At 38.9% G+C, this 72089-nt stretch overlaps 1 protein-coding gene across 1 annotated transcript; it reads left to right on the top strand.

Moving 5' to 3' along the window:
* The first annotated feature begins 25036 nt into the window (after window positions 1-25036).
* CEP41 (centrosomal protein 41) lies at window positions 25037-66909 on the top strand. The gene is made up of 11 exons (XM_082846489.1): window positions 25037-25127; window positions 37540-37603; window positions 50228-50275; window positions 54707-54768; window positions 56057-56126; window positions 61664-61808; window positions 63504-63655; window positions 64060-64127; window positions 65164-65278; window positions 65721-65936; window positions 66623-66909. The coding sequence occupies exons 1-11, from the start codon at window positions 25095-25097 to the stop codon at window positions 66769-66771; spliced, it is 1122 nt and encodes a 373-aa protein (XP_082702615.1). The 5' UTR covers window positions 25037-25094; the 3' UTR covers window positions 66772-66909.
* Window positions 66910-72089: the final 5180 nt, after the last annotated feature.

Here is a 72089-nt window from a genome sequence, read left to right as displayed (position 1 = left end):
TACCACAATGTTCATTGCAGCACTATTTACAATAGCTAGGACATAGAAGCAACCTAAATGTCCATCATCGGATGAATGGATAAAGAAGATGTGGCACATATATACAATGGAATATTACTCAGCCATAAAAAAGAAACAAAATTGAGCTATTCGTAGTGAGGTGGATGGACCTAGAGTCTGTTATACAGAGTGAAGTAAGTAAGTCAGAAAGAGAAAAACAAATACCGTATGCTAACACACATATATGGAATATTTTAAAAAATGGTTCTGATGAACCTAGGGGCAGGACAGGAAAAAAGACGTAGATCTAAAGAATGGACTTGAGGACACGGGGAGTGGGGAGGGTAAGCTGGGAATGAAGTGAGAGAGTAGCATTGACATATATACACTACCAAATGTAAAATAGATAGCTAGTGGGAAGAAGCCACATAGCACAGGGAGATCAGGTCAGTGCTTTGTGACCACCTAGAGGGGTGGGATAGGGAGGGTGGGAGGGAGATGCAAGAGAGAGGGGATATGGGGATACATGTATATGTATAGCTGATTCACTTTGTTATACAGCAGAAACTAACACAATATGGTAAAGCAATTATACTCCAATAAAGATGTTAAAAAATAAAGAAAAGGAAACTAAAGATCAATATCCCTTAAGAACTTAGGCACAAAAGTTCTGAATAAATACCAGAACACTGAATTTTGTAAGATGTAAGAAAGCTTATACACTATGACAGAATATAAGTTTGGTTCAACATATGAAAATAAATGTAATATGTTATATTAATAGAATGAAGCACAATACCATATGATCATCTCAATAGACGCCAAAACAAGCATTTGACAAATGTCAACACCCTTTCATGATTAAAAAAACCCCAAAAAGTATAAATTGAACTCCCTCAATCTGATAAAGGGCATGTACAAAAACCCCACAACAGATATCATACTTAATGGTGAAAGACTGAAAGCTTTTCTCCCTAAGATCAGGAACAAGACAAGTGTGTCTGCTCTTGACACTTCTAATCAACATAGTACTGGAGGTTCTAGCCAGGACAATGAAGCAAAAACAAAAACAAAAACAAAACAAAACAAACTTTGTGCTTCAAAGCATGCCATTAAGAAAGTTAAAAAAACAACCCACAGAATGGAAGAAAACCTTACCCATCATATGTATGATAAGGGTCTGGTATCCAGGATATTTATCCAGTAAAAGAACTCTTACAGCTCATCAATAAAAATACAAATAACCTAATTTTTAAATTGCTAAAAGAACATGAATAGACATTTCTACAAAGAAGGTACACAAATGGCCAATAAACACATGAAAATATGCTCAACATCATTGGCCATCAGGGAAATGAAAATCAAATGACATACCACTTCATACACAGTAATGTGGCTCTGATAAAAAAAAATATGGACAATAACAGGTATTGGTAAGGATATGGAGAAATTGGAACCCTCACACACTGCTGGTGGGACTGTAAAATGGTACAGCCTCTTTAGAAAACAGTTTGGCATTTCCTCAAAAAGTTAAAGTTACCATATGACCAACAATTCTGCTCCTAGGGATATATCCAAAAGAACTGAAAACATATGTTTACACAAAAACTTGTACACAAATGTTCATATCAGCATTATTCATAATAACCAAAAGGTTAAAACAACCCAAGTGTCCATCAACTGATGAATGGATAAACACAATGTGGTATATCCATACAGTGGAATATTTTTTCATCCATAAAAAGGAATGAAGTACGAATACATGCTACAATATGGATGAGCTTTGAAAACATTATGCTAAGTGAATGAAGCCATACACAAAAGGCTACATATTGTATGATTCCGTGTATATGCAATATTCATAATAAGTAAATTCATAGAGACAGAAAGTAGATTATTGTTTGCCAGAGGTGAAGAAAGGGGGATATATGGAGAGATTACTAATGGGTATGGGGCTTCTTTTGGGGGTAATGAAAATGTTTTGGAACTATATAGTGATGATAGTGGCACAAGCTTGTGACTATAGTAAAATCTTCTGAATTGTATACTTTAAAAGGATGAATTTTACGGTATACGAATTATATCTCAATAAAAAAGAGATATGCTACTGCTAATACCCACATTAGTATCTTTTCAAATCTTTCTCTATGCTTACATGTAATATGTATTGTTTTAACCAAAATGATATATTAGTAGATATACTCTTTGAAACCTTCTTTTTCAGTCACCTTGCACTTTCTGTAAGTTTCATTTCATCTACTACCCAATCCGTATTCCAATTTCCCCATTTGTTTAAAAAATGTTATTTACCGTTGGTTTGCCCAAATCAGTAACCAATCCAGGACCATATATTACATCTTGTTTGATGTCCCTTAAGTCTCTTTGAACATAGCACAGCTCCTTTTCCATGACGCTGACTGTTTAAGAGGCCAGGGCAGTTGTCTTGCAGAATATCCTACTGTCAGGCTTTGTCTGGTTGCTTCCTCATGGTATTTTTCAACTTGTTCCTCCATCTCCTGTTTTTCACATAAAATAAAACTTATATCTAAACTATTTATTCAAGTTAAATATATTTGGATAGAACGTGTCATAGGTTATATTGTATACTCTGTATGGAGTCACATCATAGGACACATAACATCTGGTTGACTGTCTATTAGGAACACTGAGACTGATCTCAGGATATAAGAGTGATGACAGTCTGACCCCTTTGCCGTACAGTTTTTCCACCTTGCTGTCTGTGGTGTGTTGCTTTGGTGCTATACAAGTATCAGCTCCCCAAACCCACTCACCAAACAGTCTTTTAAAACTAACTGAAGTACCTTGCCTGAATCAATATTTTCATTAGAGTTTCCCAACTATTGCTTTCCTTATTGTATAATTCCTTCTACATTTATTTGCTGGCATTCTTCTGGTAGCACTTTCCCTCATCGGCTAGGGCTACTTGCTTACCTTGAAATACAGTTCCAACTGGAAAGGGAGGATAAATGCTTAATTCCTCCTATTTAATTACAAAATTTTAGGGTTTTTTTTTTCCTTAAAGTAGTGTTCACCAACCCCACCTTCCTTTCCTCTACTTTCTATAGAGCTTTCCTTCTGCCTGAATATGTATTCAAGGCCTCTCTGCAGCCCAGCATTGACCCATTTGGCATTTCCTCTCAGCAGCCCCATTAACTTAGCCCATAACTTTTCCTAGAACTCAAAAAACCCCACAGAATACCCATAGGACTACCAAATTCATTAGTTGAGGCCCTAGACCTACAGAAATTGTCCAAGCATCCATTTCAACAAGACTAACTCAACCAGGTTGTCTCCTTTTCCATCTTCAATGCTAATTGTGCCTGAGTCCTTGACAGGGTAAGCCCTGGCCAGACTCATATCAACTCTAACTATGTTCTCTGAAAGTATTTTGCCTAATCTCTGGCCTTTGGAAACGATTACTAAGATAAATAAACACATTGGCAAGGAATCATGGTATGGGAAGATGAGAACTGTATCATCAGCAGAGGCCAGATTTTTGAAGAGGAGAGAAAGTCCTGACAATAGACCCTGAGCATCAGTATGGACTGTTAAGTCCAAAAGCACTTTTCTTCTATGAGGAAGGTGTAAGTCTCTGAAGCAAGATGGGCTCAAGCCTGGAGGAGCTATGGCTGACTTGTGATACTTTGTCCTCAGCTCATGCTGAGTGAGGGTGCAAACAAAGGGGAACAGGACCTTGCTGGCAGTCTCAGCAAGAGCTGGGAGAGTGAGCACCTCTGCAGCCCCCGGGGGCTATGAATTGACTGATCTATAAACCAGAACACCAATGTATTCATATACAAAGAGGATGCTCCTTGCCAAAGAGACCAGATGTTCATGCTCAGTGGTCATTGCATTCTCTCCTGTTGGAAAATCTATATGGAAAGCCAAATTATAATCAAGAGGTTGTTTGTGAGCATGAAATCGGAAAAAAAGCAGGGAATTGGATGAGCTCTGTGGCATCAATAGGGATATAGGGTGGACTGCATATTTCTGTCAAATGGTCAAAAAACAACTCTTTCCCTTGACAGAGCTGGAGACATAATGACAAATGTTTGTTCCTTGGCTCTACTTTTCAGCACTCCCTACAGACCACCCCCCCTTCTGCTCACATATTCTTTCTTCAGCTGTTAAGGCCATTGATTAGGTTACAGCTTTGCTCCACATTCCATCATGCCTTGATTAAATTTCCAGGCACTGCTACATCCTGTTTCTTAAGATGACATTTGCAGACATTTATTCACATTCATTGTGTGTGGATTTCACTAGTTTAACAATCAAAGGCTGATATTATTTACCAGTTTGGAGGACATTTTACAACTGTGCCCTATGTACTGATATACTAGACAGCAGAAAAAAAGGTTGAAAATGTTCAGTGTGATAAAGGGGGAGCCTTCCTATGGTTTGGTCTCCCATGTGTCTTCATGAGCACTGTCACAGAATTTCATTAATTTGACAAATATTTATTGTGTGCCTACCATCTGCCAGTACCATCCCAGGCACTAGGACTATAAAGAATGAGATATGCTACCCCTGCATTCAAGGAGCTGATAAGGTAGTGAAGGAGGCAGGCAAAGAAATCACCCATCACAGCACAGCATGGTAGACACAGGGTTCCATGGAACCATTTTGAAAAAGCACCTCCTGAAGTCTGGGTTGAGGGTAGGAGTTAGTCAGGGAAGGCTGCCAGAAAGAGGTGATTTCCATCTTTATCCCAAAGGGATAATGAACAGTGAAAAAAGGATTTTCCAAACAGAAAGAATAGCAAGCACAAAGACTCATGGAATACTTGAAGCCATTCTGTATGGTAAGAGATTGGGCTGAAATGGTAAACAAAGAACAGAATTTCAAAGGTCTTGTGTGTCACTCTAAAAGAGTGGATATATGTATATGTATAACTGGTTCACTTTGCTGTACAGCAGAAACTAACACAGTTTTGTAAATCAACTACAGTCCAATAAAAATTAATTTAAAAAATTTTTAAAAATAAAGAATATAGACTTGAACATAAGACTATGGGAAATCACTGAAGGGTTCTAAAGTCTACTTTGTCTAAAATTAACATAGCCAGTCCAGGTGTTGTTTTGTTTTTATTGTGGCAAAATATATACAAAAGAAAGCTTACCATTTTAGACATTTAAAAGTATGTGTATACCATATTTTGTTTATCCATTCATCAGTTGATGGGCACTTGGGTCGTTTCTACCTTTTGACTAGTGTGAATAATGCCATTATGAACATTGGTATACAAGTATCTGTTTGGGTTCCTGTTTTCAGTCCTTTTGGGTAAATACCCAGGAGTGGAATTGCTGAGTCTTATGGTAATTCTATGTCTAAGTTTTTGAAGAACCATCGACTATTTTTGCATAGCAGCTGAACCATTTTACCTTCCCACTTGCAATGCACAAGCATTCCAATCCACATCCTCACCAACACCTGTTTTCCATTTAAAAAAAAATAATAGCCATCCTGCTGGTTACGAAGTGGTACCTCATTGTAGTTTTGATTTGCTTTTCTCTAATAATTACTGACGTTGAACACCTTTTCATGTGCTTATTGGCTATTTGTATATCTTCTTTGCAGAAATGTCTATTCAAGTCTTTGCCCTTTTTTAATTGGGTTGTTTCTTTTGTTGTTGCTGTTGTTGAATTTTAGGAGTTCTTTATATACTCTGGATATTAATCCCTTATCAGAAGTATGATTTGCAAATATTTTCTTCCTTTCTCTTTATAGTAGTATCCTTCAAAGCACAAATGTTTTAATTTTGATGAAGATCAATTATTTTTTCTTTTGTTGCCTGAGCCCTTGGTGTCATATTTAAGAAAGCACTGCCAAGTCCAATGTTATAAAGATTTCCCCCTATGTTTTCCTCTAAGAGTTTTACAGTTTTAGTTCTTACATTTAGGCTTTTGATCCATTTTGAGATAATTTTTGTGTATGGTGTAAAGTTCAACTTCATTATTTTGTATGTGAATATCCAGTTTTCCCAGCATCATTTAAAATTTTTTTAATTTTATATTGGAATATAGTTGATTTAAAAAGTTGTGTTAGTTTTAGGTGTACAGCAAAGTGATTCAGTTATACATATACATATATCTATTCTTGTTCAGAGTCTTTTCCCATATAGCTTATTACAGAGTATTGAGTAGAGTTCCCTGTGCTATACAGTAGGTCCTTGTTGATTATCTATTTTATATCTAGTCATGTGTATAAATTAATCCCAACCTCCTAAGTTATCCCTCCCCCCGCAGCACAATTTGTTGAACAGACTTTCCTTTCCCTAGTCCAGCTTTCCTTTGATTAGTGTTTACTTGGTATAGTTTCTTCTATCCATTTACTAAAAGCCAACAAGTATTTTGAATTTAAAATATATTTCCTGTAGGTAACACATAGTTGATTTTCTTTATTTAATATGAAAATCTTTGTCTTTTAATTGGGATGTTTATAGAAGGGGTTGGCTATAAATGTTCTCTGTAAAGGGCCAGATAGTAAGTACTTCAGGTTTGCAAGTCATCCAGTCTCTGTTGTAAATGCTTGACTCTGCCATTGTAATGAGAAAGGAGCCATAGGTAATGCATAAATTAATGGGTATGACTGTGGTCCAGTGAAACTTATTTTACAAAAACAGGCAGCAGGCTAAATTTGAGCTGAGGGCCATAGTTTACTGACTCCTGGTATAGACTATTTATATTTGTTTTGACTATTGGTATGGTTGGATTTAAACCTGACATCTTACTATTCATATCCTATTTGTCCCATTTATTCTTTATTCTTTTTTGCTGGCTTCTTTGGAGTAGCAGTATTTTTATTCATCCATTTTATCTCCATTATTGTCTTGTTATTCATGACTTTTTAAGTGGTTGCTCTAAGGTTTATAATACACATCCTAAGCTCATTATACTCTACCTTGAAATAACATACCAATTCATGTTTAGTTTAAGATCCTTGCAACAGTACACCTCAATTTCCTCTCCTAACCTTTGTGCTGTTATTGTCATATTTTTTAAAATAAATTTATTTATTTTATTTATTTATTTTTGGCTGCATTGGGTCTTTGTTGCTGTGTGCGGGCTTTCTCTAGTTGCGGAGAGCGGGGGCTACTCTTCATTGCATTGTGCGGGGTTCTCATTGCCGAGCAGGGGCTCTAGGCACGCAGGCTTCAGTAGTTGTGGGACTCGGGCTCAGTAGTTGTGGCTTGCGGGCTCTAGAGTGCAGGCTCAGTAGTTGTGGTGCACGGGCTTAGCTGCTCCGCGGCATGTGGGATATTCCCGGACCAGGGCTCGAACCTGTGTCCTCTGCATTGGCAGGCAGGTTCTTAACCACTGTGCCACCAGGGAAGCCCTGTTGTTATATATTTTAATTCTACATGTTATAATTCCCATGATACATTGTTACTATTTTTACTTAGTAAATTTTCTTTTAAATAGATATTATATAAAATAATAAGTTATTATAAATATAAAAAGGAAAATGTCTTTTATATTTACCCTCATTTTATCCATTACTCTTCATTTGTGTATGTCCAAATTTCCACTAGTATACTCTCTCTGCCAAAGAACTTCCTTTAACATTTTGTGTAATACAGGTTTATTAGCAATGAATTCGTTCAATTTTTGTCTGAAAAAGTCCATATCATTTTCATTTTTAGCAGATATTTACATTGAGTATAGAATTCTAGGTTGACTTTTTCCTTTCTGCACTTAAAAAATGTCCTCTCATTGTCTTCTATTTGAATAGTTGTTGACAAGAAGTTTGCTGTATTCTTATCTTTCTTCTTCTGTATGTTATTTCTCTGGCTGCCTTTGAGATTTTCTTTCAAAAAAGGGAAATCTTTAGTTTTCAGCAAATTGACTATTAGCATATAGGCATACTTCAGAGATATTGTGGGTTCGATCCAGACCACCACAATAAAGTGAATATTGCAATACTGCTAGTCACACGAATTTTTTGGTTTCCCAGTGCATATAAAAGTTATGCTTTGGAAGATGGCGGAAGAGTAAGACACGGAGATCACCTTCCTCCCCACAGATACATCAGAAATACATCTACATGTGGAACAACTCCTACAGAACACCCACTGAATGCTGGCAGAAGACCTCAGACCTCCCAAAAGGCAAGAAACTCCCCACGTACCTGGGTAGGGCAAAAGAAAAAAGAAAAACAGAGACAAAAGAATAGGGACGGGACCTGCACCTCTGGGAGGGAGCTGTGAAGGAGGAAAGGTTGCCACACACTAGAAGCCCCTTCGCGGGCGGAGACGGGGTGGGGGCTGGCGGAGGGGGGAAGCTTCGGAGCCGCGGAGGAGAGCACAGCAACAGGGGTGCGGGGGGCAAAGCGGAGAGATTCCCGCACAGAGGATCAGGGTCGACCAGCACTCACCAGCCTGAGAGGCTTGTCTGCTAACCCGCCGGGGCAGGCGGCGGCTGGGAGCTGAGGCTCGGGCTTCGGTCTGATCACAGGGAGAGGACTGGGTTGGCGGCGTGAACACAGCCCGTAGGGGATAGTGCGCCACAGCTAGCCGGGAGGGAATCCGGGAAAAGTCTGGACCTGCCGAAGAGACAAGAGACCTTTTCTTCCCTCTTTGTTTCCTGGTGCGCGAGAAGAGGGGATTAAGAGCGCCGCCTAAAGGAGCTCCAGAGACGGGTGCAAGCCGCAGCTAAAAGCGCAGACCCCAGAGACGGGCATGAGATGCTAAGGCTGCTGCTGCCGCCACCAAGAAGCCTGTGTGTGAGGACAGGTCACTATCCCCACCTCCCCTCCCGGGAGCCTGTGCAGCCCGCCCCTGCCAGGGTCCCGCGATCCACAGACAACTTCCCCGGGAGAACGCACGGCGTGCCTAAGGCTGGTGCAACGTCACACCGGCCTCTGCCGCCCGCAGGCTCGACCTGCACTCTGTGCCCCACCCTCCCCGCCCTGGCCTGAGTGAGCCAGAGTCCCTGAATCAGCGGCTCCTTTAACCCCGTCCTGTCTGAGCGAAGAACAGACGCCCTCTGGCGACCTACACGCAGAGGCGGGGCCAAATCCAAAGCTGAACCCCGGGAGCTGTGGGAACAAAGAAGAGAAAGAGAAATTTCTCCCAGCAGCCTCAGGAGCAGCGGATTAAATCTCCACAATCAACTTGATGTACCCTGCATGGGTGGAATACGTGAATAGACAACGAATCATCCCAAACTGAGGAGGTGGACTTTGAGAGCAAGATATATTATTTTTTCCCCTTTTCCTCTTTTTGTGAGTGTGTATGTGTATGCTTCTGTGTGAGATTTTGTCTGTACAGCTTTGCTTCCACCATCTGTCCTAGGGTTCTGTCTGTCCGTTTTTTGTTTGTTTTTTTATTTAAAAAAATTTTTTTCTTAATAATTATTTTTATTGTAATAACTTTATTTTATCTTACTTTATTTTATTATATTTTATCTTCTTTCTTTCTTTCTTTCTTTCTTTCTTTCTTTCTTTCTTTCTTTCTTTCTTTCTTTCTTTCTTCTTTTTCTCCCTTTTATTCTGAGCTGTGTGGATGAAAGGCTCTTGGTGCTGCAGCCAGGAGTCAGTGCTGTGCCTCTGAGATGGGAGAGCCAACTTCAGGACACTGGTCCACAAGAGACCTCCCAGCTCCACATAATATCAAACAGCGAAAATCTCCCAGAGATCTCCATCTCAACACCAACACCCCACTTCACTCAACGACCAGCAAGCTACAGTGCTGGACATCCTATGCCAAACAACTAGCAAGACAGGAACACAACCCCACCCATTAGCAGAGAGGCTGCCTAAAATCGTAATAAGGCCACAGACACCCCAAAACACACCACCAGATGTGGATCTGCCCACCAGAAAGACAAGATCCAGCCTCATCAACCAGAACACAGGCACTAGTCCCCTCCACCAGGAAGCCTACAGAACCCACTGAACCAACTTTAGCCACTGGGGACAGACACCAAAAACAACGGTAACTACGAACCTGCAGCCTGCAAAAAGGAGACCCCAAACACAGTAAGATAAGCAAAATGAGAAGACAGAAAAACACACAGCAGATGAAGGAGCAAGATAAAAACCCACCAGACCTAACAAATGAAGAGGAAATAGGCAGTCTACCTGAAAAAGAATTCAGAATAATGATAGTAAAGATGATCCAAAATCTTGGAAATAGAATAGACAAAATGCAAGAAACATTTAACAAGGACCTAGAAGAACTAAAGAGGAAACAAGCAATGATGAACAACACAATAAATGAAATTAAAAATACTCTAGAAGGGATCAATAGCAGAATAACTGAGGCAGAAGAACGGATAAGTGACCTGGAAGATAAAATAGTGGAAATAACTACTGCAGAGCAGAATAAAGAAAAAAGAATGAAAAGAACTGAGGACAGTCTCAGAAACCTCTGGGACAACATTAAATGCACCAACATTCAAATTATAGGGGTCCCAGAAGAAGAAGAGAAAAATAAAGGGACTGAGAAAATACTTGAAGAGATTATAGTTGAAAACGTCCCTAATATGGGAAAGGAAATAGTTAATCAAGTCCAGGAAGCACAGAGAGTCCCATACAGGATAAATCCAAGGAGAAACATGCCAAGACACATATTAATCAAACTATCAAAAATTAAATACAAAGAAAACATATTAAAAGCAGCAAGGGAAAAACAACAAATAACACACAATGGAATCCCCATAAGGTTAACAGCTGATCTTTCAGCAGAAACTCTGCAAGCCAGAGGGAGTGGCAGGACATATTTAAAGTGATGAAGGAGAAAAACCTACAACCAAGATTACTCTACCCAGCAAGGATCTCATTCAGATTTGATGGAGAAATTAAAACCTTTACAGACAAGGAAAAGCTGAGAGAGTTCAGCACCACCAAACCAGCTTTACAACAAATGCTAAAGGAACTTCTTTAGGCAAGAAACACAAGAGAAGGAAAAGACCTACAATAACAAACCCAAAACAATTAAGGAAATGGGAATAGGAACATACATATCGATAATTACCTTAAATGTAAATGGATTAAATGCTCCCACCAAAAGACACAGACTGTCTGAATGGATATAAAAACAAGACCCATATATATGCTGTCTACAAGAGACCCACTTCAGACCTAGGGGCACATACAGACTGAAAGTGAGGGGATGGAAAAAGATATTCCATGCAAATGGAAATCAAAAGAAAGCTGGAGTAGCAATTCTCATATCAGACAAAATAGACTTTAAAATAAAGAGTATTACAAGAGACAAAGAAGGACACTACATAATGATCAAGGGATCGATCCAAGAAGAAGATATAACAATTGTAAATATTTATGCAGCCAACATAGGAGCACCTCAATACGTAAGGCAAATACTAACAGCCATAAAAGGGGAAATCGACAGTAACACATTCATATTAGGGGACTTTAACACCTCACTTTCACCAATGGACAGATCAACCAAAATGAAAATAAATAAGGAAACACAAGCTTTAAATGATACATTAAACAAGAAGGACTTAATTGATATTTATAGGACATTCCATCCAAAAACAACAGAATACACATTTTTCTCAGGTGCTCATGGAACATCCTCCAGGATAGATCATATCTTGGGTCACAAATCAAGCTTTGGTAAATTTAAGAAAATTGAAATTGTATCAACTATCTTTTCCGACCACAATGCTATGAGACTAGATATGAATTACAGGAAAAGATCTGTAAAAAAATACAAACACATGGAGGCTAAACAATATACTAATTAATAACGAAGTGATCACTGAAGAAATCAAAGAGGAAATCAAAAAATACCTAGAAACAAATGACAATGGAGACACGACAACCCAAAACCTATGGGATGCAGCAAAAGCAGTTCTAAGAGGGAAGTTTATAGCAATACAATCCTACCTTAAGAAACAGGAAACATCACGAATAAACAACCTAACCTTGCACCTAAAGCAATTAGAGAAAGAACAAAAAAACCCCAAAGTTAGAAAAAGGAAAGAAATCATAAAAATCAGATCAGAAATAAATGAAAAAGAAATGAAGGAGACGATAGCAAAGATCAATAAAACTAAAAGCTGGTTCTTTGAGAAGATAAACAAAATTGATAAACCATTAGCCAGACTCATCAAGAAAAAAAGGGAGAAGACTCAAATCAATAGAATTAGCAATGAAAAAGGAGAAGTAACAACTGACACTGCAGAAATACAAAAGATCATGAGAGATTACTACAAGCAACTCTATGCCAATAAAATGGACAACCTGGAAGAAATGGACAAATTCTTAGAAAGGCACAACCTACCAAGACTGAACCAGGAAGAAATAGAAAATATGAACAGACCAATCACAAGCACTGAAATTGAAACTGTGATTAAAAATCTTCCAACAAACAAAAGCCCAGGACCAAATGGCTTCACAGGCGAATTCTATCAAACATTTAGAGAACAGCTAACACCTATCCTTCTCAAACTCTTCCAAAATATAGCAGAGGGAGGAACACTCCCAAACTCATTCTACGAGGCCACCATCATCTTGATACCAAAACCAGACAAGGATGTCACAAAGAAAGAAAACTACAGGCCAATATCACTGATGAACATAGATGCAAAAATCCTCAACAAAATACTAGCAAACAGAATCCAACAGCACATTAAACGGATCATACACCATGATCAAGTGGGGTTTATTCTAGGAATGCAAGGATTCTTCAATATACGCAAATCAATCAACATGATACACCACATTAACAAATTGAAGGAGAAAAACTATATGATCATCTCAGTAGATGCAGAGAAAGCTTTTGACAAAATTCAACACACATTTATGATAAAAACCCTCCAGAAAGTAGGCATAGAGGGAACTTTCCTCAACATAATAAAGGCCATATATGACAAACCCACAGCCAACATCGCCCTCAATGGTGAAAAACTGAAAGCATTTCCACTAAGATCAGAAAGAAGACAAGGTTGCCCACTCTCACCACTCTTATTCAACATAGTTTTGGAAGTTTTAGCCACAGCAATCAGAGAAGAAAAGGAAATAAAAGGAATCCAAATTGGAAAAGAAGAAGTAAAGCTGTCACTGTTTGCAGATGTCATGATACTATACATAGAGAATCCTAAAGATGCTACCAGAAAACTACTAGAGCTAATCAATGAATTTGGTAAAGTAGCAGGATACAAAATTAATGCACAGAAATCTCTGGCATTCCTATACACTAATGATGAAAAATCTGAAAGTGAAATCAAGAAAACACTCCCATTTACCACTGCAACAAAAAGAATAAAATATCTAGGAATAAACCTACCTAAGGAGACAAAAGACCTGTATGCAGAAAATTATAAGACACTGATGAAAGAAATTAAAGATGATACAAACAGATGGAGAGATATACCATGTCCTTGGATTGGAAGAATCAACATTGTGAAAATGACTCTACTATCCAAAGCAATCTAAGATTCAATGCAATCCCTATCAAACTACCACTGGCAGTTTTCACAGAACTAGAGCAAAAAATTTCACAATTTGTATGGAAACACAAAAGACCCCTTATAGCCAAAGCAATCTTGAGAACGAAAAACAGAGCTGGAGGAATCAGGCTCCCTGACTTCAGACTATACTACAAAGCTACAGTAATCAAGACAGTATGGTACTGGCACAAAAACAGAAAGATAGATCAATGGAACAGGATAGAAAGCCCAGAGATAAACCCACGTACATATGGCGACCTTATCTTTGATAAAGGAGGCAGGAATGTACAGTGGAGAAAGGACAGCCTCTTCAATAAGTCGTGCTGGGAAAACTGGACAGGTACATGTAAAAGTATGAGATTAGATCACTCCCTAACACCATACACAAAAATAAGCTCAAAATGGATTAAAGACCTAAATGTAAGACCAGAAACTATCAAACTCTTAGAGGAAAACACAGGGAGGACACTCTATGACATAAATCACAGCAAGATCCTTTTTGACCCAGCTCCTAGAGAAATGGAAATAAAAACAAAAATAAACAAATGGGACCTAATGAAACTTCAAAGCTTTTGCACAGCAAAGGAAACCATAAACAAGACCAAAAGACAACACTCAGAATGGGAGAAAATATTTGCCAATGAAGCAACTGACAAAGGATTAATCTCCCAAATTTATAAGCAGCTCATGCAGCTTAATAACAAAAAAACAAACAACCCAATCCAAAACTGGGCAGAAGACCTAAATAGACATTTCTCCAAAGAAGATATACAGACTGCCTACAAACACATTAAATAATGCTCAACGTCACTAATCATTAGAGAAATGCAAATCAAAACTACAATGAGATATCATCTCACACCAGTCAGAATGGCCATCATCAAAAAATCTAGAAACAATAAATGCTGGAGAGGGTGTGGAGAAAAGGGAACCCTCTTGCACTCTTGGTGGGAATGTAAATTGATACAGCCACTGTGGAGAACAGTATGGAGGTTCCTTAAAAAACTACAAATGGAACTACCATATGACCCAGCAATCCCACTACTGGGCATATACCCTAAGAAAACCATAATTCAAAAAGAGTCATGTACCAAAATGTTCATTGCAGCTCTATTTACAATAGCCCGGAGATGGAAACAACCTAAGTGTCCATCATCGGATGAATGGATAAAGAAGATGTGGCACATATATACGATGGAATATTACTCAGCCATAAAAAGAAACGAAATTGAGCTATTTGTAATGAGGTGGATAGACCTAGAGTCTGTCATACAGAGTGAAGTAAGTCAGAAAGAAAAAGACAAATACCATATGCTAACACATATATATGGAATTTAAGAAAAAAAATGTCATGAAGAATCTAGGGGTAAAACAGGAATAAAGACACAGACCTACTAGAGAATGGACTTGAGGATATGGCGAGGGGGAAGGGTGAGCTGTGACAAAGCGAGAGAGAGGCATGGACATATATACACTACCAAACGTGCGATACATAGCTAGTGGGAAGCAGCCACATAGCACAGGGAGATCAGCTCGGTGCTTTGTGACAGCCTGGAGGGGTGGGATAGGGAGGATGGGAGGGAGGGAGACGCAAGAGGGAAGAGATATGGGAACATACGTATATATATAACTGATTCATCTTGTTGTAAAGCAGAAACTAACACACCATTGTAAAGCAATTATACTCCAATAAAGATGTTAAAAATAAAAAAAGAACACTTTGAGAAGATGAATACCCTCCTAGCCAGATTTCAACAAAATGGTTTCATCATCAACTGAAACAGATGATGTGCCTCTGCCTGGATCTATTGCTCTTTGTTATTATTTTCCAGATATGATCACAATTAAAACCATGAACCAAAAAACTGATTTTGGAAAGTTTTCAAATTGTCATTTCATAAACTGCTAAATAAACATATCAGAAGATGAGGAGTCATATTGTATGATTCTATTTATATGAGATGTTTGGAATAGACAAATTAGAGAGACAAAAAGTAGACTGTTTGCCAGGGGATGGGGAAGGGAGGAATTGGGAGTGACTGCTAACAGGTGTGGGGTTACTTTTTGGGGTGATGGAAATATTCTGGAATTAGAGGTGATGGTTGCACAACATTGTGAATATACTAAAACCCACTGAATTGTACACTTTAAGATGGTGAATTTTATGTCATGTGAAGTTTATCTCAATAGAAAAATTACACAAAATAAAAAAATTTTAAATGGCCAAAAAAAAAACAACAACAGAAATATAGATCAATGGAACAGGATAGAAAGCCCAGAGATAAACCCACGCACATACAGTCCCCTTATCTTTGATAAAGGAGGCAGGAATGTACAGTGGAGAAAGGACAGCCTCTTCAATAAGTCATGCTGGGAAAACTGGACAGGTACATGTAAAAGTATGAGATTAGAACACTCCTTAACACCATACACAAAAAATAAGTTTAAAATGGATTAAAGACCTAAATATAAGGCCAGAAACTATCAAACTCTTAGAGGAAAACATAGGCAGAACACTCTATGACATAAGTCACAGCAAGATCCTTTTTGACCCACCTCCTAGAGAAATGGAAATAAAAACAAAAATAAACAAATGAGACCTAATGAAACTTCAAAGCTTTTGCACAGCAAAGGAAACCATAAACAAGACCAAAAGACAACACTCAGAATGGGAGAGAATATTCGCAAATGAAGCAACTGACAAAGGATTAATCTCCAAAATTTACAAGCAGCTCATGCAGCTCAATAACAAAAAAAAACAAACAACCCAATCCAAAAATGGGCAGAAGACCTAAATAGACATTTCTCCAAAGAAGATATACAGATTGGCAACAAACACATGAAAGAATGCTCAACATCATTAATCATTAGAGAAATGCAAATCAAAACTACAATGAGATGTCATCTCACACCGGTCAGAATGGCCATCATCAAAAAATCTACAAACAGTAAATGCTGGAGAGGGTGTGGAGAAAAGGGAACCCTCTTGCACTGCTGGTGGGAATGTGAATTGGTACAGCCACTATAGAGAACAGTATGGAGGTTCCTTAAAAAACTAAAAATAGAACTACCATAGGGCTTCCCTGGTGGCACAGTGGTTGAGAGGCTGCCTGCAGATGCAGGGGACATGGGTTCGTGCCCCGGTTGGGAAAGATCCCACATGCTGCGGAGCGACTGGGCCCGTGAGCCATGGTTGCTGAGCCTGCACGTCCGGAGCCTGTGCTCCGCAACTGGAGAGGCCACAACAGTGAGAGGCCCGCGTACTGCAAAAAAAAAAAAAAAAAATACAACTACCATATGACCCAGCAATCCCACTACTGGGCATATACCCTGAGAAAACCGTAATTCAAAAAGAGTCATGTACCAAAATGTTCATTGCAGCTCTATTTACAATAGCCAGGAGATGGAAGCAACCTAAGTGTCCATCGACAGATGAATGGATAAAGAAGATGTGGCACATATATACAATGGAATATTACTCAGCCATAAAAAGAAACGAAATTGAGTTATTTGTAGTGAGTTGGATGGACCTAGAGTCTGTCATACAGAGTGAAGTAATTCAGAAAGAGAAAGACAAATACCATATGCTAACACATATATATGGAATCTAAGAAGAAAAAAAAAGGTCATGAAGATCCTAGTGGTGAGACGGGAATAAAGACACAGACCTACTGGAGAATGGACTTGAGGATATGGGGAGGGGAAAGGGTAAGTTGTGATAAAGTGAGAGAGTGGCATGGACATATATACACTACCAAACGTAAAATAGATAGCTAGTGGGAAGCAGCCGCATAGCACAGGGAGATCAGCTCGGTGCTTTGTGACCACCTAGAGGGGAGGGATAAGGAGGGTGGGAGGGAGGGAAATGCAAGAGGGAAGTGATATGGGAACATATGTATATGTATAACTGGTTCACTTTGTTATAAAGCAGAAACTAACACACCATTGTAAAGCAATTATACTCCAATAAAGACGTTAAAAAAAAGTTATGCTTATACTATACTGTAGTCTGTTAAGTGTGCAATAGCATCATGTCTTAAATACAATATATGTACCTTAATTTAACAATACTGTATTGCTAAAAAATGTTAACCATCATCTGAGCCTTTCACGAGTTGTAGTAGTAACATCACTGTGATCACTGATCACAGATCACTATAACAAATATAATTTGTTTGAAACAAGTTTGAAACATTGTGAGAATTACCAAAATGTGACAGAGAAACATGAAGTGAGCAAATGCTATTGGAAAAATTGCACTGATAGACTTGCTTAATTAGGGCTGCCACAAAATTTTAATTTATAAAACCTGCAGCATCTGCAAAGCACATACAAAATGACATATGACTGTATACGTAGATCTGATTTTGTTTTGGTTTGGCTATTTTTATGCTGCTTGAGATTCTCTGTGCCTCTTATATCTGCAGTTTGTTGTATTTCATTACTTTTGGAAAATTCTTGGCCATTATATCTTTAAGTATTTCTACTGCCCTATTCTCTATCTTCTCCTTGATATTGTCCTACCATTTCAGTTTTTTGTTTTGTTTTTGTTTTTTGGGCTTTTTTTTTTGGCCGTGCCACGCAGCTTGCAGGATCTTAGTTCCCTGACCAGAGATTGAACCCAGGCCCAGCAGTGAAAGCACTGAGTCCTAACCACTGGGCCACCAGGGAATTCCCTGTCCCACAGTTTAAAAATTTTCCTTTTTGTAACCTTCTTCCCCACTTTTTCCTCCTTGTGGTTCATTTTGGATAATTTCTAATGTACTATCTTCAAGTTATCTAGTCTGTTTATGATTCTATTACAAGAATTCTTTATCTTTGATATTGTATATTTTTATCTCTCACATTTACTTTTTATAGTTTCCATCTATCTGCAAAACTTTCCATATGTGCATACATGTTTTCTGCCTTTTTCCACTAGATCTTTTAACACATTTTTGACCAGAGACATATTACGGCCACAGGCGTTAGTTTCTGCAAAATCCTCCAGTCAATATGTGTTAATATATTAGTCATAGTTATTTAGAAGTTTCTGTCTGATAGACACTTACTGCTGAGATCTGGTTCTGTTGATTGCTTTATCTCTTGATGATAAGCCTTCCCCTCTTTCTCTCTCTCACCATTTCCTTTTTGTATTGTCATAATTTGTTATTGAATGCTGGACATTATGTGTAGAAGCCAATAGAGACTTAGGTAAACAGTATTTATGCCTGGAAAGAATCATGCTTCTTCTGTTAAGCAACTATTGTGTGGGTTGAGTTGATCTAGTCAGTAGTTGGGCTGGTTTGAGTTTAGTTGTTGCCATCATTACCCTGGGTGCACCAGCAAGCGCCATTACCTTGTGCTTAGTGTGGGATATGGGTGGCTGCAGGATTTTCTCTCAGTCTTGTCTCGCCCTCAGCAATAGGCTGCTGTTGCTTGCTGCTTGTTGCTAGACTGTGGTGGAGGCAGGTGGTGGTTATTGATTCTCCTGGTACAATCTCAGTCTCAGATAAGGCCTGTGCATCTGGGCCTGGGGAGTGGGACCTTCTTAATGTTCCTACCCTCCTTCCCTTACTTCCTCCATGGTAGCCAAACTCTGCCTTGTATCTTTGGTGGGGCTTGGCAGGAGAGAGGTACCTGTTTCTCTCCCTCTGCTTTATATTGTTGTAGGTTCTTTGACCCAAGAGGTTCCCATGATTTCTCCCCCTCTTCCCCTGCTCTGCCCCAGGAGCAAACATCTTTTGCTTCTACCGTTTCTCCTGAAGCAACAGATGTCCGCTGGGCTCCAGGGAGTGAGAAATGGTTTCCTGCCCTCCCCATATGCAGACAGATTTTGCTTCCACCCCTCCCCTGGTGACTCTGGGGGCAGGAGGGTCTACAGCCCCTCCCCTGGTGGCTTAAAGCTTTTTTGCTTTAATAAAGTAGGGCCAGATGATACGGTGGTGGTTTGTGCCTAACCCCAGCAGCAGCCAGTCACCTCTACAAACCTATACCACCAAGGGAGGCTCTCTCTGGTCTCCTGTCCTGCCCCCAATCTTTCTCTGGAGCACCCATTAGACACCCACAGAAAAGACCTTGCAAGTGAACATAAACTCCCCTTGTGTCTGGGACTCTGTGCTAGTCAGGGTTCTCCAGAGAAACAGAACCAGTATAAATACATATAGATACAAATGTATATCTATATCTATCTGTCTATACATCTAAGAGAGAGAAAGATTTATTTTAAGGAATTAGCTGTCACAATTATGGAGGCTGGCAAGTCCAAAATCTGCAGGGTAAGCTGGCAGGCTACAGCCCCAGAGAAGAGCTGATGTTATAACTCTGGTCTAAAGGCTGTCTGCTGGCAGAATTCCCTCTTCCTCGGGGGACCTCAGTCTTTTTCTCTTAAGATCTTCAACTGATTGGATAAGGCCCACCCACATGATGGAGAGCAATCTGCTTTATTCAAAGCCTACTGATTTAAATGTTACTCTCATTAAAAAACAAAACAAAACAGGGACTTCCCTGGCAGTCCAGTGGTTAAGACTCCATACTTCCACTGCCGGGGGTGCAGGTTCGATCCCTGGTCTGGGAACTAAGATCCCATAAGCCGCACAATGCGGCCAAAAAAACAAAACAAAACAAAACCTTTTCAGAAACATCCAGAATCGTTTTTGACCAAATATCTGGATACCGTGCCTAGTGAAGTTGACACATAAAATTAACCAACACAGGCTCCCAGTTATTCTAAACTGATCTGCTAGCCGAAACTCAGCATTTAGGAATTAGTGAAAATTGTAGCTGATTTCTTCTTACCCACTTCTATGGCAGTCACATTTTCTTCAGTGATCTGCTAAACATGAAACAGTTTGCACATCTCTTCTCTCTGCAGCAGAGCTTGTCATTTCTTGGAATTTGGTTATTTGGTTGCCTTGTGATCTCAGCTCTCTGAAGGATTCAAGAAAACATGATTCTGTAGATTATTCATTTTTTCTTATCGTTAGGATGTGAGTGATGTCCTTTGCTGCTTTCTACATCCTAAATGGAAGCAGAACTTCCACTAATGTTTGTTTTTACCATGGGTATGATCTTGATTATTTAAAAACTGTGAAGGACAGGAATTATATTTGCAGAGTGTAGTACAGGGGTTGCAAATTAGTGGCCTGTAGATTTCACATGAAAACCCAGGTTTCTAGATTATTTTGATAAATGTGACCATATGACACACTTGAACCACTTTTACTGGCCTTTTTATGGGGCACAAGCTCTCCAACTGACCATTGTGCGCAGAGTGACACAGGTACCTCCCAACACTGATTCCTCCTCTGTCCCCTTGGGGTGGACCATCTCGGGACCTACGCTGGCTCCTCAGAGTTCCTCGGAGCTACTTCTGTGGCAAAGCATTGTTCTATGCAAATCCCAAGCCAGAAGCAGAACACAGCACATGACAACCAAATGCCCTAGGCTCACAAGTGGTAAAGAAGCTTTTAGATCTCCCTGGGAGGAGACATTATACATCCTTTCTACCACAGGTAAGAGTCTTACGTGGCTCTCAGAAGTGGCTGCAGAACTGTACATGTGGGAATGCCAATCCCATCAGGTATGCAACCAGCATGCCAATTTCTTTGTTTCACCAGCAAGCAGTGTAGCCTGTAATGGTCTCAAAGGTATCCTGGGGAGGTAGGTATTACTCCCCTGGGAGGGGCTGCAAGTATGGTTGAGGTCTTTGGGCCCAGGCCAAGTACTTCAACCCTGTCCTAAGCTGGAGGAGGGCAAGGGTCAGCCCTCCGTTCAGAGGCTAACGTGCTCCTTCCCTGGCACATTCCACCACCAGGTAGAACAACATCAAATTGTTATCAGAGCTGCAGAGAATTATCACTGCATGGGGCCTGTGGATCTGTGGGTTCACTGCCTCAGGAGCAGTTCCATTTCTGGGGTCTCAGGGAAGAGACCCAGGAATGGACTGGATTGGGCAGAATTATTTCCTTAAACATCTCGAAGTGCATGTCATTTAGGGAATCAAGGTAAATGAAGCCGAGGAAGAGAGCCAAGGCCCAAATCCCAGAAGCAATGTCATGAGACAGGTCTGAGGGGAGGGTGCTGGGCTCTGAGCAGGAAACCAGGCTGAGAGCTGAGGGTGAGGGGATGAAGAGCTAATTGGTGTGAGACTGAATGAGAGGATGGATTCAGCATGAAGGGGGGAAGGCAGGGTCCAGAGGGTTTTAGCTCAGAGAGGGCCAGTCTGCTTAATACCCAAAATACCCATCTAATTGCTGGGGAAGGGAGGCTGGGGGGAGGGGACTGACCAAACACAGGGGCACCTAAGACACTAACTAGCCCTAAGCCAGCCACACTTACCTATCTGGGACTCCCACTGACTCTGTAGGGACTAAAAGATTTTTAGAACCCACACAGGGTTAAAAAGAAGACAGCCAACAAATGGAAGTTCACAAGAGCACTCCTAACTTCATGAAAAATAAGATTAATCAGTGAAAGTAGGAACTTTTAAAGAAAAGAATTAGAACTTCTTCTCTTACAAACAAAGCTTGAACCTCTTAGCAATCAGAACTCTGATTGCAAGGACCTTACTCAAGTGCCTGGAGAGTCTTTTACTGTCAAGAATGGGAGAGCTATAGCACTTCAGAGGGCAGAATTACACAGAATTCAGCTTGGCTCTAAATCGGCCCAGACAAAGACCAGAGACAATTTTCAGGCTGAAGTCAGAATCAGGTTTTTTGTTTCTTAGGGGGAGAATTTTTTTTTTAAGATATAAAATTAATTCATAGTCCCTGAAGCAAATTTGCAAAATGTACAAAGTGTAAAGAATAAAACAAATATCTCCATTCCATAATCCAGAGACGGTTTACATTTTAAATATTTTTTTTTGTCGATTTTTTTTTGTGTGTGTGGATACCTATGATTTTCTCCACACAAATCAGGATTCTATTAAATAAAAAATTCTTTCCAGCTCTTCCCTTTACTCCATCAGGAACAGTTAGTTCTCCATTACCTTAATTATTCCTTGAAACATATTTTTTAATGGTTCCATAAAATTACTCATTATGGATATGCCATCATTTATTTTAATCATTTTTAAACTAATGATCAACCAGTTTCAGTTTTTCATCATTTTAAATAAGATTCCAATAAATACCTGTGTGTGTAATCTTTGTGCATCTCCCTGATTATTTCCTCAGGAAGAATCCTCAGCACATTAAAATTTGAGGGTCCACTCTTGCATTACTTTTCACTTCTTTTCACACTAACAATGTATGCTTGTTTCATGAATCATTAGCCAACACTTAGCATTATCATTAAAAAAGAGAAAACAAAAAACCTTTTTCTGTTCATTAGTTGAAAAATGGGATCTAGTTGTTTCATTTTGTGTTTCTTTCCTTATTAGTCAGACATTTCTTCATAAGTTTATCACATGCTTTTCTTCTATGAATTATCATTTTGCACCATTTACGCACTTTTCATATTGGCGATAAGAACCTTGCTTTAATTTTGATGCAGCTTTGCTATAGCAGGACCCAAAAGGAATCCTGAAGAGAAACTCATGACGTTGAAAGCCTTTTGACTTATAAATTTAAGCTTTCCAAGGACTCCACTGAGGCAAAATATGAAGGAAATGGGAGGCTCTTCTAGTCTCTCAAGGTGTGGCCCTTGGATCCTATGCATCAGAATCAAGGGTGGCAGCTGGGGAAGATGCATTTAAATTACAGATTCCTAAATTCCCACCCCAGATACAAAGAGTCAGCATCTTTGACAACTGGACCCAAGAAGCCACATTTCTATAATATCTCTGATTACTTTATATGCAGCCCAAATTTGACAATCACAATGACGACTGAGGCAAAGAAACCTGATATTCCCATAGGCTCTGGAACAAAAGGGAGCCAACCATAGAGAGAAGTGAGTCCAAACATTGATAAATGGAAGTTGAGCTTCCAGCTCGTTGGGCTGTTGGGTCTTGTACTTTCTGTTCTTTTGATTTCTTGACCTCCATTGTACTTTAACTTGATTAATGCATTATCACTCATCTATTCAGTCCCCGAGCTAGAAAAATTATAGCCATCCTTGGCGTCTTCCTATTCCTTGCACTCCTTATCTCTTCTCATATATATAACAAATGTTCATTTTACCTCCAAATGTCTTTAAATCTCCTTACCTGTTTCTCACCACCCCTTAGTTTCGTCCCTATTATCTCCCTCTCTGCTTTCCTTTCTGTTTATTCTACCCATAATCTGTATCATCACCCCACCCCGACTCTGCACCAGGTGAGCATACATTCTAAGTTGTAATGTGTCTAGAAGCCCTGGTTGCTATGCAAAAAACCTTCTAAATATCCCCCCCACACCCCACCCCTTCTAATTTTCTGCAGTCTCTAAACTCTTCCTTATCCTAGTGGAGGGGAGAGGAACTGGGAATTTCAGAGAGTTGAAGGATTGGAGAACACAGGGAAGTTAAAACAAAAATCAGGAGGCGTGAACTTGCCAAGAGACAGCTGTGATCCTTGAGGTCAAGCGGCTCTGAGTGACAACACGATTCAAGATTTGACCTGAAGGGTGGGTTTCTGAGGAGTCTGAGAGGACAAGGGCATGTCACGCCATGTTGTTGAATGGGTCATCTGCACAGACCCTGAAGCAGCTCAGATGTATGCTATTATTCACAAGCAGAGAGCCAGCCACTATGAACAGCTCAGGGTAACCTTTCTCCATTCCTGGAAAAACAACTTAGAGCAAAGGGCAAAGGGTTACTGTATTGTTCCCCCCATGTAAAAGGAAATAATAATTTTGATGGATTTGGCGGGACATTTTGGAGCCAAGTCAAACTGTGTGTGTGATTGTTTTGTAAAGGTGCTAGGACTTAATTTTCAAATCTGGAATAAGAACAGGTGGTGGGTGATGGCAGGAGTCACAATGGTTTCCATGACAACGGGACTGGGTCTTAGTCATCCTCTCATCCTCCACAAAACCTACTGCAGCTTTTCTCATAAGGTGATTATTAAATATTTGTTAAATGAATGATGAATCACAGAATGATGTGTGTGCTTTGCAATTAAGGCTGCCGTTCTGTTGCTAGCTAAAAGCTTTTAAAACAACAATAATTACTGTATTTCCACATGATATTTTGCATAATTTGCATATTAACTTAACCCGAAAATAATAAACTACAGATTCTCATCCCTGCTGAACAACCATGTCCCATATCTATCCCCTGTTGTGTAAGAGTATCCAGATGTTTGGCTAAAACGGCCTTAAAGGGGGATGGCCCTGAGCGGTATTTGTGCTTCCACATTAGCTAGAAACACTTGTTTTTTTCCACACTTTCGAGCCCCTCCCCCCTCGAGCTCTCCGCAGCCGCCCACGCGCAGTCGGCAACCTGCCCCTCCCCCCTCGCGCCCCTCTACCCGCGCTGAAGCTGGCGTCAGCGGGCCCAGCGGAGAGCCCAAAGGACCTCGGCAGCCGGTGTCCCGCGTTGCCCTTGGCAACCAGAGTGGCGTCTCACTCTCCCTTGACCCCGCAATAAGAGAGTAAACAGGGCATCCATTGGCTGGCAGGAGAAGACAGGCCAATCGGAGAAGAGGTTGTAGAGAGGCGGCTGAGCTGGATTGTGGGAGTAGGAAGCTAGGGTTAGAGGTTACCGGTGAGGCTAGAACCCCGAGCGTGGTCGGTTGGAGCAAATATGTCTGTCCGGAGGCACATTGGGAATCCTGAGGTGAGGGCCAGGTCCAGATCGGAGAATCGGAGGGGGCGGGCGTACCGGAAAAGGCTCCACGTGGGCAGGGAATACGTGGACTTCCGCCCTCCAGAAGGCGGGAAGCCGCGGCGTGAGGAGGGGTCTGGAGGGGGGAGGGAGGGGGAGGAGCGGGCCTGGGGGACTCCGAGCCCGGGCAGCCTGGCCACCATCCCGCACAGGCTTACTGTATTTGTCGCTCAAAGGAGCGAAGTGCATGAAGATACAAGTCCCTTCCCTCAAAGGGCTTACAGCCTAGGAGTGGCAGTTACAAAATATAAGTAACATCTGGATGAAGCCCAAAACGCTAAAGGAACAGAATCAAAGGAGCCATCATTTCTGATTATTGGGGTACAGAAAGAGGAGGAATAAGCAGACCAAGCCATTTGGAAAGGACGCAAAATATGACATTAGTTTTACCCTCTGCTCGATTAAGACGTTTTACTTTTTTGTCTGTTTCACCTTCAGTGCCCTGCTGCATATGTGGTCATTTCATCTCAACAAATGTTTACTGGATTCCTAAGGTGCAGGGAGTGCTAGAAATACAAAAAGATAAGACAAGGCCTTTTAGTCCTTTAACAAGTTCAGTCTAGTGAGGAAGACTTATAAACGAAATTTGAGTTCAATGTGGTTGGGAAACAGGATGTTAGGGGAGCATAGAAGAAAGCTAAGACTCAACCGAGGGAGTGAGAGAAGGGTCCTGGAGATGGTCTGAAATCCCAAGTTACTAACCAGGTGAAGAAGCATCCCAGGTAGAGAGAACATCTTGAGCCAAGTTTAGGAGCTGAGAACCATGAAAGTGGACAGTTCCTTGTAGAGAGGCAGGAGTCAAGTCTGGAAGGGCCTTCTGTACCTTGCCAGCATTCTTGGCCTTTACAGTGAACAGGAGTTGCAGCGTGTCTCATCTCAGGATGGATGCCTGTGAGCTTTGCTGAGAAAGTTGTGAGGTTGAGTTTAGGCTCTGTAGGGGAGTGCCATGATGGATTATAATGTCTACCGTGGATGTTGGGGAGGTATGTGTGGAGAGTAGTGGCTTGACCACTGTGTATTTATTTTGCCTGCTGGTCAGAATTTGAGAAGCATTGGAGTTTTAAGTAGCCGAGTTGCATGGTCAGATGTGCATTTTAGGCAGTGGTTGTAGCCACATTGTGGAGAATGGATTGAGGAGTCCAGAACTGGGGATAGGGAGATTGGTTAGGTGGTTATTATGATATGGACCTAAAGTAAGGCCATGGAACTAGGGACAGAGAGAAATACTTAGGGGATAAAATCATCATGACTTAATAATGAGCTTTGAGAAGTGAGAGTGTGATGGATGACTTAGGTTTCCAGCTTGGGCTACTCATTGGTGCTGATGCCATTAATGAGATCAGAAATATGGGAGAAAAAAGAGGAATAGTCTTAGGAGTGTAGGGGTAGAAGAGCTGGGTTGCCCTGTGCGGTTGTCCATTTGTGCTCTGGATAAAGATGTTCAGCTCACTCTCTTGTTTTCATGGGGCACAATTACTGGTAGTTTCTTGAGAAAGAATGCATAAGAAATAAATATTTTAAATTTATGTCTATGACATTAGGCATGTCTAAAAATGTTATTATTCTACCTTCATATTTATTTCCCTGAGAGTTTGGTTAAGTATAGAATTCTTGGTTGGAAATCATCAGCATATTGAAAACATTGCATTGTGGTCTTCTACTGTTCAGTTTTTGTTGTGGAGAAGTTCAAAGCCATTGTGTTCCATTGTATGTGACTTGATTGTTCCTTTCTGGAAACTTGTAGAATTTTCTGTGTCACCAGTGTTATGATGTTTCACAAAAAATTCCTTGTTATGTGTCTATTTTCACTTATCTTTGTGGGCGCCAGAAACTCATGTCCTTTCTATTCCGCAAAATTTTTAAAAATCGTTTGTTGTTGACTTTCTTCCTCAATTTTCTCTATCCTCTCTTTCTTGAATTCATTATTCTGATGTTGCTTCTATATGACTGGTTCCCTAATTTTCTTAAATTTTATCTCCTGTTTTCCAGATCTTTGTCTTTTTGTTCTCTTTGAGAGATTTAACTCTATCTTCCAATCCCTCTATTGAGTTTTTAATTTCTGCCATCACGTTTTTAATTCTTAAGAACTGTGTTTTGGACTCTGACGTCCTTTTAAAAAACCTTTATTTTGAAATAAATATAAATTCACAGGGAGTTGCAAAAATAGTACAAAGTGGCCCCATGTACCCTTCACCCAGTGACTATATTTTATGTAAATATAGTACAATATAAAAACCAGGAATCTGACATTTGTACAATGTGTGTATAGTTTGAGGCTATTTTATCACATGTGTAGATTTGATATAATCAAGATTTGCAAGTGTGTCAATTTACAATCAAGATAGAGAACTATTCCTTCACCACAAATATCTCCCTCAGGCTACCCCCTACTAGTCACATCCACTTTCCTCCCCCTCACCATCCTAACCCGTGGCAACCATTAATGTGTCCTCTTATTTCTGTAATTTTGTCATTTTGAAAACGTTACATAAATGGAATCGTACAGTATGTGACCTTCTGAGACTGGCTTTTTTCACTCCAATAATGTCCTTAAGATGCATCCAAGTTGTTGCCTGTAGCAATAGTTCATTCCTTTTTATTGCTGATTAGTATTCTGTGGTATGGATGTATAACAGTTTGTTTAACCATTCAACTATTGTAGGATATTTTGGGTGTTTTCTGTTTGGGGCATTACAAATAGAGATTTGAACTTTGGGGTACAGTTCTTTGTATGGACATTAATTTTCATTTCTCTGGGATAGATGCCCAGGAGTGCAGTTGCTGTGTTGTATGGTAAGCTTATATTTATTTTTTAAGAAACTGTCAAACCATTTTCCAGAGTGGCTATACCATTTTACATTCCCAGCACCAGTGTATGAGAGATCCAGTGTTTGCACATTCTTGGCAACATTTAGTACTGTAAATAATTTTTATTTTAGTTGTTTTAATAGGTGTGTAGTGACATCTCATCATGGTCTTAATTTGCATTTTCCTAGTTGATACTGAGGTTGAACATCTTACATTTTCCCAACAGCATTTGCTCACTTTGTGTCTCTGTGTCACATTTTGGTAATTACCACAATATTTAAAACTGTTCAATTATTATTATATTTGATATGATGATCAGTGATCTTTGATGTTACTACTACGACTTGCTGAAAGCTCAGATGATGGTTAGCATATTTTAGTAAGAAAGTATTTTTTAATTAAGATACATATATATATTTTTTAGACATAATGCTATTGCACACAATAGACTACGGTTTAGTATAAACATAACTTTTATATGCACTGGGAAACCAAAAGATTTGTGTGACTCAGTTTATCACAAAAATCACTTTATTGGGGTGGTCTGGAACAGAACCCACGATATCTCTGAGATATGCCTGTATAAGTTTTTGTGTGGATATGTTCTCTAATGATAATTTTTTAAAATATGTTTTCTCCCTATATAGTCTCAGTTTCCTCCATATTGCTATTTTTCTTTTTGTTTTGTTGGTGATATTTTTATTAGTCAGCTTTGGACTGCCATTACAAAATACCACAGAATGGGTGACTTAAACTACAGAAATTCATTTCTCATAGTTTTGGAAGCTGGGAAGTCCAAGATCAAGGTGCTGGCTGATTTGGTTTCCGGTGAAAACTCTCCTGGCTTGTGGATGGCCACTTTCACGCTATGTGTTTGGATGACCTCTTCTTTCAGTGTGCACTTGAGGGAAGAGAATGAGCTCTTTGGTGTCTATTTTTATAGGGACACTAATCCTATGGGATTTGGGCCACACCCTTATGACATCATTTAACCTTAATTACGTCCCAAAGAGGTGCAGTCCTATCTGAATACAGTCACATTGAGAGTTAGAGCTTCAACATACAAATTTGGAGGGGACATAATTCAGTCCATACATAAAATTGTTAATCTGTGTTTTTGAGTAGGAGACTTAAAAAGGTGATTGAGATCTCTGTATATTTGGGAGGAGTTTGCTGATGTGAGCTTAATTACCAGAAGATCTCAGTGGGCCATGATTTGGGGACTCCCTTTCCCAAATCTGTATCTTCAGCTCTTTCCTCTCAGGCTGGTCATTTTCTCCAGAGAACTCCCCTCTCCTGAGAGTAAAGGCCTAGTTGAATTCCTGGAAGAATTAAGGTTAGGGGCTAAATTTCAACATTAGTATGCATCATTCACCTACTACCCCTATTTTCAGTAATGATATCCTTTCCCTGTATCTGGAGACACCCCCCAGTCCAGAAACCCTTTCCAGGGAATAAATCTATAGATACCTGCTATGGTGGGGGAAGGGCAATCACCTAGTGGCACAGAGGGAGAAGGTTTTGGAGATCCAGTAGCTTCTCATTCAGCCTTCAAGCAGTCTTGCTTATTTCAGTCACTCCTTTTACTCCCACTTCTGGAGGTGCCTGGGGCTGCCAATTCCTGGGCCTTTCAAGAATTTTTCTTGGCTTTCCCTTCGATTTTCTTGAGTCCATCAAGTCATTTTCACTTGCTGATGTGCCTTCTAGACTTCAGAAATCACTTGTTATCACTTCTCCCACTCTTACTCTCTTTTTTTTTGGACTTTTTGTCTGTAAAATAGTATACTTTTAATGAGGTTTTACTGAGGTTTTGGAAGGAAGTGAAATTAGATGCATTTGTTCAATATGCTGTCTTCACCCAGTAGGCCATGACCTGTAATTATTTTATTTGCTTGTTTATTTTTGGCATACTTACAGGAAGATAAGATAGGACCTTGTCTGTACTGCGCCACTGCCTAGCACACAATAATTGTTCCTTAAATATTTGTTAAATGAGTAAATGAATATATCTGAGCTGGGAGAAGTCAAGGTTAGAGTTCACTATTTGGAAATTAGAAGCATGTAAATGGAATTAAACCTAAATGGCCGACAGAGAACCTGTAGATTAAGAAGATGGAATCCTGGGGAACACAGTGTTTAAGTGGCTGACAGAAGAATCATCCGTGTGTGATTGGAGCATCAGAGAGAGCTGTTACTGAAGCCAAGTGAAAGCTGAAGGTGGGACTATATAACAGTGTACAGAAAGGTCATGTAAGTTAGAGACTGAAAAGCAGCCATTATATTTAGCAGTTAGGGGATCTCTGACATTGGCTAGCTCCTACAGGAGCCACAGTAGAATGATGGGGACAGTAGCCACATTGCAGTGGATGGAGGAGTAAGTTGCAGTTACTCAGTGTAGTTTTTGTTTTTCTGTTTTCTCCCAAGGAGCTTAGCTAGAGGGACCTCCCTGGCAGTCCAGTGGTTAAGACTCCACGCTCCCACTGCAGGGGGCATGGGTTCGATCCCTGGTGGGGGAACTAAGATCCCATTTGTCGTGTGGCAAGGCCAAAAAAAAAAAAAAAACCCAACGAGCTTAGCTAGGAAGTAAGAAGGGTGGGTTGGCGTTCCAATTATATATTGGTTTCTTATGAGTCTCCCCCATATTTAGTGGCTTAAAACAACAATAGTCATTTATTTATTATCGCTTACAGTTCTGGAGGTTGACTAGGCTCAGCTAGGCAATTACTTGGGCTCTCTCATGTGGTTTTGCAGACAGAAACTGGGTCTAGAGTTTCTAGGAAGATATAGTCTGTTGGCTGGGAACTCAGCTGGTGCTGTCAGCCGTATCACCTACAAATGGCCTTTTCCATGTGACTTGGCCTTCCTTGTAGCTTGAGCTGGGTTCCAAGAACAAGTGTCCCAAAAGAACCAGGTGGAAGCCGTATTGTCTTTTATGATCTAGACTCAGAAGTCGTATGGCATCACTTCCATCAGTCACAGGCCCGTCCAGATTCAAGGGGAGGGAACATAGGCCCCCACCCCTCATTGGGAGGAGTGTCAACATCACAATGTGAGTGGTTGGGAAGTTCTGTTGTGGCCATCTTGAAAACTACAGTCAGCCCCAGGTGGTAGCTGCTGGCAGAGTAGGGGCTGCTGCACATGCAAACATGGGTCAAGGTTGGTGTTTGAGATCAGTAGGATTGGTCCAGATTAAAACTCCTATAAACAAAAATCTCTTTTAAAGTTGACACCTAGTCCCTTTATTTTATTGACGTCCTCTTTATACAAATGAGAGAAGTAGAGAAATTTTGAACAAAATATATAATGGAATTTTTTTTAGTCCTTAAATGTAAATCTTACTACATACATTACAATTTCAATGTGAACAACCTTGTGAGTTCCATTTTAAAAGAAGTGGGAAGTCAGAAAAGCTCATTCATTTTTGAATGACTTGTGATTCAGACAATCTCCCTCATTTTTTAAGTGATTTTCCTTCAGAAAAATCCCACTGTTGACTTCTCATTCTTCTCCCTTTTCTACAACATCCATGTATTCACAAAGCCGGGTCTCACTTTGCATATATTAGTAATCTACCAAAATACTCCTTTGATTGTGTGGCTCATATCTCAGTGTTTTTGATATCTTCCATTGTCTTCAGGGCCTAGTCCAGACCCTCAGCCTAAATTCAGGGATCTCCACCTGGTGCCTACGTATCCATGTCCAACCTTACAGCACAGGATTCCATATACCCACCGTTCTTAAACGTTTTGGGGTTATAGACCCCTTTGAAAATTTGGTGAAAGTCAAGGACCCTTTCCCTAGAAAAATGTACATATACTCAAAGTTTTACATATAGTTTCATGGGACTCATGGACCTCCTAAAGCCCATCAGTGGACCCCGTATTCAGAACCCCTGCCTGAATGAGGCTGCACAGTAAAGTGTTTAAGAGTTCAAGCTCTAGAGCCAGACTGCCCAGTTTAATTCCAGGTTCTACCACTCTTACCAGCTAACCTCAGGAAGTCACTCCACCTCTCTATGCCTGCTTCCTAATATATAGAATGTGGATAATACTAGTATATACCTTATTGGTGGTTGTGAGGATTAAATGAGATAATGGAGAGAAATGCTTAGCTGAGTGCCTGACAACATAGTTAAGTGCTCAATAAATTTTAGCAGCAATTACCTTTATTGTTGTTGTTGTATCTTCTCCAGCAAATAGAACAATTTGCCATTCTTTAAACATGCTTTTAAAGTGGCCTTGCTATTATAATTTCCTCCACTTAGAATACTTTTTCCATCCCTTTTCCCCATCTTTTTTTTTTTTTTTTTTTTTTTTTTTGGTGTGTGGTACGCGGGCCTCTCACTGTTGTGGCCTCTCCTGTTGTGGAGCACAGGCTCCCAATGCACAGGCTCAGCGGCCATGGCTCATGGGCCCAGCCACTCCGCGGCATGTGGGATCTTCCCGGACCAGGGCACGAACCCGTGTCCCCTGCATCAGCAGGTGGACTCTCAACCACTGCGCCACCAGGGAAGCCCGCTTTTCCCCATCTTTTTATCCACAGAAGCTCAACCCTTAAAACAGCTCCAGTGCCACTTCTTCCATGCAGTCTTCCTTATCACCCGCAGTGTGAGAGCTATCTTTTTGTTTCAGGTTCCTCGAGCCCTCGATGTCTGTGCTGTCCACGGGGCACTAGCACGCACACTGCGTGTTGCTCAGCTCTCAGAACCATTTCCATCCATTTGGTGTACTTATTGTTCTCACACTGGTGCAAGGCCTTGTAGCAGGTACAGAGGTAGAGCCTCTGTCCCAAGTGCAGGCAGTGAGGAGTGTTAATGGTACAAAGTGCTGTGACAATCCAGGCAGGGAAGAGATTTCTATCTGACTGGGCCCCCCAGAGGAGGAATCTTCCCGGAAGATGTGTTTGTGCTGGGTCTTAAAAGCCAACCAGAGGTTAAGGAGCAGGGATGGGGTGGGTAAACAGAGAGGGCATTATCTTTTGACCCTCCCTAGAGATGTAAGCCCCCAAAGGGCTTCTGTCGTTTTTGGTTGCTTTCAAAGAGCCTGTATGAGTACCACAAACATCAACTTTCTTAGCTTTCTCCCTTCTCTTGTTGAACTTCATTATGACCACCTATCTTATTACATTATCTTAAATATACGTCCAAAGCTGCACCTTCCACCTGGGCTCTGGGCCTCATCCTTTCCCGCTCCCTTGTTTTCATACCTGCTTGCTTCATTTTCAACCTCTTATCCAGCCCATTAGCTTATAAACATCCTCAAATCTCTCCTTTCTTCAAACAACAAAAACTATTCCTTAGCAACTCTGAAGGGGGAAAAAAAGACCATCTGGCTACTATCCTCCCTTCTCATAACACTCAACCTGCTGTTTTTGCTTCTGCTCCTGTCAATTTACTGTAACTGCATCCAGCAGGGTCATCAGCAGTGTCCTGGTGTGTTCAATCCAAATTCACTTTTCTGTTTTCTCTTCCCTGACCTGCATTCTTGTTCGCTTGTTCATATTTGACCTCTTGTTCTCTGACTTGACAGCATTGATCACTGTTGACCATTTTCTTCTTCCTGAAACTCTTCTTCTTTAATTCTCATGACCCACTTTCTTCTGGCCTCTTGCAAGTTTCACCCACAGTTTTTTTCTCCACCTGACGGTAAATGTTGGTTTTTTTTTTTTTTCTCAGCCTATACACTCTCCAGTGGTGATTGTGTCCATTCCCATGGCTTCCCCCAAATCTTGTTTTTTCTAGTCCAGAAATCTCTCCTGATCTCCAGACCCCCCAGATAGCCAGCTTACCACTTCCGTTTTGGATAACCCACAGATACCTTATATTCAAAATGCCCCAAACAGAACACATCGTGTTTTTCAATATATGCTTCCTCCGTAGTCCCTTTTTTGGGGAATGGTATCACTGTCCTTCCCCTGTTACACTAGTCAGTTTTAAAGATTTTATATCTTAAAGACTTCTTAAAACTGTCTCCCTCTCCTCATCTCTACTGCTGCTTTCTTAGGACCACAGATCCTCCGAGCACAACCTCTTACCTGATCTTTGCGCCTCCATTCTTGACTATGATCCTATTAGTTCTCCAGAGTGCTGCCAGAGTGATCTTTCTAAAATGGAAATAGAATCCCATCCCTTCTCCCTAACCTTCTTCAGTGACTCCCATCATCTACACCAGGGTTCCTCAGCTTCAGCACTATTGACATTTGGGGTCAGCTAATTCTTTTTCGGGGTTGGGGGTCTTCCTGACATTGTAGAATGTTTAGCAGCATCCCTGGCCTCTACTTACTTGATGGTAGCACACCCACCACCCAGTTCTGACAACCTAAAATGTCTCCAGACATTGACAGGTGACCCCATGAGTTGGGGGAGCAAAATTGCCTCTGTTTTATCTACAGGATAAAATCTAGGTTTCTTAGCATGGATACAAGGCCCTTTGTGTTCTTCCCCTGCCTGCCTCTTCAGCCTCATTTGACCCCATATTGCCCGCTATCCTCCAGGTCTGTCAGTTACCAGGAACCCTGTAGCTCCCACGCACCACTCCTTTAACTTGACTAACTTTCTCAGCCCTTGGATTTCAGCTCAGAAGTCACCCCGCAGGAAATAGTTCCTGACTCTTTTAGTCTGGATTAGGTGCCAATCTTACATGCTCCTGTTGCACCCCCTGCTTCCCTCTGCTTGTTCATCATGCAGTGTGACGTCTGTTCACTTGTCTCTCTTCCCAGCATCAGCGAGAGCTGGATGGGAAGGACTGTGTTTTGTTACCTCTGTGTCCTTAGCACGGTGGCTTACTCCTAGTAGGCATCCAGTAAATGTCGACTGAATGAATTGTTGGTGCTCAATAAGGCTTTGTTGAATGAATGAATAGTCCTCCTTGAAACAGCTGCTTTTCTCAGCTCTTTCACTTTCCACCATTCCATCCTGTTTATGTAATTGAAAAAAAGCTAGTTGGTCAGTAGGTCAAGAAACAGTCACCCCCAAAGCAAGGATTTTAAGGAAAAAAGTCTGGCAGTTCCATAAACTCTGTGGTGCACTGCGTAGAGTGGAACACAAATAGTTTTACGTTATGGTTGGTACCAGAAAGTCAGGAACAAGAATTTGGACCAAAATGGGAAAATGGGAAAGAAACACTACATTTTTGTACTGTAGCATATGGATTTCTCATTAGTCTATGTAAGGGAAAACCGGGGGTGGGAAGGGCTCAGCGACTGCAGCTGTCCACACTCTCTCCCCCCATCATTCTGCTGCCACCACACCTGGTCCCCAGAGACACCCTCACTTCTTAGCTATGTTGGCTGAGGTATGGACAAATCCCCTTGGTTCAGCAGAGACTAGCCTGGAATCTTTCAAAGGAGCTTTGCTAGGAAACTAGTGGGAAAAACAAAACAAAAGTAAAAACAGGAAACAGCATATAGAAATTATAAAAATACAGAGAGGAGCTATAAAAATACGAAGGAAGGAAGGAAAATGACAGAGCAAAAAGAAAATCCCTTAGCTTAAGATAACTAAGTTCCAGTTTTAGCTTCCCTAAATTTACCAGGCACATGTTTTCCCCTGGGTTTTTTGTTTCTGTTTTGTTTTGCCACAATATTGCCTCCCTCTGAAGAACTCATCCTACAGTCCTCCTTTTCAGTCTTTGAGTATTTTCCTTTTCTCACTTAAGAATCTTCTCTTTCTTCATCTAAGAGGGAGTTGGAATTGGCATTGGTCACTTTCTCTTACCGATGGCGGGTTACTGATCAGAAGGAGAAAGGAGCTTTCCAGCCTTTCTCTGAGGATAAAGTAGCTCAGGGGTTCTACTTCGTGGACCAATGCTAAGCGTCCATGACAAAGGTTTTACTTGCCTGGGGTGAAATGAAAAACACAGACAATATCAATGAGTTTTTTAGTAGCACTAAAGGACTGACCTTTTTATTCTGGGTTTTTTTCCTTTCTTTCTTACTTTTTAAGTATTAAAATAGCAGACGGTAGTTGTTAGGTTTTGCTTTGTTTTTGATGTCCTTGTCAAAATTAAATGTTGATAATTCTCTGTAGGTACCCCGGTTTTTAAAAATTCTTCCTGGTCTCTGAAGTCCAGAACTCTGACCAATAGATATTCTGTAAGACATTGAAGTGTACCCTATTTTTTTTTTTTTTTATGCTTTGTGGGTCATTTGAAAAGGTATTTTAATATGTAAATTTATTTTTCAATCCTCCAACAGGACGTGCTGTAGTTAACTATGTTTTCAAGGGCAAGTGACACAGGTTATAAAGTTTGATGTTCTGTTCTAAGGAACTATGTAGTTGCTGTAATATAATCCTCATTCTAGATATTCATTTATTGGTTGAATATCAATAAATGTGCCCACCATGTGCTAGGTACTGGGTGAAAACAAGTTTGAGTAAGTTATTGTCCCTGCCTTCAAGGAAATTCTAGACTAGGGAAGAAGGTCGAGGTGTGAACAATAGTACAAGGTTTCAGTACTCTAGGAACCAGAGAGAAAGTACCTAATTCCACCTTGGACAGCTTTATAGAGGAAGTGAAGTGTTACCCATGGACAAGTTGAGGAAAGGCATTCTAGGCAGACATTTGCTATGACTGGAACCTGAGTGAGTGTGGCAAATTTCGGGAACATTGGGGCAGCTTCAACTTGGGAACGTGGGAGAGTGGCAGAAGATGAAGTGAAGCTGGAAGGGTATTGCCCAGTTTTAATTTCCTTTTCCACAGCTACCAGTTACTGAACATATACTTTTCATACTTGTAGTCCAGAAAAAAGCCTGAGCAATAAAACTGTATTTTGTAATGTTTTTATTCATTAGCCTTCCCTCACTTAATGCCTTTTGAAAATGCCACTGAAATTTAATATGGGTAAATGCCTGGTACTTGGATTCAGAGTTTACTCCCAGAGCGTAGGACAGGGGAGACCTGACATAGCATTTTGCTGACCATAAACTTCCCTTGAGCCCATGATACGCCCCAGCTGCCCCGAGAGCAGATGCCGTCGTGGTGACTTCTGTGGAGCGTCAGACTCAAGGCAAGCAGCGGGTCCTGGCCTGGCAACATCTGGGCACTGTGCTCAGGTCTGCGTGCCACTTTTTAGGGCATGTGTGGATAAAATCTAGAGGGTATCTGAGAAGATGGCCTACAAACCATCATATAAAGAGTAAAATTAAAAAGAACAAGAGAGCTGCCTTTAGTTATTTTAATGGATTGCTTGAGGCAGGATGGAATGGCTTATTCTGGGTTGTACCAGTGGACTGGATGGAAATTAGATCAATTTTGACTCAGTGTTGGAAATAATTTTTAAGAGCTTTTTTTCCTAATTACATAGCGCTATGAGATTATTTTGACAAAATATGGAAATGTTTTGACAGAAACATGATAACCATCTTCACCTGTGGAGATACTGTAGTGTGAAGTGTCCTATTTGAAGGAACAGTTGGCCCTCTAGAGCTCCTTCCATCTTTAAATTCAATGAAATTTTAGCATTTGTTCTAATTTTTAAAGTATCTTATCTCTTTCCCAACTTTGCCACCCTTACCCTTACATTAACCCAATTATTTGTGAATTTTATTATTTTTTAGTATCTGACCAAGAGGATACCACAAAACCCAAGGTATCAGCATGTCAAGTCAAGACTAGACACTGGTAAGTAAAGACTAGAAAATAAAAACTTAAAAAAAATCTAATAGCCGATTATTGACAAAAAACAGCATGTCATGCCTGGTATGAATCACAGCTAAAAGTTTCTTACTGTCTGGGCTGATGTTTTTCTGAGCTCAGGACTTATCTTTGAAAGCTGTTTTTCAGCTTATCATTAAAAATCTCCATTCACATAACTGAGCTTACTATAAATTGAGAAACTGATAAAAACAGTATTTAATAAGTTCCAGGACTGAGGCTAATAAATATCAGGACGTCAGCCTCTATCTTGGAACACCTTAAGTATCTTCCTTAAAACTGGGATCAATAGATTATACTTGTGCATGTTTGTTCAATTCCATATTTGCACAGTGCAACTACATGCAAATTTATGGGCTACAGGACATGTAAAGATGAGTGTGAATTGTGATTTTTGTAATCAAAGAGCTTAGATTCAAGTGGAGTCAGACAGACTTGAATGAGTAACTAAAATACCAGGCAAAATTAAATTAGTGCTGCAATTCAGGTAAAATGAAATTTAAGAGTGCATTACTGCTTATTTCCATGCTGTTGACATTTTTCAGTGTGATGATGAAAACCACTCCCCAGATCCCTGGTGGATTTTCAGTCTTGTGAGATTTTGGTTGGTTGTTTAGTTTTTTTCAACATCTTAAAGTCTGCTGTGGAAAATCCATCCTATTAAGATGGTTTTGCTAGTGGATAGGGGTACCACATGCCTTTAGCAATACTGAATTTTCTACCAGTAACCTCAAGACAACGGAGAAAATAAACTGGGGTGTTGACTTTGTTTAAATCTCATTCATTTTGTCTTTCTCTTTCTCCAGTCTCCTTCAAAATTACTGTCTTCTGTTATGCATGTTTCCCCAAATAAAATAGACTTAAATTAAATGTTTTAAATGAACCACATTTGCGGATACTATTTCTTGGGACCTTTCTTTCAAACATTTTTGTGCTGTACAGATATTTATCCTTGCAAATATCCTGTTTGATGGGAGGTAAAAAATGTTATCTCTGTCTTTGAGGAGGAGGAAATTTTAGTACAGAGATTATGTGATTTACCTGAAGTTCAGTAAAGGAGATAGAACTAGGATTTGTGTGCAGGATGAGGAAGTCGATGTTGGAGACCTGGTGTGACGTCCTGGGTACTCTCACTTCGGCCACACTGTCCCAGTGCTTCCTCCAGCCTCATTTCTTCTATCACAAATGTCTTCAGCTCCTGCCTCTCTGTCTACCTCCCTTTATTTGCAATTGTGACCCACCTTTCTGGAATAAGTTATTCTGAGAGGGAAGTACTTTGATTAAAAATACCATATTTTCTCTGAGCAGTACGGACAACGTTTTAAAGACTGCTTAATGCATTTCTTTTGGAACCTTCTTAAAATTTGTAAGAGCTGAAGTCTTTTTCAGATAAATAGATTTGTCTATAGCTTCATTTTTTTTTTCTCCTGGAAGTTGAATTTTGTGAATGAAAACTGATTTCTTTCCCTTCAATTCCTCAGTTCATAACCCAAGTTTGACTCAATAATGGTGGTACCTGAAATTAATTTCAATTTTTTGGAAATTGGGATATTTCTATCTGCTTTTTATAATACAAAATAATTGCCTATCTCCTTTTATATTTTGAGGTTTTTAATCTAGTATTTTTTCTAATTAAACTTTTTATTTTGAGGTAATTGTAGATTCACATGGAATTGTAAGAAATAAAACAGAGATTCCTTGTACCCTTTACTCAGTTTCCTGTAGTAACATCTTGCAAAACTGAGCTGCGCTATCCCAACCATGATATTGACATTGATAAATACAGTCTGGCTACAGAACATTTCCATGACCACAAGGATCCCTCATATCCACTTTCCACCCTCACCTGTGCCTTAACCCGTGGCTACCACTAATCTGTTCTCCATTTCTATAGTTTTGTCTTTCACAAATGCTATATAAATGGAATCATACAATATATAAGTTTTGGGATTGGATTTTTCCGTCAGCAAATTCTCTGGAGATTCTTCCAGGTTGTTGCACGTATTAGTAGTTCATTCCTTTTTATTCCTGAGTAGTATTCCATGGTGCATTCCATACATGCACCACAGTTTAACCATTTTCCTATTGAAGGACATTTGAATTGTTTCCCCTTTTTGATTATCACAAGTAAAGGTGCTATAAACATTTGTATACAGATTTTTGTGTGAAAATAAGTCTTCATTTCTCTGGGATTAGTGCCCAGAAGTGCAATTTCTAGATTGTATGGCAGTTGCATTTGTAGTTTTTTAAGAAGCTGCCAAACTGTTTTCCAGAGTGGCTGGACCATTTTACATTCCCACCAGCAGTGTATGAGTGATCCAGTTTCTCCACATCCTCACCAGCATTTGGTGGTGTTGCCATTTTTAATTTTAGCCATTCCGATAGGTGTGTAGTAGCATATTATTGCCCTTGTGATTTGCATTTCCCTAATGACTTATGACGTTGAATATCTCTTCTTGTGCTTATTTGCCATTTGTGTATCTGTATACCTTCTTCAGTGAAATGTCTGTTCATGTTTTTTGCCTGTGTTCCAATTGGATTGTTTGCTTTTTAATTGTTGAATTTTGAGTGTTCTTTACATATCCTACCTACTAGTCCTTTGTTGGATACATGGTTTGCAAATAGTTTCTGCCAGTCTGTAGCCTGTCTTTTCATCCTCCTAACAGGGTCTTTCAAGGAGCAAAAGTTTTCAATTTGGGTGAAGTCCAGTATATCAGTGTTTCCTTTTATGGATCATGCTTTTGTTGTCAAGTCTAAGAACTCTTTGCCTAGCCTAGGTATCAAAGATTTTCTATATGCTTTTTTCTAAAAGTTTTATATTTTAGGTTTTACATTTAAGTCCATGATACATTTCTGTATAAGATGTGCAACTTAGATTGAGATTAATTTTTTGATTGTGGATGTCCAATTGCTCTAGCACCATTTGTTAAAAAGATTACCTTTCCTCCATTGAATTAGTGTGTTCACCTTTGTCAGAAACAAGTTGGGTATACTTACATGCATCTATTTCTGGGTTCTGTATTCCGTTGCATTGATTTATGTGTCTATCCCTCTGCCAATACCACAGTCTTGATTACTGTAGCTATATAATAAATTGGATACTTAAAATTGGTTAGACTGATTAGTCCCACTTTATTTTTCTTTACAAAATTATTTTAGCTACTCTAATTCCTTTGCCTTTCCATGTAAATTTTAGAATAAACTTGTTTACATTTACAAAGAAATATTGCTGTACTTTTTTTTTGTATTTATTTTATTTATCATTTATTTTTGGCTGCATTGGGTCTTTGTTGTTGCGCACGGGCTTTCTCTAGTTGTTTCTTCATCAGCATTGTATAGTTTTCAGCGTATAAATCCTATACATGTTTTGTTAGATTTACACATAAGTATTTACTTTTTTTGAGCAATTGTGAATGGTATTGCATTTTTAATTTTGGTGTCCATGTGTTCATTGCTAGCGTATAGAAATATAGCTTATTTTTTATATTTATCTTGTATCCTGAGACCTTGCTAACTCACTTATTAGGTAAAGGAGAAATTTTTGGGGTAGATTTCTTGGGCTTTTCTATGTAGACAATCATGTCATATAAAAAAAGGCAGTTTTATTTCTTCCTTTCCAGACTGTATCTGTTTATTTCCTTTTATTGCCTTACTGTACTGGCTAGAACCTCCAGAACTATGTGAAGTAAGAGTGCTTAGAGCGAACATCCTTGTCTTTACCCCAAACTTAGTGGGAAAGCATTCAGTTTTTCATGATTAAGGATAATGTTAGTTGTATCAGGTTGAGGAAGTTTCCTCCTGTTCCTATTTTTCTGAGAGTTTCTATCCTGAATGACTATTGAATTTATTGAATGCTTTTACTGCATCAGTTGATATAAACATGGTTTTTTTCTTTAGCTTGATAATATAGATTGCTTTGATTGATTTTTAAATATTGTACTAGTTTTGTATCTATAGAGTAAAACTCACTCATGGTGTATAATTCCTATTATATGTTGCTGAATTCAGTTTATTATTTCATTACAGATTTTTATGTTTATATTCATGAGGGACATTGGTTTGTAGTTTTTGGTTTGTTTTTTGGATTGTGTTTGCCTGGTTTTAGTATTATTGTAATATTGGTCTCATAAAATGAGTTGGGAAATGTTCCCTTCTGTTTTCTGGAAGAGATTATATATTATTGGTGTTAATTCTTTCTTAAACATTTGGTAGAATTGTCCAGTAAAACCATTGAGCCTGGAGATTTCTTTTTTGAGAGTTTTTAAATTTTGAATTTAATTTTTTGATAGTTATGGGGCTATTCAAATTGTTTGTTTCATATTGGATGAGTTGTGGGTTTGTGTTTTTAGAGGAAGTAGTACATTTCATCCAAGTTTTCAAATTTATGTGCGTAGAGTTGTTTGTAGTGTTCCCTTATTATCCTTCTAAAGTCTGTAATATCTAAAGTGATAGCCCATGTTTCATTCCTGATGTTGGTAATTTGTGTCTTTTCCCTTTTTTTTCTTCACTACAGGTTTGTCCATTTTATTGATCCTTTCAAAGAACCAGCTTTTGGTTTCATCAATTTTCTCTTTGTTTTTCTGTTTTAAATTTTATTGTTTTGCTCTTATCTTTATTTCCTTCCTTCTGCTTATTTTGCTCTTGTTTCTAGATTCTTGAGGTAGGAGTTTAGATTATTGATTTAAGAGTTGTTCTCTTTTTTAATGCATGTAGTTAGTGCTGTAAATTTCTCTCAGCACTGATTTAGCTGTGTCTCACAAATTTTGATATGTTGAATTTTCATTTTCATTTAGTTCAGTGTATCTTTTTATCTCCCTTAAGACTTCCTCTTTGATCCATGGATTATTTAGACATGTGTTGTTCTTGTTTTATAAATTATTTATTTATTTATTTTTGGCTGCGTTGGGTCTTCATTGCTGCGCACTGGCTTTTCTCTAGTTGCGGTGAGCGGGGGCTACTCTTTGTTGTGGTGTGCAGCCTTCTCATTGTGGTGGCTTCTCTTGTCGTGGAGCATGGGCTCTAGGCACGTGGGCTTCAGTAGTTGCAGCGCATGGGCTCAGTAGTTGTGGCTCATGTCTCTAGAGCGCAGGCTCAGTAGTTGTGGCGCGTGGGCTTAGTTGCTCTGTGGCATGTGGGATCTTCCCGGACCAGGACTCGAACCTGTGTCCCCTGCATTGGTAGGTGGATTCTTAACCATTGTGCCACCAGGGAAGTCCTGTGTGTTGTTTAGTTACAAGTGTTTGGAGGTTTTCCTGTCATCTTTCTGTTATTGACTTCCAGTTTGATTCCATTGTGGTTGGAGAATGTACTCTGTATATTTTAACTTTTTAAAATGTATTGATGTTCATTTTATTGCCCAGGATATGGTCTATCTTGGTATATGTTCCATGGACACTTGAAAAGAAGCATAGTTTTGCTTAGTGTGTTCTTTGTTTTGTCCTGATAGTCCGAGACTCCTTTTATCTTTTCCTTTCTAATTAGAGAACTTCCTTTAGCCATTCTTTAGGATAGGTCTGCTGGTGACAAATTCTCTTAGTTTTCATTCATCTGAGAATGTTTTGATTTCCTTTCATTCCTGAAGAGTATCTTCTCTAGGTATAGGATTCCGGGTTGGCAGTTCGTTTCTTTCAGCACTTGAAAAATATTGTGCCACTTTCTTCTGGCCACCTGATTTCTGATGAGAAATCTCCTGTTATTCAAACTGTTTTTCCCATATGGGTAGGGTGTCATTTATCTCTTGCTGCTTTCAAGATTTTTTTTTCTTTAGTTTTCAGAAGTTTAACTATGATATATCTTGGTGTGGATTTCTTTGGGTCTGTCCTGTTTGGAGTTTACTCAGCTTCTATATAAATCTGAAGTTCATGTCACTTGCCAAATTTGAAAAGTTTTCAGCAATTATATTTTGAGTACATTTTCAGCCCCAGCCTCTTTCTCCTCTTTCTGGTACTTTGATGGCATCTCATCACAGTCCAGCAAGGATGGAAATCAAGGCTCCCCATCTGGCCTTTGCTGTCAGTTAAGGGTAGGACATAGCTTTTCTGTGGAATGTGGCTGGAAAAAGGCAGTTATTATCTAATAGTTTTCTGTCTTGCTGTCCTTTGGCTGGAGACAGCAGGCTTTTGTTAGGGACATTTTTGGTCTATTCATAGGTATTTCTGGGTTTCTGGCTTCTTCAGCTCCAAGTCTAGTGTATATGAGGCAAAAAACAAACAGACAGCACCCAGGTAACTCAGCCATTATGTCATTCCTCGGGTCCTGAGGTCCCTAACCAGTCTGCCTTCCTCTCTCTACCTATTAGAGTCTTCTTATGTTTGTTTTATGTATAATGTACAGGATTTTTTTAAATTGAAGTATAGTTGATTTATAATATTGTGTTAAGTTTCTGGTATACAGCAAAGTGACTGTGTTTTTTATATATATATACTATATATTCTTTTTCAGATTCTTTTCCATTATAGGTTATTACAAGATATTGAATATAGTTCCCTGTGCAATACAGCAGGACTTTGTTGTTTATCTATTTTATATATAGTGGTGTGTATCTGATATTACCAAACTCTTAATTTATCCCATCTAGGATTTTTTTTATTCAATCTTTTTTTCTAATTGGTGTGTTTTCTTAAATTGAGATATAATTTACATATCATAAAATTCAACCTTTAAAAATGTACAATTCAGACATTTTTAGTACATTCACAAGGTTGTGAAACCATCACCACTATCTAATTGCAGAATTTTTTTGTCATCCCATAAAGAAATCCCGTACCCAAAGTAATCATTTCCCATTCCTTACTTTTACCAGTTCCTGGTAATCACTAATCTATCTTTTGTATCTATGAGTTTGCCTCTTCTGAACATTTCATATAAATGGAGTCATACAATATGTGACCTTTTGTGTCTGGCTTCTTTCACTTAGCGTAATGTTTTCAAGGCTCATCATTGTTGTAGCATGTATCAATACTTTATTCCATTTTATTGCCAAACTGTTCTTTTATATAGCTATTTCACATTTTGTTTATCTACTTATCATCTGGTAGATGTTTGGTTTGTTTATGCTTTTTGGCCATAATGCTGTTAAAACATTAGTGTACAAGTTTCTGTGTGAACATACGTTTTCAGTTCTCTTTGTTGATGTACCTAGGAATTGAACTGTTGGTCAGACATTAACTCTGTGTTTAATTTTTTGAGGAACTGCCAAAGTGTGTTCCAAAGTAGCTGTACTTTACATTCCCACCAGCAGTGTAGGAGGGCTCTTTTTTCCTCCACATCCTCAACAATGCTTGTTATTGTCCATCATTTTGATTATAGTCATCTTCGTGGGTGTGAAGTGGTATCTCATTGTGGTTTTCATTTGCATTTTCGTAATGAGTAATGATGTTGAGCACCTTTTAATGTGCTTATTGGCATTTATATAGCTCCTGTGGAGAAATGGCTATTCATATCATTGGTTTTTTAGTTGGGTTATTTGTCTTTTTATTATTGAGTTATAGGAGTTCTTTTACATACTCTGGATAGTAGACATTTATCAGGAGTATAATTTGCAAATATTTTCTCCCATTTTGCGGGTTGTCCAGGGATTTTGTGGTACTTAGCAGGAGGAGTAGAGAAAAGTATATCTACCTCATATTCCTGGAAGCAGAAGTCTCCCAAACTAGTTTTATAATGCCTTTGGAAGGGCCAGAGTATGCTTCATTGCTTAAAACTCAACATATTTTAAAGTCAGTGTGTGAGAAATCTAATTCTAGTGTTCAATTTTTTGTTTGTTTCAGATTTAGAAATTATTTTAAAGTCAGTTTAAGGGAAAGATTTTAATTTTTTTTCTATTTATTTTTGTGACTTACCTCCCTTTGTATTCGGTACAGTGGCCTATGGGTTATGAGCCAGGATACAGATCCCTTCAAACCTTTGGAGAGCCATCAGGGCTTGAGACAGCCCAAACCTCAGCATTTTGTCCAAATATTATCACTTATATATGTCTGCCATGAGGTGAAAAGTGTGAGGAGTCCTGGTTATGAAAACACCAGAGTTACTTTAAAGGTCAAGTAAAAGTAAGAAACTCCTGTCTGTGGTATGATTTGAAGCTCTGCAGTCAGAGCCGTGGAAATAGGCATGGTAATGAGTGAGCATTTCTCATTTCTAGGCTAAATAGATGGGTCTTTAATCTTTTCTTACCAAACAGTGAGCAGTTCAGAGTTAATCACAAGAAATCAAGAATTTCGTGGCATCTCCTGTCTTCACCCAAATCACCTTCTACTGAGCTCTTCAAAGACTGATATCTTCTTCCTGGGTAAAGATAATTTTTTATTTCTATCCTTCTGATGCTACTTCTCTTATAAACTCAAACACCAGTGTATAGCCATGGCTAGAAATATCAGAATTATTTTGAACTTCAAATATTTCTTTTGTTCCATAGGTGCCTGAGTGTATCTTACCAGCTCCCCAGCATTGCCAGACTGTGCCATGAATGGATTATGCTTCCGATGAAATCCCTGACGGCGTTTTGTTCAGTCTCCACCGCAGGGTTCTTGTGTATTCTCAAGCACCCTCTCTGGGTTTCTGCTCTGTAGCACTGCAGGCTGATTAACTTTCCAAACCACAGGGCTCTCCCTTTGTTAGTCTCCTACACTCTTTCATTGCTGGCATTATTCTCTCATTTCAATCTATATTCAATCTAATTTCAAATTTCTTTAGCTTTCTAAAATTCTGTAGACTATCTCCATTCAGTCTTTTCTAGCCTTTTTTTATTTTTTAGAAATTCACCTTAGTTTTCTTATCTCCATACAAACTAGTCATTTCCTTTTTTCTTCTTAGTCTTTACTTTTCCTGAATATCTGCTAATAGCCTTGATCTTAAGCACTCAAACTCATTATAGACTAAGTACTCTTCATTTTTATTTGGTATTTAATTCTGTTTCTTACGTCAAAGGAAGAAATGTATGTGAAAGCCTTTTACAAACCAGAGCGCACTATGCACTCGTATAACTTATTGAGATTAACAAAGGACCACTGTGCCTCTTTTCAAGCTTTCTGCTCCTTCTGAGCCAAAAGAACTTCTCCGTAGAGGAGGGAAATATTGAAGAAAAATAAAGCAATGGAATTGTCTCTTAGCAACTGAGTTCGTGCCCTATAAATCTTACCCACTTTAGATTACTGCTGCTCAAAATCACTTACTTTTCTTACTGGCTCAGTTCAAATAATGTTATTAAATTATAGGAAAACAAAGGAAAAACTCTAATGAATGAGTCACTCAGTTCGTTGATTGTGCTCTCTTTGCTTAGCACTATTGATATAGTTGAGTTGTGTTTTTCTCTTGATTCCAGTTGTAAAACTTTTTTATATATCTTTTGTTGCAACTTAAATTATAAACTAAGTAGAAGCTAAATACCATCTTATACATTTCTAGGTTACCTGAGTCCTGAAACAATATAGGTCATTTAAGTAGTATGTAACATATATGTACTATATATAAATCAGGTTGGGCATAGCTTAGAGAAAATCAGGTATCCAAAAACTCAAACCAAATTGGGGTGTGATTATTTACATTATAATATAATTCATTATAAGGATTCTTCAGCTAGTAGATCTTCATAGTATTTTTCATTTAGCAAATATTTTTGAGTGCCTCCTACACTAGACAATGGAAAGGATAAAGATATTGTGTGTGTGTGTGTGTGTGTGTGTGTGTGTGTGTGTGTGTAAATAGTTGTTTTGGGCTGTCAGTATAATAAGATAGATAAGACTTGCGCACAAATAAGGCAGTACAATGATAAATGCCTTGTGAGTGGTAAGCTGAGTGCTGTAGAAGTTCAGAGGAGGGAAAGGTCACTTCCAGCTGGGTGAGCTATTATGATTACATGGGCAAGGTGACATGTTAGAGAACCAAAGACTAACAGAGAGTTTGTCAAGTTTAGTAATTAAGGCAAGATTGAAGAGGTAGGTAAGATGTTGGTGCCTTCACGAGTAGAGCAAGGAGTTTAAACTTCAGTCAGTAAGTGATGGGGAGCCGCTGACTTTTTTTAATCAAAGTATTGTCTAGGAAAATGTATCTGGCAGTAATTTTAATTTTAAAAAATTAGTCTGTTGATAGTCTTTTAGGTGCCTTACTTTTGTGTAAAACAAAAATGTGTTTATAAATAAGTCAATTATAGAATTGATTCATTTGTATTCTTTTTAAAAGGTAGTCAAAAAACTATTCTCAGATGAAATTAGATCCAGTAAGATGAGCTGCTTAGTTAAGATATAAGCAGTATATGAAGTGGAATAAATACTACTTTTCATACTTTCTAAACTCATTTTTAGAGATTTTTTTGTGTCAGTTAGTCATTTCTCCAATTGAAGCAATGCAGAAATCCTCCATATTCTTTCCACCCCCCTCTACTTGGATAGAATGAATGGCTGTAATGAAAAGAACGTCTTATCAATAGCCCTCTTAGATTTGTTCTTAATTTAGCCAAGTATTTGTACACCTCTGCAAAAGATTTTGTTTCTCTGCCTTCTCCTTTAGTGGGAAAAATAATCAGTAGGAATGACAACCTACCTCACAGGGTCGTGAGGCTCTGCTGGTATGAAGATGAAGTGTTGTGTAAATACACCGAAAATGTTGATAACTGACTGAGAAATGGATTTTAGACATGTTGTTAGTGGAAACTGCTATAGATTGGAAATGCAATGTTTTAATAATAAAGACTATATAATAAGGTTGGCTGTTGTTTTCCATTCATAGTATGCCTCAGGGAATTTAGAGCATAAAATGGTTCCCACCCAATACTATAAAGGAAGTAACACTTCCTACATATTTACCTCACAGTGAAATCATGTTTTTAAAACAGCACAGCCAGAGAATGATATGTTTTTGTGAGCCATATTAGAAACCAGGAGGTTGGGAGTACTAATCTTGACTTAGTTACCAACTTGCTGTGTCACTGGACAAGTCAGTGATCCTTTTTGTACCTCAGTTTTTTGACGATTCTGGAAGGAGGCGTAAAGCTTCTCCAGCCAAAAGAAACTGACTGCCACATCAACAGCCTGGCACTGTAAGGGACTCAGGAACATATAACCAGAAGCTCCTACGTAAAATAGTTTAAGAATAAGACTGTAGGACGCTGAACAGCGCACCATTTGCCCTGTCTTCTAACCCCAGTACTGACCAGTCGAGTTCCCGCCCAAGTGCAGAGTTGCAGGGAAGAGGATGTGAGTCTGGGAAGGATTCATGGTTTCCACTGTGGAGATCTGGTCCCATCTCAGGTCCATTATAGCCTGAAGAACCTAGAAAAGATCATATTTTGTTCTAATCTTGGTCTTTGGTGCTATTTGGACTTCTTCTGAGATGTTCTCAGTGTCTGTCTTGAGGAGCCTCAGCTTCTGAACAGCCCTGACTACTGTCATGTCTCTCTGAGCTTTTGGAAGGATACAGTCTGGGTCCAGGACTACACTGAGTCCTGCTTTTTGGTTCTGATTTGGGGACTGTGTGTCTTCAGACGAAAAAAATTTTTAACTCAGTAGAATTTTATTCTATAATGAATTCATGACAAGGACTTAATAATAACAAATGATATAAGTTGTTTTTTGAAAATGTACTTTGGGTTTTAGAGCAAGGATTTTCTTTCTCTGCTTCTGACCTAAACATGAAGAAAAGTTCAGAATAGTGCTTGAAAACATCAGTTCATGCCATTAATTGGAAGCATTTCTTTTACCTGAAGTTGTGACTGAAACTGACTAGCTCCTCTCAAGGCTTAAAAGTTAGGAGCACAATTTTAGAAATGAGAAATTATTCTGAATGTTTTGCTATACCTTTCAGGTGCCAGATAGAGCTTGCTGTGCTGAATTGAATCAAATTGAAGCATGCCTAGTAAAAAATAATAGCCCCTGGCTTGAGAAGCAGACTTTAGTTCATTCGGAAACCAGAAGGATCCTGGCCCAGTTTTAATGCATGAAAACTCTCCAAACCACCTTGGCTAGAGCCTAGTGTTGTAGAACCAGGCCATAAAACATGAGGGTTGAGGACTCTCCACAGTGGTGGGAATCTGCTGTTATTTCTCAGCAAATCAAATCCACAGTGAATACTGGTGTACAGACTGTGTGGTCTAGTTCAGGCTGCAACATCAGCATGAATAGTGGAAGACCAAGTTCAGGAAAGAGAAGGAAACCACAAAGATTAAGTGAAGAGGAAAGGGTTGCTTGGGTAGGCACAACGGCACATTTTAGACATTCAGAGGTCATTGCTTCTTTCTCTTCCTCTGCATATCTTCCCCACAAAAAGCTTATGGGGGGATAAATGGAAGAGGAAAGGCTTTACTCAGAAAGAAAAAACATTACATGAAGTGATCATTCGTACTGCCTGGGGGGACTTAATGTTTATTGGGTGTGCACCTCAGCTTAATGCATTTGACCAGAACATTTCCCTGGATTCCTTACCTTTTAATAATGCTGTATAATCCAAAAGACTATTTACTATGTCTGATCCATTTGTCTACTGTAATTCTGTAAAAGCAGAATGGGAAGGCTTAGGGAATACTTGTACTCATTCTGTTTTCACAATGTTACTCATTTTCTTCCATGCAAAGCATAGCTAAAATCCTGCTTCTCTTTTTAGGTAACAGTATGACTAAATACATTGAGAAGCTAGAAGAGATCAAAAAAAGTGAGTAACACTACTGATGGTTTGGGATAACGGAACCCTGTAGTTGCTCTACAAGTTGGTTATTAACGAGCCTAACCACACTCTACAGCTGACACACACACAGAGCTATGGGTGTCAGGTGAGTGTGGCAGGTGCCTAGAAGGATGTGGGAAACACTGTGCCATTCTGGTCAGCTGCTAAGATTGTGGTCTTTGAGTCTGAGTTCTACCTGACTTAGATCCCATAGGAGATGTTAATGTTGGAATGTGAAATAACCTCTAGTGAAGCACTGAGAACCCAAATTTCTAGTTTCATTGTACTGCAGTCTTTATGACCTTTATTCAAGGTACTTAATCTTTCCTATTTTATTATTTTCTCTATACCTGAGATAGGAGTAATAATAACTTATAACATTCTTTTGAGTATAAATTCGACAGTATTCATGAAAGACTTAGCGGTGTAAGAAAGAAAGAGCTTATTCTTAAAGTGGTGTTATACATTATAAATTCATTGCAGTTGGCTTTCTTTTAATTAAAAATCATATTTCATGCACATCCTTTTAAAAAACTAATCTTCAGCAAAGATATGCTTCTAGTCATTGAGTGCACTGCCCTCACACAAAATCATAATTTTTCAATCTGTGTCCAAAACAGATGTAAAATGTACACATCAAATCTAGAATTAGAGAAGTAGGAACATCTATTTTCTAAGATGGATTTGTTCATAGCTTCAGTAGGAGAACCCAGTGCTAGGGCAATATTGAGCTAATGGCAGTGAAGAGGTACTCTGATTGATAGCAGTTCAGGACTTGGCTCTGGTAATACATATCTTCTGGGAAGAGAATATTACAAATCTAAAATTCACCAGAACTTCTGTTTTTACACAGCAGGCCTTTTAATTTAAATGATAATGTTCCTGTTCCTTTTGAATTGCTGCAGTATTGAGAAACCCCAGACAATAGGTCTGGACTCAGGAGCAGCTTCTTGCTGACTCTGTTATTTGCCACGTTCAACTACAAGGACTGATGCTATAGACATTTGTTTTTTAATGTGTGATGTCGCAGTATCCTTTTCTTCTTATATATTTTATATTTTAAACATTTTATGCTATATATTTTAAATGTTATATATCTGTAAAATATTCCACTTTAAGGATATATATTTTAAGTGTATATTAAAATTTTAAACTATGGAAAAAAATCTTGTTTACTCACCTAAACTTCATTGTTGTCGTCCTTAATTCATCCACAGCAAGCAAAATTCAACTGGCCTGCTTCTGTCTTGGTTTGTAGCCTCTTTCACCTCCTAAGGATTTGTAGCTGAGTGTGAGCTCACCTGTCCACACCAAAATTTGTCCCATAAAAATTGTCCCATTCCACCCAGATTGCTGAAACCCTGTTTAAAACAGTTCTTAAAAGCACAATGTGGTTTCTTTAATATCTAAACTTTAAATGGAGCTTATCTCCCGAAAGAAACACCTGTGGATTAGAGTCCTCGAAAATGCTTACTTCACCTTCCATCTTTAGAAGTTGTGAGCTTCCTTTTAGTAAGACAGCAGGTTCGTCTCACCTTTTACACGCTTTGTGCTGATTCCCCGACTAGAATTACTTCAGATTCTGGTTTGGGATCTATATTTTGGAAGATATTTCCTTCTCTTTTCCCATCTTCTGTTGTAGGTGTTCTTTTGGGTCAGAAGGGAGGAGAATATTGCCTTGTTTCATGACACCCTAAACCCGTCACTTTTCTCGGATTACCTTAGATGCCATGTCTTTCTGTGAAATCACAAACCTTGTGCTGTTACTTCCTTTGATTTGTCTTCCACTGTGAGCCCAACTTCCCTTTGCTAATAATGTGTTTTAACAGAACCCTGAAAACGCAGAATTCCTTTGTAATCTGAATATTCTTTCAACTCTGCCTGGGGAAAATAGACACACTGTGTCTATTGACCATTCACAAAGCCCATTCTTGGCTTCCAGTGGTTAGATGACACTAGTTGGGCCCAGTGTGAAACATCCTAGATAGTTAGGTCTCTGTCCTTCCAGTAACTCGAGAGAGACACACTTAGATTCCAGACTTACCAGAGAAGCAAAACTTGATAACATATCTGAAACTAGGATTTTTTGTCTCCATCACAGAGTTTGGGAGAAGCTATAGTAGCAGAAGCTCCATTCTTAAAGCTCTGTTCGCCCTTGCAAGGACAGACTGTCAGAGCTTTCCAAGTTATCCTTTTTATAAAATTTAAAACTTACTGTAAAACGTCTAGCTTGATCTTTTATCTCTGAGTAATAATGTCAGAAAGTCCTAATGATGGCTGTCCTTCTAAACCAGAACCAGGTATGTAGAGTTCAGGCTCAAATGTGCATTGGGATTTCTAGTGCTTATGAGAGGATGCTAGAAACTATGATCATTAGAAAATAGCAGCGCCTGTTTTCTCGTTTAAGGTGATTTCTATTTAAAGGGGATTTTAATGTGTACCTTTTATACTTAGAATGTGAAGAATTAGAGAAGTATTTCAAACTATGTTACTATACCAAAAGAATATCAGTGGATAAATGCCACAGTGCAAACTACTTTGAAAGCTGTTGACTGTTTTCACTGGCTGATTTATTGCCATTTTGCTTTATGTAAATAACTTTTGGTGGGCAAGTCGGTGGCAATTGAGAGAAATACTATAGTCGTTCACTTGCACTTTTTAAAGCTGCTGCTCAGCTTATTCGGGTCTGCATCCTGGTGGGTTTTAGAAGCTCCTTTGCATCTTGTATCTAGAAGAAGCTGTTGTAAGAATTTTCTGGAAGAAAGGTCATTTTTTAGCCAAATTGCTATCTTTAGGGCATTTTGGAACAGAGAAGCTTTAATTCCCATAAGAAAGAGTCTTGATATATTTACAGAAGGCCTGTTTTTAAGGTAATGTCATTTCCCGACTCTGAGTCGAAAGCTATTTGGTAAACCAAGCTAACATTATCCTCCAAAGTAACTATTTGGTCTGTGCTGGTTTTTTGGAAAATTCATGGAAATGATTAGTATCACCAGGTAAATAATCTTAAGTACCTTTAATCCTTTCCTTTGTTGCTAGGAGTCTTGGTTTATGAGACAGTGAAGGCCATAGTAATTATCCAGCTAACCTTCAGTAATTCTGAAATAATGAGGCAGTATTTAAGGAGTCAAGGACATCAGTATATAAACCTAGAAGAGGAGTGAAGGGAAAGGGTAGGCAGGAGTTCAATGCTGAAAACTCTTCAGAATTGACAAGTCATCTTCAGAAAAGTTTAGGGAAGCCAATTTTTTTTTTTTTTTTTTTGCTGTACGCGGGCCTCTCACTGTTGTGGCCTCTCCCGTTGTGGAGCACAGGCTCCGGACGCACAGGCTCATCGGCCATGGCTCACGGGCCCAGCCGCTCCGCGGCACGCGGGATCTTCCCGGACCGGGGCACGAACCCGTGTCTCCTGCATCGGCAGGTGGACTCTCAACCACTGCGCCACCAGGGAAGCCCAGGGAAGCCAATTTTTAATATGCCTCTATGGGACAAATAATAAAGTGAGATTGGCTAAATTTTTAAAAACTGTTTAATATGATATGAAGAATTATTAACACAAACAAATGCAAAAGTACCCCCATTGAGTTATGTCTCAGAATTGTAAAGATAGCACTGAGTAAATATTGATGTTTTCAGTTGATTTTTCTTTTTTTTTAATTGTGGTTAAAAAAACCCCACATAACAAAATTTACCATCATAACCTTTTTCAGTGTACAGTTCAGTAGTGTTAAGTATATTTACTTTGTTGTACAATAGATCTCCAGAACTTTTTCATATTCAAAACTGAATAGGTTGATTTTTATTGAAGTGGAGTTGAGGGAAAATTGATGTAAGAGATTATCAGGACCAATTACAAATTTGTGCCCAGCATTGTACTCCAGGAAAAAAAAAAAAGGGTTGGCCTGTGTCTCTAGCATAGTTTGTAACCTCAGGAATAGAATTGTACTCTTTTCAGGGCAGAGATAGAATAGTAAATGTCTTACCAGCTCTTGACCTAGGGCAACTCAGCTTCTCTGGGTCTCTGTTCTCATTTGTAAAATGCAGATGTTTATTCCCTGCTTATTCTGAAAAGGATTTAAAGGGCTTACAAAAATGCATGCAATACAATATGGTCAAAGTAGAGACAGCATAGTAAGGAAAATGGTACACAAATAAAGGGGAGGGGTAAAATCATTAGGCCCAAAAAGGTGGCTTATAAATTCAGCTTGAGGCTTCTTACTGGCCAAAGCAAAGGAATAAATGAAAAGGTGATATAATACCTGCCATGCTTAATTCTGAGGATATCATGAGGATCAAATGAGATAAAACATGTAAATAACTTGAAAAATATACCATATAACTTGATGACTAGAAAGAATGAATATCTCTAAGAAAGCAAAATAAGCCTGGAAAAAATATTTGTCCTGTTCTGCTTTTCAGATTATAGATACAAAAAAGATGAGCTTTTTAAGAGACTAAAAGTTACAACTTTTGCCCAGCTGGTAAGTTTAATGATCTTCCATTGGAGTAAAGACTTTCTAATTTGTGCTGCTTTATGTGAGTATTTCTAAATTCAACTCTAGGTAATGTTTGCAGAGGGTTTTCTTCTGATTCTTTATATTTCACCTATGAGAGGACTAATTGGTATGAAATTTTCTTTTTTCTTTGATAAGAATTTCATAAAGTAAAATGTACATTCTCCTTTTTAATCATCAAATTTGTAGTTTAGGTTTTATTTTTCCTTGCCCATTTATCTTAATATTGAGAATCTAGAATTCTGGATTCTTTATTGCTTGGACATTTTTCTCTGTGGAAAGCAGGTGATCTCCCATCTATGACTGGGTTCCTTTTCCAAGTCTTTCTGCCATGGTCTATTTTGTTACTTTAGGAAAGTCGCTTTCTTCTTTCATTTGAAAATTATGGACAAAGTGTCTCTCTGACCCCCAAACAAGGGTTACAGTGATGTAACTTAAGGTGGATGTTGGGTCTTATGAGCTAAGTCATGAAAAGTGATTTATTATTTTTTTAATTTGAATTCTACCAAGCATTTAAAAAAATATTTTATTGGAGTATAGTTGATTTACAATGTTGTGTTACTTTCAGGTGTACAGCACAGTGAATCAGTTTTATATATATATATATATATATATATATATATATATATATATACATTCTTTTTCAGATTCTTTTCCCATTATAGGTTATTATAGAGTATTGGCTAGAGTTCTCTGTGCTATACAGTAGGTCCTTGTTAGTTATCTATTTTATATATAGTGGTATGTATATGTTACTCCCAATCTCCTAATTTATCACTTCCCCCCAGGCAAAAGTGCTTTAAAAACTGTATGTTGGGTATACAACATTGTAATCAATATATTCATAATTACATTTATTTCTTCATTGCATGAAGAATTTCTGATACAATGCTGTTATTTTAAGTATTGCATTTTCAAGAAATAGCATGTTACGTTGGGACTAGAATATGTATGAATGCAGTTTTAAACTCTTACTTATGTTTCGTGTCCAAAATTATCCTTTTGGTCTTTTAAGTTTATTGTGTAATGTTTTAAAGAAATCTTTTCTTCCGGAATGATCATCTGCAGTGTAATTACCACCCCCAAAGTAAGAAGACCTGAGGTTTAGTCTCCAGTTGGGGACACTGACAGTTTCTTAAAACAGGAGATCTTTGATGTTTGATATTTCCTCATCTTTTGTTAAAAACAGAATTGCCTCTGTTTAAAGACAAACAAACATACACACTTCTACACATTTCATTCTTTTTTCTATCAGGTCATCCAAGTTGCTTCCCTATCTGATCAAACATTGGAAGTGACAGCTGAGGAGATTAAAAGGCTAGAAGGTAATGAGAAGTGAGGATATGGGGAAAATAACAAATTGGCCATTTGACTGTGCTATTGTGTTCACAGGGACTTTGATGTATCTGTTTGTAATTAGATTGTTACTCTCTGAGAAATGCTATCTGGTGCTTTGCTAATTCTTATTTCTTTAAAAAAGCCATCTCGTTTTCTGGCTGTAACATTTGTAGTCTTAAATGTTTTAAACGTGTTTAATATACTAATTACTTTTTTTCAACAAATATTTTTAGTGCCTTCTATATAAGTACAGGTCACAGAATTAAGTGCTATGAGACTACAAAGATGAATAAAACACAGCTCTGCTTACATGGAGTTTGTAGCTACGAGTGTGCACTGCACATATGTATGTGTATTGGGTGAGGAAAATGATAACAGAAACACAGAATTACTAATATGACAGAAATTCACGGAGGACTAGAAGGAAACCATTGTTTGATGAATATATATTGCTAGGTACTTCACATGAGTTTTCTTATTTAATCTTCTCAAAAACTCTAGAAGGAAGGTACACTGTACAAATGAGAAGCCCAAGCCTCAGAGGTTAAACTTCTTGCTCAAAGTAAACAGCCAATAAGGAATGGACATAGGATACAAATCTGCATGTCTCTGGTAGCAGCCAGTGTCTTCTCACTGCCTTTATTGCATCCTTATGGGGTCTTGGAATGTGCCTTTTGAGAGATGCAGGGTGCTGTGAGAACTCTGTATTTTCCAGCTAGGAAACGGAGGTAGGCTTCTTCCAGGCTTTTGAACTGGGTCTCTGCCCCCTTTAGGGGTAGAATCTCAACAGGTGCAAGTTAAGGGTGAGGCTGTCTCAGGCTGAGGAGCAGCCTGAATAAAGGCACAGAGAAGAAGTCCAAGCGTGTTTGGGGAATCTCATAATCCAGTCTGGCTGTGGTCTGAGGGAGGGGTAGGTGCGGGGTTAGGAGATAAGGCTAGAAAGATAGATAGGCGCCAGATTTACTTTCTTAAATACCAAGTTGAAAGAAAACCTCTTAGGTGTTCTGTCATGAAAAGAATTCCCAGAGTGAAGGTCTTTATTTTATCCTGAAGTCCTCAGCTGTCAATGTGTGGCTGTTTATTGAAGGGGAATGTGTTTTGTTAAGGTTGATGTAGGCCAGGAATTTGACTTCTGATTTCAAGACAAGTTTCTCAGGAAGTCTGAACACTGGATTTGTACAACTCGACTGTCATTTCCCTGGGCTTGTTTTTGTTAGGGAGGATAAAAAGAATCTGTAAAAGACAGGAATTTATCTATGACAGATGCCTCTAACACAGCAGAGAAATAAGGGCTCTTTGTAATAGAGATAATTGAGTCTCCTCATACCAGTACTCCCAATTTTAACCTGGTTATATAAGTACCTGGATTTTGTCCTTTAATTCATTGTTGAGATTACAACACCAGAACATATGGGCACATGCAATTTTCTCTTCTGAGATAAATTTGCAGGCTTTTGTAAAGTAGGACACCATAATGTGTGAGTAATATTAGTGTTTTTCTAGTGCTCTATACAGAATAATAACTCAGGAATGCCTGTAGCACAGATTGTATCTGTATGCGTATTGGCCAACTTTGAAGGAATAAAAAAACTCCTTTTATAATGTTTATTGTTTTTTCCTGACTTAAAAGTATATTTCTAGAAAATTAGAAAACTGTAAAAAACATATAAAGAAGAAAATTAAAATAACTAATAAACCGTATTAACATTTTGGTCTGTTTTCCCCACCCACATCCGTAGTCTTTGTATATAGTTTTGTATTATGCTGTTTTCAGTTAACATTTTATCATGCACACTTTCCTATGTCATTAGATAGACTTCAAAAGCTTAATTGTAAAGGTTGTGTTGTCATATAATGTCTTTCCTTTGTATATGCCACATATTTAATTATTCTCCTATTGTTGGCCATTAACGTTTTTCTAATTTTTCATTTTTATAAGATAATGCTGCAGTGTAAACCCATAAATGTTTGTATGGTTCTGATTTATTTCCTGAAGATAAATTGCTGCAGATTGTCAAAGGGTGGAACCATTTTAAAATGCTCGGTGCTGATTCCACATTATCTCCAGAAAGGTTCTACTTGTTTGCATTCCCACCAAGCAAATGAGAAGACCCATTTCTCCCCATCCTAGCCAATGATGAATAATTCTCATTTTTGTAAATGTTTGCCAATTTGATAGAGGAAAAATGGTATCTAATATTTTTATTTTGGATTTCTTTGATAGTGTGATTGAGCTTTGCGTATGTCTGTGTTTGTTGGTCATACGTATTTCTTCTTTTGAGGACATTATATGTCCTTTCCCATTTTTTTTCTAATGGAATGTTCATCTTTTACTTATTGATTTGTAAAATCTTTATATAATTATGATATCTTTATTCATTGGAAACCAATACAGCCTTGAAAATAAATGAGAAAAATCTTTATTTGATGATTTGGAATAATACCCAAGCTGTATTATTAAGTAAAAAAAAAAATAAATAAATAACAAAATAAACAACAAATCAAAGTGTAGCGCAGTATGAATAGCATTCTCCTAGATATGTAAAAAGGAGAGGAAATAAAATATATACAAAATATATACAAAATATGTAGTTGTTTCATTTCTGGAAGGAGACAAATATTTGAAGGTAGTTCCCTTGGGGGTGGAGGTCTGAGAGCCTGCAGGTCTGGAGTGAAAAGAAGACTTCCTTTCCATATTAGCAATTTTATCTTGTTTGCATTTTTACCTTGTGCACATGATCTTTTTTCTATTAACAAACTAGTTTTAAAACTCCTAATAATGTGTATTAACCTTTTCTCACTTATATATGTCACGAATACTTTTCCTAGTTTGTTATTGACCTTTTAATTTTCTTTGTGTTGTTTTTTGACATATATGAGATTTGCGTTTTTACATGATTAAATCTATTAGCCTTTCATATTGTGTTTTCGTTTAGTGCTTTAAATTCATAAAATCCAAAATAAGATATTCACCTATATTTTCATCTGTTAGCTTGCTTGGTTGCTTTGGGTTTTTTCCTACATCAATCCATCTGTTATATATTTTGGTATATGATATGAAGGGGTTATCTAAATTTGATTTTTTTGGATAGTTGGCAGATTATCCCAGCACCATTTATTTAATAGTTCTCCCTTTACCCACTAATTTTTGATGTTACCTTTAACATACATTAGATTTTTGTATATATTCTAGGATTTGTTTCTGAGTTCTTTGTTATTTTCCATTGTTCTGGTGCATTGTTTTGATCATTTACCTTTTCAGTATATGTTACTATTTGAAAAGGCAGGTTCTCCAAATTACTTTTCTCTCTCTCTCTCTCTCTCTCTCTCTCTCTCTCTCTCTCTCTATATATATATATATATATATATATATATATATATATATACACACATACATATATCTTTTTTTTTCTCTTCTCATCTTTAAAATTCTTTTAAGCTTTTTTTAAGCCCATTGGGATTTGTATTAAGGCTAAAAATTTGGAAATTTGGAAGGGATTAACATCATTTCACTTTTAGTCACCAAGTCAGGAATATGCAAGGTATGTCACTCTCTCTTCATTCAGGTCTTCTTTAATGTCCCTAAGTAAAATTTTTATAAGACCTATAAAGGACTTATAAGTTTTTATATGGCCTTTAAATTTCTTAATAGGTTTATTTTCTAGGAGAGTATATTTTGTATCTGCAGTTGTTAGTGTAAATGAGAGGTTCTTCATGTTATTTTCTAATTGGTATATAGGAAAAATATTTTGATTGTCCATATTTTCTTTAATCTAACTTATTTATTTTATAAATAGGTTATTTTTATAATTAACCATAAAACCTAGATTATTTTTATAATCTAACATATTTATTTCCCTTATTCTCATAGGATTCTCTTAAAAGTTTCTAGGTGTATTATATCATACACAAATTAAAACTTAATATGCTCTTTAACAACTAGGCCTCTTATTTCTATGTCTTCTCTCATTATATTGGTTAGAACAGCAAATTCTCAAACATTTTGGTATCAGTCTGCCTCCACACTTAATTTTTGAGGACCTCAAAGAGTTTTGGTTTTTGTGAATTATATCTATTAATATTTAGGGTATTAAAATTTTAAACCAAGAATTTTAAAAATACTTGCTGTTTACCTTAAGAAACAATACTAAACCCATTACAAGCATAAATAACATATTTTTATGCAAAATATCTATGTTACCAAAACAAAAATATATATGGAGAATGACATTGTTTTACACTTTTTTGTAAGTCTTGTTAATGTCTGATTTAATAGAAGACAGATGGTTCTCATACCTTCTGCATTCAGTCTGTTGCAGTTTGCTCTTTGGGCTAAAGGACATGAAGAAAATCTGGCCTCACACAGATCTGTAATTGAAAAAAAGAAGAATATTTTAATAGCCCTTTCAGATAGTTGTGGATATTTTTCTTTGACATTACATCAGAACTTGATAGCTGGTACCTTCTTAAAGGTTAGTTGTAGTGTGGAATCTGAAACCATATCAATGAACTTCTCATACCCTGTTACATTAAACCCATTGGTCTCTTTTGCACTCTGAATGTATCTTTTACTCATACATAATTTTATAACATCATTCATTGGTCATTTGGAAAATACTGGTTCACTGAGTTATGAAGATCTTCCAAATGTTGACAAATTTCATTACACAATATCAGAAAAGTCACATTTATTAACCACAACACGTGTCTTATCAGAAAAGTCATTAAGATGGTAAAGAAGTCAAGCTCTTGATGGCAAATAGTTTCCAAAATTCTGATTTTTGTTCAAAATTTAATCACTGCAACAAATACCATTGGTTGTTTTCCTTGAAATGAGAAATTCACTTTAGATCATTTTTGAGAAAATAGCTGCCAAATGCACAAGTCTAAATAACCACAGTTTTCCTGTCAGTTTTTCTTCTAAGTAAAAGTGGTGTTCAAGGCAAAAGCAGCACAAATCACACACATACTTTTCCTGGAGACAACAATGGGACGTTGGTATGTAGCAAACTTGCTGTATGTGGATTCCCCCATTTCATGACACAGAATATTTAAAAAGTGTGTACTTAAGGGTGAGATTTAATAAAATTATTATTACTGCTTCATCAGGGACTTTTAAAAATGTGACTGCCATATTTATTAACTGTGAGTGTGTGCATGTTGATGAAAAATACAGTGACTACTAATAAAGCTCTGTACCTCTGCCCTGATTCTTGCTAAGGGGCCAGGAGTTTTATCCACCACTTCTTTTGCACCATCAGTGCAAATATCAACATGGTAAAAAAGACAAATAACATCTTAGTATTATGAAAATAGTTTTCGCCTTTCAGATCCCCTGAAAGGGTCTCGGGGACTCCTGGGGTCCACAGACTACAGTTTGAGAGCCTATATGTTAGAACTCTTAGAACAATTTAATAATGGTAATACGAGTTCCTTTTCTTGACCTAATTTCAGTGGAACTGCCTAACAAGTAAATACAAATTCTGAGGTTAAATTTATTTATTTATTCACTTGCAAATTTTAGACAATGATTCTGCAACCTCAGACCCTGATGCTGAAATCACTGCCAAGACCAACGGGAAAGGGAGCCCTGGGGAGCAGTCGCCAAGCCCCGTCCAGTTCATAAACAGTGAGGGAGCCGGGGACTCCAGCCGCTCGACCCTTCAGAGGTGCTCTCATCAGATTCATGTTTTCACTGCATTTTACCTTCATTAATCTAGATACCAATGTCAGCGATTTAACGACCTTAGAAACAGGTTGGCGTAGTGAAGTCCCACAATTTCATCTCAGCCATTCTATTTTCTCTTTATATCAATGCCACCTCCTGGATCTTGTCACAGCATTCTTAGTTAATGTAAGAATATATTGATAGGAGAGCATTAATTTTCACTCCTCAACCCCATTCTTCTCAGTCTTCCTATATGCGAGTTTGCTATTAGGACTTAGCTTTACAACCACTATCTTTTGACTCAGGGAGTATGATTTCCCCCCCTCTCCTTTTCTGTCTGCTGCAGCTTATAATTACCCTGTCTAGAATCAGAAGAAAAATAGAGTGCCACACATAGTGCTCTGATATTAAATAGGCGCAAAGGAGAGTGAAAGCAGCCTTGGTGTCAACTCTCAAATGCACATGGCAGTTTCATGATGCAGCACTTCCTCACAGATATTCACTGTTGATTATAATACGGTGCTGATTTTCTGCACATATCCATCCCTTCTACTGGTAAAATAGTTCTACTAGAGAAGCTAGTTCTACTAGAGAAAGAATTGCTATTGTCGACTGCACTATTATTATTTTTATAACTACTTCTGTGCAAGGCCTCTAAAATTGCATTCAAAACAAGATAGACCAACAAGGCTTCCACTGAGCACGTAATTTCACATGAAATAGAGTTTCTTCTCCTTTGGTTCAACAAAATATGCACTATAGGGCATATAGTTGTAGTGATCATTGGATTTAAAGGCAGAATTTGACTTGCTGTGATGGGAGAGGAACTATTGCTAGACTAATCTGTGGTTTGGCACATGTGTCTTCATATTTGCCTGGAAGAGTGATTATCTTCTTATCCCAATACAGATATTTCACTACTCGCCACTTTGATCATAACACCTATCCTTTTTTCTCTGATTCATGTTTTTGCCACATTTTGCCTATATTAACCTGGCGACCAATTTCAGTGATTTTATGACCTCAGAAACAGGTCAGAAACAGACCTCCCTCGTTTCAATCCTAGCTTTTCCACTGTCTCATTACACAAATGCTGCCAAATCTAAAAGCCTCTTCAGCCTCAACACTGTAACCTATAAAATGGAAGTGACTACAGACAACTATTGAAAACATTAAGGTTCAAAATCCATACTGGATGAGTCACTGTATAAGTATATGAAATACATTAAAACACTGTTGTTACTTTATGTTAAATATGATATACATAGAAATGCCTTCAGTTTTCCTGCCCTGTCAACCGTATTCTTTCCTCTTTTGCTCTGCTTTCTCACACTCATCAAAATTCCATTGGAGTAACTGTTTGCCTCTTTCTTTCTCTGAATGCTGCCCTTGCTTCTGGAGGCAGCTTGCGCTTACAGTTTCTGCCCCTCTGCGTGCTAATGACCTAACGTGCATTCTCTGAAGGCTAGTATGGACAGTGGATCCCCTCCTTTGGGTCCAGGGTGAGAGAACAGGAATCCATCCGTAGGATCTTGCATTCAGAGGCAGAACTGAGACACCACATCCATTTTCCTTTTTCTTTGAAGTGTCTTTTAAAGAGACATTGAGCACCCTCTCGCCATTCTGAAGAAACACATTTGACCTTTAAGCCACCAATCCCTGACTAGTGTCTACTGACCTACTTTTTCACTTGCAGCGTCATCAGTGGCGTTGGGGAACTGGATCTAGACAAAGGGCTTGTGAAGAAAGTAGAGCCCAGTACCAAAGACAAACCTTATCCCGACTGCCCCTTCCTGCTGCTAGATGTGAGAGATAGAGATTCTTACCAGCAGTGCCACATTGTTGGAGGTAAGAGAGAGAAGGCCGTACAGTGTCTCACTCCTGAGAACACAGCCCGGTACTGAGCCCAGGCAGGCTCAAACCACAGCCTGTGGTCAGCAGTTGGGGAAACCCTATGTTAGCCAGATGTGTTCTGGGAACCTGTAAGTTGGTTCTACCACATGCTCTGAGAGAAGCTGGTGACTCTCTCAGGGGGCTCAGGGGCCCAGTGCTAAATGTCAGAAACAGTGAAGTGACACTTCTTATTTGTTCATAGTGTCCTGTTTCTTTTCTTTCACAAAAGTATTTAGGTTTATAACTAGTTGATTTTGAAAATATGTTTCTTTTAACTCTTAGACTTTAAACCAGCTGAGAATTGGGGCCAGGTTGTACCGAGAGCTACAAACTTCCTAAGCTTTTTCTTCTCTTTGCAGCTTACAGTTACCCAATTGCAACTCTGTCTAGAACAATGAACCCTTATTCAAATGATATTCTTGAATATGTATCCTTTGTTGCATTTTAAGGAGTTGGATGGTATAAAGACTGAAGACTCAATCTTATCATGAATCATGCTCCTAGTAAGAAAACCCTATGAAGGACCTTTGATATTAATTAGTTTACTTAGCATATTTTAGAATTTTGATCCTTAGCTGTTGCTGAGAATGCTTCCAAGCCATCCTGCAGTAGGACAAAAAACATTAGGTTAAAGGTTATGATCTGTTGAGAGTCAGTCCTAAGACTGTTTCCCCCAGAAAGTTTTCCCAAGTAAAATGTAAGGAGGGAATTTTTTTCCTTCTATTTTAATTTTTTTTGCTTCTTGAAATTTTAATTTTTTGCTCATAAAAATCATACAAATAGAAAATAATTTAAATACTGAAAAATATAAAAAAGAAAATTGAAATAACCACACAATTGAACAACAAACTCTTACTACATTTTTTGTGTATTTTATTCCAGACTGTCTTCTTTGTCTTTTTAACAAAGAAAAATTATACTGTATATATAATTTAGTATGTTGCTTTTCCCCACTTCATATTACAATGTATTTCCCCACACTAACACAAGCTCTTTATAAACTCCATTTTTGATGCAGTATAAGATCTCATCTTTAGATTTACTGTAATTTACTAAATCATTCCTCTTTGAAGGAATGGACTTTTAGGTGGTTCCCATTTTTTTACTATTATAAATAAGACTGCAGTGGACACATTGGGCATAAAAGTTTTTCTGTTTCCTCATCTGTAAAATGGAGGTTGTAATACTTACTCTCCAGGATTGTACAGATGAAAGAGCCAAAGAGTGTACAGTGTGTAACTAGTGCCGTCTTGGACATGGTGATACTAGTTCATAGAAGAAAAGGATACCAGCTTGTGTGGTTTCCACGACAGGAAAAAGTCCTGAACCCCCTGAAGAGGGGTCATCCGATGCTCCTTGAACTCAGAGAGGTAAACCTTGACAGCTCTTCTTCCTCAGGGGCTTCTGTATAGTCTAGGAGCATTAGCTCAGTGTGGTCGAACCTTAACTCATCTGCTTCTTAGAAAAATGCCCATGGCAAGATCATCATTCTGTATGACGACGATGAGAGGCTGGCCAGCCAGGCAGCTACCACCATGTGCGAGCGGGGATTTGAGAACCTCTTCATGCTTTCCGGAGGTGAGGGGCTGTGTTCTGCTTAGTACTTAAAAGGCGAATACTTGGGCTCACACTCCTTCAACTCCACCCCTATCGCCTTTTCCCTCCTGGAGCTCAGAACTTAGTATTCTGGAAACAGAGACAACCATGCTGGCAGAAAGGAGTCAGGATACGTGAAACTTCCGTTAGCTCCATCAGCACATGTTTTTAATTCCTGAAATAATGATGTTACTTTATGGCTCTGTAAGAAAGCCTTAATGCTGCAGACTTGAGCTAAACGATTTCTGGTGGAATTCTCAGAATCCCACATAACAACTGACATTTTCTGGTGTAATTTACTTAATGGTGAAGCAGTTAAGAAAGATTTCCTGTCCTTGTGTTGAGGAGGCATGCGGGCTCCTTTCCAGGTTGCCTTGGCCTCACCGTGCTAACACAGCTTTTTCTGATGATCTTCCACACCTAGGTCTAAAAGTCTTAGCTCAGAAATTCCCAGAAGGACTGATTACGGGTTCCCTGCCAGCATCTTGCCAGCAGACCCTTCCGCCTGCTTCTGCCCGGAAACGATCCGGTCCGAAAGTGCCGCCCCCAGCAGCCGAGAATAAATGGAGATTTACCCCAGAAGACCTAAAGAAGATAGAATATTACCTGGAAGAGGACCAGGGTCCTGCAGACAGTACTAGTAAGATATTTTGACCTTTAGAAATAATGTTTTCTGTAGAGCTTGAGATTTGCAGCTTTGAACATCAACCTCATCATATGAGAAGCTTGATCTCTTATATTCAGATTCTTCAAATATTTGCAGGAGAAGGGGAAGGTGCAGGTGCTATGTGAGGAGAGGGGAGGTGAGTGGAGGGGAGATTATGGTAAGAATTAGGCATTGCACACAGACATAGAAAGAGAAGAGAGGGTATCAGTCAAATAAAGTGTGCATCTCAGGCAGAGTTGAGAGGCTAAGCTAAGGCTTTCAGATTCCTTCTCGGAAAGCTTTGCTTCCTTCTGCTGCTTCTGGGTACCTTTAAACTACTTCTGGCCTTTCCTTTGGCACACTGCTTTCTCTTTTTCCTCTAACCATTCCTGTACCCTTCTCTACTGAGAAGGAATGAAGGACAGATGAGGTTGATTGGATAATGGAGAGGAGGGAAAGAAAAGCTATCTGGGTTTCCCTTCATCCCTGCCCCCTTCCCCACCTTCTAATTGATCTCAAGGATGAAGAGTAGGTTTTAGCCTAAAGTAGATGCTGAATAGGACTTCATTAGTTTAAAAGTGGTTTGTAGCATAAGACTTCATTAGTTTAAAAGTGTACTTGGCAGGTTGTCCCTGGAATCATTTTTGCAGCTCTGCTCCCTGCTTTCTTGCTCCCTTCAGGCCGGCTGAGCCAAGGTAATGCTTCTGGAAGAGACTCCAAGGTTCCAGGCTCCCGCAGCGGTCAGAACCTGCCTGCCGGGGGCCCTGCCGGCCACCAGAACCCCCGCTCGCTGGGCAGTGGCCACCTGCAAGGCAAACCCTGGAAGTAAAGACTTTGTCTTAGTCAAATAAATGTTTTCTCTCCTTTCGGAACCCCTGAGCAGTTCCCAAGTTGGTCATTTTAAGAAGCTGCTGCAGAGGAAAGACCTCAACATGTGTCAGGCCCTCTTCCCTCTTCCTGTCTCCAGCTCCTCTCCCACATCCAACCCGGGAAGGATTTTTACAAAAACCAGAGGCATGACAGGCTCTAGTGTCCTCCCTGTTGTTTACAGAATATTTAAGTCTCTGAAACTGAGTAGGAAAAAAGTCTAATTTTTTTAGGCTTTCTTTTTTTTTTTTTTTTTAATAAGGTCCAGTTTGTTTTGGTCTATATCCTGCGTTGTTTTGTAAATACTTCAGGCGCATCTGGTGTGTCCTTCCCAGCCAGTTCTTTTTCACTCACTCTTCTTGGTTTCACGAAGGCTCTCTCGGTAGGCTTTGCAGCCTGAGAAGCTGTCCCCGGGGGTGCAGACGATTCGTAGCTTTCAGCCCCCACCAGCTGTGGACCCGCTGGCTGAGGAGCTCTTCGCCCAGCAACCGATGCAGGCTCCGTCTGGAAGCCGGTACCTGTGAGCGTCACTCAGTTAAGATTTAGTAGTAGCTCTCACATGTGCTCAGCGCTTCTCCTCCTCACTAGATGTTTTCCTGGAACCAGCACAGGTGATGATGTGTGCTCAGCTGCCTTCACGGGCAAGTCCTGCCCACTGTTCAGGGCCAGGTTGAGAGCCACTGAAGCCCCCTGGAGCCGTCCCTCATTTGCGGTTGGTTTATTAGTTGTAAACTCCCATTACCCAGCTCAGGCCCGTCCATCTTAGATGGGTAGAAATTATGGCCACTTGAAAACGTTGGCTTTGGTTGGGCCACTGCCTGCACACAAGGTGAGGACAACTCCACAGTCCTTTGTCAGAGCTGACAACCCTTTAAACCCTTGCTTAAAAATACAGTATTAGTCTAATTGAGTAATTAGTGCAATTCCCTGCTTACTTCTCATTCTCATGACTGAGCTGTGATTAGGAGGTTTTGAATATAGATTCTTGTTTGGGCCAGAATTTTGAATCAGCGTTAATTGAATTGCTAGATGACTGACATTCATTCCATTTAATTGGGGGAACAAAAGACCTCAGGTAAGGATGAGGAACTATGAAATCATCAGGCAAAGGAAAAACAGCCTTGTTAATTTTTATGGTCTGTGATCTGTAGCTGTGATAAGGGACTAAGGAATAAATTGTGCTCTTTGTCATGGCAACCAGCTTCTGAAAAGCCAGCTGAAAATTGCCTATCCTTAGGTGGTTATTGCTGCTGGGTAAGATTTGTCTTAACAGGACTATTTTTCTCACCACCAAAAAAAAAAAAATGTATCACAGTATTTCCAGCATGGGGGGCTGTGTTTGTAGGAGAAATAAAGGTAATAAATATCTTATAGAGACATATGGAAAAATAACTTTCACATTCAGCCCAGTTCTGTTTTAGTGTGTTTATTCTTCTCTACTTGATTTCCAAAGTGCAACATTTTCCGATGCTTTAGAAATCAAACAAACCAGGGACATTGTTCAGATGTCAAGCTGTGCCCAATTTTCCACAAGATTCAAGAATCTTGTATAAAATGCAGCCAACGTACACATAGCTTTAAAGAGGAGCCTGTCATGTTTCCCCATAAATTTATTGCCTGAGAACTAAGTTCAGCCTTTTGCTAATGCCAAAATGCTCTGGCTTTTTATTTTCTTTACAGCATAGATTTTTAAAAATGCAAATTTTTCCACACTCAACTTTCCCCTAGCATGGACAAGATTTTCAGCCATTTTGGACACATGCATTTTTAAGAAAAAAATTTTTTTTCTCTGTGACAAAGTTCTGGTTATGCCATTTTCAAGTCGACTAGTCAGGAGTTTAGATTTCCCCACTCGATTCTATTTTGAAAGTAAATGGTAGTCCCCCTTTGTTCCTATTCTGCATTCTCATCACCACACAACACTAGAGTGTTAGAAACTACTATGTATATGTGCAAAGTCAGTATAGCTGAACCTATTAGAATTGCAGTGCATTTAGTTGACAGATCTGGCAGGTTGACTATATTTATGTGTGTTTCTCCATAGCGCTTTGCCTATTGGTAAGGATTTTAAATAACTACTCCTCAAAGACCTGTTCTGGTTCTGCACTTTGTGTGTTAAATGTCACTTGCAGTTTTTACACGCTCAAGGTATTGCCTTGAATGTTCTACTTTACTAGTTTCTTCGTTAGATTAACTGACATGTATTATCTAAGCGATCTGTGATACTCTGTGCAATTGTGAAAGTTGAAGATTAAAGTACATAGTTCTTAATTTGTTGTTTGCTGTTAATATGCTGAGATCTGCCAACTTCTCTCTTCCTCTCTGTTGAGATGATTTGTGGGGAGTCACATGAGACTGGGGTGATCTGAAAGAGTACTTCTTTTTGCTCTATCTCCCAGTAATGCATATTTTCTTTGTGTAAATGAACCAGGAAATCATTCCAATTAGGGCAGTGGACTTTAGCTCTCTAGTCAGAAGGGTTTCTCCTCATGCCCAGCAGGGACTGATTGCCACCTTAAACTCATTAGAGCGGGGCTTTCTTGTCAGTGTTGGGGGTTGATGAGCTTCCCTTGCCTGGGAACTTATGACCCCCTAGATGGAAAATGCTTTATCAATGTACAACTGCTGCTCCATCTGAGCAATGGTGATGGCCAAAGTCTAAATAATAAGTTCAGTACTTTATCTACTGTATTTAAGAAAGAAAAGAGGGAAGGAAAGAGAGAAGCAAGGAAACAAGAAGTGTGGAGGGAGGAAGGGGAAGGCAACGTTACTCATTTGAGTACAAAAAGAACATCTCGGGCTGTTACAATGTCAGGCTTAATCTATTGAAAGGCATAGAATGGGGACATCCCTGGCAGTCCAGTGGTTAAGACTTTGCCTTCCAATGCAGGAGGTGTGGGTTCGATCCCTGGTTGGGGAGCTAAGAATCCCACATGCCTCATAGCCAAAAAAACAAACGAAAACCCCCCATAAAACAGAAGCAATATTGTAACAAATTCAATAAAAGACTTTAAAAAGGGTCCACATCAAAAAAAAACTTTATAAAAAAAGTAAAAAGAAAGACATAGAATGAATCAAATTACCTAAACGTAATTTTATTTTTTACCTTTAGCAGAAAACCAGAACTAGCACAATCATATTGGACTTGGGGTGTAAATCAGAATTAAAAGAGAACAAATAGTGTTCATTAGTTGCTGAGGGATTTTTCCTGTGATACTACTGAGATTATACAAAAATTCATAAGACTTTAGGCTACTCACCAAGAACACAGAACAAAACAAAACCTTCTTTTCTCTAATTCCCTTGTGGAATATAAGTGAAATCAGAGTCCTAGGCTAGGAAGAAATATGTAGCCAATTTTTCTTGTGTTGGTTTTGGTTTCTGTCATGTTATAAATTGGTTGTAGATTCTGTCTTTTATGTTATCTGACTTTTTTAGGGGGGATAATTAATTTCTGTCCACCTGGATTTAAATCCGTGACTCCCTTCCTGCTCTACTCTGAAGATAATCATTAAGAACCTTTCTTTCCCCAGTTCCAAAATATTCCCAGTGTCTCTAATGTGCGTTTATTTTTTCACAATTCTTTCAAAGTTTTAACTCCCATAATACTTTCCTTTTTCTTTTTCAAGAAACATCAGAAATGTGGATATTATATCAGTTTATGTGAGCATGATGATATGCTTATCTACTGTTCAATTAATTTTTTGATTAAAATATATTTTTCCCATAAAAAACAATAAATAGGACACATTGTGCTTCCAAAGTGTTCAGAAGACATTTGGGGAGTAATACGTTCCTAAAGTTGCAGTAATTACTGAAATTGCTATTGCCACGTCCTTTATTGGCACACAGGTCAGTTATAGCATAAAATATGTAATGGTGGCAATTTGTCAGCAGTGAATTCTGACAGGACAGGATTCAGTGCATGATTTTATGTGTTTACAAAACTATATTGCCCCCCTCCTCCCCCATCTCCTTACGGTCTCACTCTCTGATGCTTATCCTCTTTGTTCCAAATGCAGACGCAGATTCTCTTCACCTGCATAACATCCTGAGGCACCTGGTGAAATGTGTGGCAAACAGAGGTCACTTATTAAATACTATTGACTGATGGACTACATTTTAAAAAAATTATTTAAAATTATTTTTGACTATAACCTCCCAGAGGGTGAAAATCACCAACTACATGACAGTGGCCCTTAATAAGGGTGTGTGAATAAATGAACTGAACCTGTCAAGACTGAAGTCTGGGATGTAAAGCCCATTGTGGTGGCCACTCAGCGCTGGTCTGCCATTCTGGAGACCTGGAAAGTTTGTTATCCCTTGTCCTCTTGTACATCCTACTTTTGTATGTGAGACATTCATCACTCTGAGATTTTTAGATTACCCTCTGCAGGAGGTACCCAAGAAGCTGTTAGGGCCGTTATTATTAGCCTGGCTGTCTGCAGTCTGCCTGTTTCCATGGTCCCCTCAAGCTCAAAGTAGCCTTCAGAATTCAACTGCACCATCCCCATCTGAGAGTGGGTTTTATTTTCTCTTTTGTTTCAAATCTTGAAGATTTCCAGGTAATAATGTTAGCAAACATTTATGGAGAGCTTACTATGTGTTAGGCAGTATTCCTAGATTCTTCATTTTATGTTTTGACTCATTTGACTATCAGAACATCCCTACGAGGTAGGCACCCCCATTTTCAGGTGAGGAGACTGAGGGTCAAATGGAAATTAAGCAACTCGCCCTGTGTCACTGAGCTGGAAGGTTGAGAAACCATTCTGCTCTGTGCTTGTCCACTCTGGGTGGGTACAGCCACTCTCTCCCTGGCTACGCCTCCAATTCACTAACAAAAATGTAACTTTCTGGGCTTCCCTGGTGGCGCAGTGGTTGCGAGTCCGCCTGCCGATGCAGGGGACATGGGTTCGTGCCCCAGTCCGGGAAGATCCCACATGCTGCGGAGTGGCTGGGCTCGTGAGCCATGGCCACTGAGCCTGCGCATCCAGAGCCTGTGCTCCGCAACGGTAGAGGCCACAACAGTGAGAGGCCCGTGTACCGCAAAAAAAAAAAAAAAAGTAACTTTCCCTTGGCTGTTGGCTTCCCTTCCTTCCTTGTCACCTGAGATTCCACTGAAAGCTTTCCTCCTCTGCCTGCATAAAAGGTGAGGAATTCAGGGACTGAAACATCTGCTCCTGGGACCATTCCACTGTCTGTGTCTGGTGACCTATCTAGAAGACAGGTGCTCCAGGGTTTGTGAGATTTGTTTCTTAATGAGGTATCACTTAAGGAATG

The sequence above is a fragment of the Leucopleurus acutus genome (genome assembly GCF_964270905.1).
Source record: "Leucopleurus acutus genome assembly, chromosome: 9".
NCBI classification, from domain to species: Eukaryota; Metazoa; Chordata; class Mammalia; order Artiodactyla; family Delphinidae; genus Leucopleurus; species Leucopleurus acutus.
This window is presented reverse-complemented; position numbering and strand designations above follow the sequence as displayed.

Excerpts from the sequence above, each read along its gene's own strand:
- CEP41 (XM_082846489.1), top strand. The coding sequence starts at position 25,095 with ATGTCTGTCCGGAGGCACATTGGGAATCCTGAG. Across the intron at positions 37,604-50,227 it reads CAAGTCAAGACTAGACACTG|GTAACAGTATGACTAAATAC; the intron begins GTAAGTAAAGAC and ends TTCTCTTTTTAG. Across the intron at positions 50,276-54,706 it reads GCTAGAAGAGATCAAAAAAA|ATTATAGATACAAAAAAGAT; the intron begins GTGAGTAACACT and ends TCTGCTTTTCAG.